General features: G+C 46.0%; 3 protein-coding genes across 3 annotated transcripts; 1 reads left to right on the top strand and 2 right to left on the bottom strand.

Moving 5' to 3' along the window:
* Positions 1–17,619: 17,619 nt before the first annotated feature.
* LOC109780161 (MACPF domain-containing protein NSL1) lies at positions 17,620–19,995 on the top strand. Its single transcript, XM_020338742.4, has 2 exons — positions 17,620–18,865; positions 18,950–19,995. The coding sequence occupies exons 1-2, from the start codon at positions 17,896–17,898 to the stop codon at positions 19,831–19,833; spliced, it is 1,854 nt and encodes a 617-aa protein (XP_020194331.1). The 5' UTR covers positions 17,620–17,895; the 3' UTR covers positions 19,834–19,995.
* On the bottom strand, positions 19,987–26,413 carry LOC109780162 (uncharacterized). Its single transcript, XM_020338743.3, has 17 exons — positions 26,151–26,413; positions 25,571–25,634; positions 25,246–25,354; positions 24,976–25,038; positions 24,233–24,333; positions 24,086–24,152; positions 23,915–23,983; positions 23,456–23,617; positions 22,717–22,790; positions 22,526–22,623; positions 21,759–21,866; positions 21,520–21,617; positions 21,293–21,433; positions 21,155–21,202; positions 20,905–21,019; positions 20,412–20,509; positions 19,987–20,327 (listed from the first exon to the last, which is right to left on the bottom strand). The coding sequence occupies exons 1-17, from the start codon at positions 26,227–26,229 to the stop codon at positions 20,235–20,237; spliced, it is 1,587 nt and encodes a 528-aa protein (XP_020194332.1). The 5' UTR covers positions 26,230–26,413; the 3' UTR covers positions 19,987–20,234.
* A 19,355-nt stretch (positions 26,414–45,768) lies between these two features.
* LOC109780156 (uncharacterized) lies at positions 45,769–48,365 on the bottom strand. The gene has a single exon (XM_020338737.3). The coding sequence runs from the start codon at positions 47,883–47,885 to the stop codon at positions 46,752–46,754; it is 1,134 nt and encodes a 377-aa protein (XP_020194326.1). The 5' UTR covers positions 47,886–48,365; the 3' UTR covers positions 45,769–46,751.
* Between the last annotated feature and the right edge of the window lie 23,724 nt (positions 48,366–72,089).

Below are 72,089 nucleotides of genomic sequence, written 5' to 3' on the forward strand. Positions count from 1 at the left end.
TTCTTCAGGAAATACATCTGGATACTCACTGACCACTGGGATTAATTCCACCTCTTCTGTCACAGCTGCGAAAACCATATCCTTCGTGGGGATGCGCTTGCGGGCATAAAAACTGGTAGTGCGACCTTCCATATTTTTCACGGTAACTTCTCTGGTCGCACATCTGATGCAGACTTGGTATTGGGTTAACCAATTCATGCCCAGAATGACATCCAATTTGTTGGAATCGATGATTATCAACGATGTTGGAAACTTGACGCCCTTGATGTCAATCTCCAAATTTCGGCAGACGAGATTGCTTCTGAGGAGGGATCCCGGGGATTGTACCAGCATGTGTTTTCCCAAAATCGAGCAAGAGAAATTGTTTTGGGAAGCAAAACTCCGCGAAATAAAAGAGTGGGAAGCCCCGGAGTCAAATAGAATTACGGCTGGTATGTCGTTAACGGGAAACATACCAATGACGAGTTCCGTGTCCTCTTGGGCTTCGTCTGCGGAGATGTGATGAACTTGCCCTTGGATTATATCGGGGGCGGAGTACTGCTCCATGTAGTTGACTTGCGGCTGAAATGGAGCGACGTGCTTAGTGTTCTTGGAACACTGTCGGGCGTAGTGTCCGGTTTGACCACAGCTGAAGCACGAATTGTTGCGCTGGCAATCGTCACGCACCGGGCTGGTCACGACATTCTTGACTTGTGTAGTAGTCTTGTTGACGTTCTGCTGCCAATTGGGTTTGTACTCCACCTGAGTCTGTTGCCATGTACGAGCCTTTTGCACTAGTTGCATATCCTTCTTGGGCTCGGATTTGCGCTTGTGGTCATTAGCAGCTGGCTTGTTGTCGTGCAGGAGCTTGTGTTCCCTCTCGGCGATGAGGTCCTTGTTCACCAGAGTCAGGAAGTCCGGGAAATCAAACATACTGAGAGTGCACCGGAGATGTTGATGTAGGCCTCCAAGGAATCGGTCGGTCTTCCGCTCTTCTGTGGCCACATCGTGGAGAGAATAGCGGGCCAGATGGTTGAATTTATTTAGATACTCGGCGACGGTCATGCTGCCTTGAGTGAGAGCGAGAAATTCGCGTTGCTTGATCTTCATGACTCCGGTGGGAATATGATATTTGCGGAAATGATCCTTGAATTTTGTCCAAGTAATTTCCTCGTCGGCAGGCCATATTGCTTTGGCATTATCCCACCATATAGCGGCAGCTCCTTCGAGATAATGCGTTGTGAAGGGAACCTTGTCTCCTTCGTCTGTGCGAGCAATTTCCTGTTTTCTTTCAATAGTCCTTAGCCAGTCGTCGGCGTCCAAAGGATCAGTAGCATGGCTGAAACTGGGAGGCTTGGTTCGCTGAAAATCTGATAGCTTGGAATGATGGCCATTCTGGTTTCCATTCTGCCCAACCATAACTTGTACACTTTTCAGTATTTCCAGCAAATCGTTGCTCCTTCTTTCTTCAAACATTCGCAGGATTTGCTCGGTGGAAGGCGGTTGTGGCGGTGGAGGTGGAGGTGGCTGGTATGGTTCAGGGGAATGTCCTGCCTGTCTTGCGGAACGACGGACAGGGACATCCTCACCAGCTTAACTGATGTTGCCTCCACGCGGCATCCTATTTTTCGTTTTCCCAATACATAGCAACCATGATGAGAAAATTCCAAAATGGGGGAAAAACCAATGACAAATCCCGGAAGAAAGCAGCGAATAAAACCAAGTCGAAAAAGAGTCCAACATATTTATACATAGTCCCAACATGAAAATAAACATCGCAATGGGTCTACTACCCTCGTACATGAAACTACGCATCATGACAAGTGCAATTACAGCCATACAACATGCTCATGACTACCACGATACTCTAATGATCTACTTCTCGGATGGTGCTGCTGCAGGCTCGTCTCCTAAGACAGACCCAGATCCTGAACTGATAGTAGAGACCTCCGGGGGAAGAGAGGTGCGCTGGCGCTGCCGTGAGGGCTCTCCCTCAGGGGCAGGCGGGGGATGGGATCTAAGCATAGGAGCGGCAGGAGTAGCGACAAGAGAAGACCATGCAGCAGGAGCGCTGCGAGGGTTCACCGTCAAAGGGTTAACGGTACCCTGCGAGGTCGTCGTAGGAACGGAGGTGGAAGGAGCAGAAGTGTAGATGACAGCGGGAAGAGGGTTCCTTATACGAGCAGCAGCGAGCGCGGGAGAGATCCCGAGCTAACTCGTAGTTAAGGAGATAGCTAGCGGTGATGTAGCGTGCAAGGTGGCTAGTGGGACGATCGCACGCCGGATTAATCAAAGGAAAGCGGATACGCCCATTCTCGTGCAGAGATGGGTAGAAGAAAAGTCCAGGGTGGGTGTGCATGCGAACCTCATTGTAGCGTAAGTCTACAAGAGCCTCGATAGCAGCAACCTGAACCGCCTGAGATGGCGTAGAAGCAAGACCACCCTTAGACGAACGAGTGTAAGCACCGGATGGGTAACTGTGGTGTAGAGTGACCTCGGCATAATACTCATACAATGCACCGACCAGATGCTCGCGATACACCCGATACTCTGGATCAGCACCCTCTGGATAAAGTCGTCGCCACACATTCTGAAGCAAGTGCGGCGATGTGCACGGAGCTGTCTTAGGATGGTACAAGATCGGTACTAGTGCCATCTACACTCACAAACCATACGGTTAGTAATAACAACAATAAGTCATGCATGCAATGCAACAACCAATTCCTATGTCTACCGGCACTCAAACGAAACTATCTACCGTTTTACTAACGCACTACCGGTCTAGCGTGTCCTACAATCAGCGCGGCTCTGGTACCAAGCGTTGTGGCACCCCGGCTCAGAGCAACCGGTTTACCCTGCATTACCAGCCCAGAGATCGAGTCTTCTGGCAATACACAACAACATGGTACAGAAATAACCGCTTTATTCATACTAGCATGGTACAAAGGTCTGATATTACATCGAGATTCGAGGCCAAGTGGCACACACGGTGCTGCTGGACAGTATGCACATTATTTAATGAAAATGGTTGGGGCCTCGATCACACGAAACTACGCGGCAGCGGAAGAACGACGTAGCGGAACTCCATGGCATAGGGACACCGACGTGGACACGGCCTAGACACGAGATGCGCTCCGATGCGAATCAACTTGCCTGAAAGCTGGCATGACACGCCAGGTTAGTACATTGAATGTACTTGCAAGCTCACAACAAACATAAGCACGATGACAGACAATATCATGATAATTAATCAAGTTAAATCAATGCGAGAAATTACTACAAATGCAAAGCTATGCAAAGAAACCAAACAGCGCACCGAGTCACACGGGCTCGCTTACCAGACGGTTACCTCGTAACCAAACGGTGACCACACCGGGGTCACACCTAAAACCAATCACTCATGAACACCTTGAGTGTTCAAGGTTCACCACGAAACAATGCATCACAACAATTACTAGTTTGCAAGATTAATTATAAAAGTTGATCCATGGTGTGACTTACTCTCGAGCCTTGCCCATAACCGAGGGCGCGGCTATCGATAGATTAAATACACTCTGCAGAGGTAGCCGATTTAAACTTTAGCACCGGCTCATGTTCTGTGGTTGGCTTCTTCAAAGACGTCATGTCCGCCGGGTCAACATTGTCCTTATAGAATTTCAACTCCTCTGTTGCACACACAGATTCAGCGTAAGCAGCATCGCCTTCCTCACATTCCAAGGCTATCTTCCGACTCCCATGCACTGTGATGGTGCCCTTATGACCCAGCATCTTGAGCTGCAGATATACATAACACGGCCGCGCCATGAACTTGGCATAAGCCGGCCGTCCAAACAGGGCGTGATATGGACTCTTGATTTTGACCACTTCAAAAGTTAATTTCTCAGCCCTAGAATCATGCTCATCTCCAAAGGCTAATTCTAGTTCAATCTTACCCACTGGGTATGCCGATTTACCAGGCACCACTACATGGAAAACGGTGTTGGACGTCTTAAGATTCTTATCAGTCAACCCCATATGACGAAAGGTCTCATAATAGAGGATGTTGATGCTGCTGCCTCCGTCCATTAGCACTTTAGTGAATTTGTATCCACCAACCTGAGGTGCCACCACCAAGGCCAAGTGACCCGGATTGTCAACCCGGGGAGGGTGATCTTCCCTACTCCATAGAATAGGCTGCTCAGACCATCTTAAATAACGAGGAACTGCCGGCTCAACAGCGTTCACAACCCTCTTATGAAGCTTCTGGTCTCGTTTGCACAAGCTGGTGGTAAACACATGATACTGTCCACTATTCAACTGCTTTGGATTGCTCTGATATCCAGACTGCTGCTGCTGCTGACCTCCCTGGCCGAATTGCTGATGATAGCCACCTTGGTTTCCTTGAGAGCCTTGAAAGTTGGAATTTAAGCCGCCGCCCGGGCCATGAAAACCGCCGCCACCTGAGCCGCCGCCCGGCCCATGGTTGATGTCGAACATGCTAGAGTTCTTGAAAGCCTTCATGATCGTACAGTCCTTCCATAGGTGAGTGGCCGGCTTTTCGCGAGTACCGTGCCTTGGACAGGGTTCATTTAGCAACTACTCAAGAGTGGGACCTGACTCGCCGGACCGAGGTGGTGGTCTCCCATTACGTCGTTGATTGCCACCCTGTGCATTTGTGTTAGCCACAAACTCCGGGCTACCGTCAGCCTTATGTTTGTTGCCTCCCTGATTCGCCGGGTTATGCTGATGACCCTTGGTATTGTCGTTCTTCTTTCCCTTCCCTGTCTTATCATCATCAGACTCGGGATCCTTGGTACTATCAGAGTCGGCGTATTAGACCAAAGCCGCCATTAGCTGGCCCATGTCGTTACGATCGCGCTTGAGCCGCCCCAGCTTCTGTTTCAGAGGCATAAAACGTCAATTCTTCTCCAACATTAAGACTGCAGAGCCGGCATCCATCTTATCAGACGAATGTATTATGGCCTTGACCCGGCGCACCCAATGGGTCATGGACTCACCTTCCTCTTGCTTGCAATTAGTCAAATCCACAATTTACATGGGCTGCTTGCACATGTCTTTGAAGTTCTGAATAAACCGGGCATTTAACTCTGCCCATGAACCAATGGAATTAGGCGGCAGTCCCTTCAACCAAGTGCGGGCCATTCCATCCAACATCATGGTGAAGTACTTGGCCATTGCAGCATCACAGACCTCCAGTAGTTCCATGGCCATCTCATAGCTCCATGCCCCGCGCTATAAATCAGCCGTGTAATTAGGCACCTTTCGAGGGCCCTTCAAATCCTTGGGCAAACGCTCATTACGCAGAGCCGGCACCAAGCAAGGGACACCTCCAGTCCTTGTGGCCACGCCTGCCTCAATAGAGGTCGTCGGATAAACCGGACAAGACTGGTAAGCTGCCCGCTGAGCCGCCTGCTCAGCTGCCTGCTGAGCCGCCCGCTCCGCCTCTTGGCGTATCCTGTCCTGATCAACCAAGTTAAGAGCTCCATCACGCGTCGGGTCATGTCCGCGCAGTTGGTCACAGCGTCGAGCGTTGCTTGAAACGGCTGCTGAATCCATATGCCTGCTATAACTTGGGCTCCGGCTTGGGCGAGGGGTTGAGTGGATCATGTCTCGACTGTAAGAGTATGCCTCCTGCTGCGCCAGAGCCGTCTGAAGAAGTTATCTGACCCTTCGTGCCTCAATCGCTGCTGGAGAGTCGCCCTCCACCGGGAGAGCCGCTAATCGTGCCTCCGCAGCGATCATGTTCTCCAAAGGGTTAGAATAATGACCCAGTGGTGTTGGTACATAATGAGCTGGAGCAGTATTCATGCGAGGAGGTTCCATCACCCGTGGTTGAACCGGCGTCCCAGCCCCGGGCGTTGCAACCCGGTTTATCTCCGGCGGGTTACTGGGGCCTGCATCGGGTGTGCAGAAGAGGTTTCTAGGATCATAAGTCAGAGGCAGACGGGATTGAGCCTTCTGGTGCCTTCTCCTCATGACCTCTTTTGAGGCGTTCAAATCCATCGTAAGCTGGAAAGTCTCTGATTGAATCTACTACGCCCGAGCATCCAAAGCCGCCCGCTCTGTGGCTAGCCTGACGTCCTCTGCTGCTAGGTTTTCTTTGGCTTGTGCTACCTCCTCACGTAACCGTGCCACTTCTGCATCATGTTGAGCCTGATCCACCGGATTACCATGGTAGTTAACAGGGCTGTCAACTTATCTATGAGATCCATCAGCACCTGAGCCGGCGGGCGCGCAGGGCCTCCTGCCCCGGCAGCCGCTGACCCGGAGGTTATCACTGCCGCAGCCGTAGAGTTTTGAACGGGTTGCGTGCCATCCATGAAGATCCCTACTCTACTCGGCGGTTCAAAGGGGTCCGGAATACTGCTGCCATCGGACCTAGCTTTCGATCTGATCTTACTTGTCCCTGAATCGCCGCCGGGTCATCCCTTTATATACAGAGGTCGACGCCCAGCGGCTCATAGAGTCCCAGCTATGGCACCCCGGCTCAGAGCAACCGGTTTACCGTGCATTGCCAGCCCAGAGATCAAGTCTTCTGGCAATACACAACAACATGGTACAGAAATAACCGCTTTATTGATACTAGCGTGGTACAAAGGTCTGATATTACATCGAGATTCGAGGCCAAGCGGCACACACGGTGCTGCTGGACAGTATGTACATTATTTAATGAACATGGCTGAGGCCTCGATCACATGAAACTACGCGGTAGCGGAAGAACGACGTAGCAGAACTCCATGGCACAGGGACACCGACGTGGACACGGCCTAGACACGAGATGCGCTCCGATGCGAATCAACTTGCCTGAAAGCTGGCATGACACGGCAGGTCAGTACATTGAATGTACTTGCAAGCTCACAACAAACATAAGCACGATGACAGACAATATCATGATAATTAATCAAGTTAAATCAATCGAGAAATTACTACAAATGCAAAGCTATGCAAAGCAACCAAATAGTGCACCGAGTCACACGGACTCGCTTACCAGATGGTTACCTCGTAACCAAACGGTGACCACACCGGGGTCACACCTGAAACCAATCACTCATGAACACCTCGAGTGTTCAAGGTTCACCACGAAACAATGCATCACAACAATTACTAGTTTGCAAGATTAATTATAAAAGTTGATCCATGGTGTGACTTACTCCCGAGTCTTGCCCATAACCAAGGGCGCGGCTATCGATAGATTAAATACACTCTGCAGAGGTAGCGCACTTTACCCACACTACGGAATACCTGGCCTCGTACTCCCATTCGGGTGGACCAAAGTATTCCGACGAAACCCTCCCTTTGCCATGCACTCTCCCGGCCACTCCAACCATCTCCCTCTCAGGGCTAGGTCTTGGGTGGCCCCGCGTCTACCAAAGACACCAACGGCCACCGTCGTGGCAAAACAGTCCCAAACGGGGCAAGGTACCATAAAAACAAAACGAGCACACAAGGTTATGTCTGCCTACCGGGCCAGGGTATGCACGCCCATAACCTTCCCTCGCGGGAGGCACCGGTGAGAGCCACGACAAAGGACCGAATCAAGACCTTCCCATTAGGTAAATGTGGTCGCACTGAATTAAAAATCCGATTCAGTGGCACCATGATGTGATCAACATCATATTCAGGTTGAACCTAATCAAGTATTAACTTTCAGAAAAACTTTTTATTACTAACATGGCATCATACCGGAAATCATGCAACTACTCGTCACACAGAGCAAGCAACTCTTAAGCATGGATCAAAACAAGCAACATAACTATCTTGCAATACTAAGATCAGAAACTTCTCTGGTTATAACTCATTTTTATCTACAAACAACATTTTTATTAGCTCATCATTTAGTTGAAAACTATTACTAGCAAAAATAGCTACCATAACTTTCCATAACAAAATATCTAATGCAAAATCTTACTCTACTTAGCCAAACAATTCTATGAACTCAACCAGAAGCTAAAACAAGCATATCAAGCATCATAAAACAACTAGCAATTAACCATATTAATTTATCAAATTTTAAATGCAAATAAAGACTCATATTCAAGTAGAAAATCATAGATATTGAAATAACACCATCAAAATGATGCTGTGGCTGGCCTTAGTGCATAGGAGGGTCACACTCCTCCTGGTTAGCTTCAAGGCAAGATCCTCCATCTGAAAATATTTTAAAACCACAAAAATAAATGTCAAAACACATTCTGAAAATCACCAGAAATTCTAGACAACAAGGAAAAATCCACCTTTTGGTGTGCTGCTAGAGCTTTCTGTAACAAAGACAATGCAAAAAGAATCAATTCATTTTGACTTATGGTTTAGAAATGGTGGCTGGTCAAAGTTTAGTCAAATTTCTGAATTAAATTTGAATAAATAGAAAATCCTGGGGGTGACGTCGAAGGCGTAAAGTGGGAGTGCGCCTCCACTCGTACTGCTTCGGGCGCGAGTGGTGAGGCTGACACTGGGCCCCACCAGTCAGGAGAGAGGGAAGGGGATCGAGATCAGAGGGGAGGCGGTGCTTCGCCGGAGCTCATGCCGATGGCGAGGGGGTTTGGGGCTAGGCTAGAGGGATAGATCGGAAAAGGGGCTCGCGGCGCAACTGCCCGTACCCGTCGTTTGGCGAAAGGTGGACGGGGCTGGTCGCAGTCGAGCTCGCAAGCTTCGGTGGAGGACGGGGTTCGCCGGAGAGGTGGAAGACGGTGGCTAGAGGCAGCTCCGAGGGCTTGGCGGGGTCCAGGCAGCTTCAGCAGACCACCAAGGCCCTGCCCAAGTAGCTGCTTGAGCTCGAGAGGCCCTGGAGAGCGGCAGCTGGCCTGCGGGGATCGCCGGAGTCCTCGGGTCGGGGCGACGGCCAGAGGTCTGCCCGACCGGGCTTCTGCTCGTCTACGTGTTCGTGGAGGTGGTGTGGAGTGGTGCGTGGCTAGCAAGGGAGGCGGGTGGCTTTATATAGCCGGAGCAGAGGGGGGAAACGTGTCACCGCCGGAGCGCTCTGAACACACGGCGAACGTCGACGAGAGGCTCCAACGCGAGGGGACAGGGTGCAGCGTCAACGCCGGCGCTTGCCCACGCTCGCGGACGAGCACAAGAGGCGGTTTGAGATGGGGACAAGCACACGCGCGCACTGTGCCGTTTTGGCCGCGACTTGACTGGGCTTGCTGCGGCGGCACCGGCGTCGGCGAGCGCCAGGGAGGGGTCATGGGTGATGGGTCGAGGGTTGTGGCACGTTGCGGCAGTCGGAGGCGAGCGCTTGCATGCACACGCGCAAAACAGAACGCAAAGCGCCAGCCAGAGCGCGTCGAGACGCTGCCAGGCGTCGTGTCCTCGCGCGGTCACCAAGCTGGCATGGCCAAAACGATGGCTAGGAGCGGCCAAACCTTGTCTACGAGCTCGACCGTGCAGTGCTACGTCTAGGAGAGGTGATGGATCATACCCAGGCCGACCAACGCGACTCTACCAAGCTGGCAAGTTTCTGGTCAGAAACTTGGTCGCCAAGTTTGGCCACCTTCTAGAAGGCCATTAGGGCTAATCTCCTGGGGTTTAGGGTTTCTTAGGAAGGTCTTTAAGCTCAAGAAATCTCAAGGCCAAAAGCTTAAGGAAAAATGCACTTGCTGTACAAAGTGCATTTCTGGTCCAGAAGTGAAAAGATTTTCTACGGCAAAAATATTACAAAAAGTGATGCAATATTTTTGCATGGGAAGATGTGCCATGGTCCTAAGAATATTTAGGAATTATCTCAGATTTTTCTGAGCAAGAAAAAATTGAGGTTGCTTTGGAGCACAAAGTTCTGAAATGAGCTTAAGAGAGAAAAATGAATATTTTCCTTTTAGGAAAAATATTCATTTTATTATTTTGGGAATTTGTGGGAGGAATAAGGTAGATAGGTCACTTGGGTGAAAGCCAAGGATATGCCCAAGTGACAAGTCCATTTGAATTGATCCAAAAATCCAAATCAAATCAGGGCAAAAACCACGGTGAAAACCAAGTCCGGAAAGAGAAAGAGAAGGCAAGTCCGGTGAAAAGAGAGAAGGCAAAAATCTAGGCTGTCACACCGGCTGGCTCATAAATAGTGTCCGGCTTGGTCTCTAACTATCCCTTCCTTACAACACAAGTTATGTACATATGGCGGTTTATTTCTACGGGCCTTGAGTCGCCTTTGGGCCTTGGGCCCTTAACTGAACCGCCATCTTCCAGAGCTATCTTGGGCTTCATGAATTGCCATAGGTATAACCCGGCCCCTCCTGGGCGGGTCATACCTAACAGTTATATCCCCAACAAGATCCAATCTAGACACCATCACGAAGGGGTTCGCCACTTCCATTGGTGTCTCTCCGATGATGCGTGAGTAGTTTTTTGTAGAATTTCGGGTCTGTAGTTAGTAGCTAGATAGCTTCCTCTCTCTCTCATTTGATTCTCAATACAACGGTCTCTTGGAGATCCAAATGATGTAACTCTTTTTGCGGTGTGTTTGTTGGGATCGGATGAACTTTGAGTTTATGATCAGATCTATCTTTTTATCCAGGAAAGTTATTTGAGTTTCTTTGATCTCTTATATGCATGATTGCTTATAGCCTCGTATTTCTTCTCCGATATTTGAGTTTTGTTTGGCCAACTTGATCTATTTGTCTTGCAATGGGAAGAGGTGCTTTATAGTGGGTTCGATCTTACGATGCTTGATCCCAGTGACAGAAGGGGAACCGACACGTATGTATCGTTGCTACTAAGGATAAAACGATGTGGTCTATTTCTACATAAATAGATCTTGTCTACATCATGTCATCATTCTTATTGCATTACTCCGTTTCTCCATGAACTTAATACACTAGATGCATGCTGGATAGCGGTCGGTGTGTGGAGTAATAGTAGTAGATGCAGGCAGGAGTCGGTCTACTAATCTTGGACGTGATGCCTATATAATGATCATTGACTGGATATCGTCATGATTATTTGAAGTTCTATCAATTGCCCAACAGTAATTTGTTTACCCATCGTTTGCTATTTTTCTCGAGAGAAGCCACTAGTGAAACCTACGGCCCCCGGGTCTCTTTCTCAAATTATTTGCCTTTGTGATCTATTTTATTTGCTTTTTATTTTCAGATCTATTAAACCAAAAATACAAAAATACCTTGCTGCACTTTATTTTATCTGGCGTTTTATCTATCAATATTTACTACTCTCTCACGCCCGTTTGCCAATTTCTGGCGCCGTTGCCCGAAAGGGATTGACAACCCCTTTAATACGTCGGGTTGCGAGTATTTGTTATTTCCATGTGGGTGTTGTTTACGTAGTGTTGCTTGGTTCTCCTACTAGTTCGATAACCTTGGTCTCATCACTGAGGGAAATACCTACCGCCGTTGTGCTGCATCATCCCTTCCTCTCTGGGGAAATACCGACGTAGCTTCAAGCCGCATCAGCCGTCATCGTCGTCTCCTGCAGCATCGGGCCCCTGCTAGTTGCCTGTCATCAAGTCCTTGACCTCTCTCTGGTTGCTCCGTTGTTGCTCCGAGCAAACTACCTCGAGGATTCATCAGGTACACAAGCTAGTCTTTAATGGTTGCTTGGAATTGGTCAGGCCTCTCACCTGCTACTGCTCCTCCGATTCAACACCACCAAAGGAATTTTTCTATTCTGAAATTTGTGGATAGATGGCTTCCAATAGCGTGTTTGCTGAGTTGCTCAGGAACTACAAGTTAGATGGCACAAACTTCACTATTTGGAGAAGGAAGATGATGTTTCTACTTACAGCTGAGAATGTTGAGTATGTAATTTCGGCCGCCGAGCCTAGCGAACCTGCTGATGATGCTTCGGATGAGGAAAAGGATAGTTATGTAGAAGAACTCAAGCAGTGGAATAAGGACAATAAAAAGGCAAGGATTTTTATTCTTGGCTCCATGTCCGATTCATTGGCAGGTGAATATGAAACAGAGGTTGCTGCACACAGGATTATGAGAAGGCTGGAAGAGGATTTTGGTGAAGTTTATTTAATCAAAGTGCTTAGCTTCCTGAACAGATTCTTAACATCTAAGATGGCAGATAATACTTCTGTCAATGAACACCTAAACAAGTTGTGCATGCTGGATGAGGAATTGAAAAATGCTGGCTATCCTCTTTCTGAGGAGGTGCAAGTAATGGTGGCTCTGAACTCACTTCCGCACACTTGGGAACAATTCAAAATATCATTTTGTCACTCCGAAATATTACTGAACACACGCAATTTGAGGCATCATTTGCTCATGGAAGAAGATAGGCAACTTCACAAGGGAAAGAGAGACACTCACACCATTAGGAGTTTCACCTTGGTGAAGATAGGAGGCGCTGGCAGAAGAAGCATCAAGGAGGTGATTTGAGGGACAAAATCAACAGGAAGAGAAACTGGGATGATCATAATGGAAGAGGTCCAAACTCTAGTTTTGATAAGAGGGGATTTAGATGTCATGGTTGTGGAGAGTATGTACATTTTAGAACTGAGTGCGAGAATAAGAAGCCTTATAAATAAGATGACAAGTGTAACAAGCAGCACCAGGACAAGCATCAGGGCAACAAGAAGGATAATTCTTCTCCCGATGGTACATGCAATCTATTTGTTCATTCTGAATCATTGTTTACTACTTCAGCTTCGGATCATTGGGTAGTAGACTCTAGTTCCACTTTGCATATTGCAAGGAATAGTGTTGGTTTCACCTCTTTAAAACCCACATCGAAAGGAACTAGATTTACTTTTCTAGGAACAACTACGAAAGCTGATATTTTGGGCATAGATGATTATACACTCAAACTCCCTGGTGGAGGAAAATTAAATTTGAAAGACAAAGTCTATTCCCCTAGAATGAGAAAGAATTTAATCTCTATTTCTAGACTGGAATCTATTGGTTTTAAGGTCTTATTTCGAGATGGCAAAGTTAAAATACCGATGAATGGAAATTTAGTTCAACCAGGAAATAGATTTGACGGTCTCTACTGTATTGAGGATTTTATGGACATCGATAGAATGGATTGTACGGTGATTGAATAGAATTCGGTAGTGAGGAATTTAGATGGAAACAATAATTGTTCAGAGTCATACCTCTGGCATCTTTGTTTGGGTCATATCTCAAAGAAGAGAATTAAAAGGCTAATTAGAAACTTCAAGTGGGAAGACTATGGCATTTGAGAGGCAAGTGTTGTAGGGAAAATGACATGGGTACCTTCTCCTAAAGCGTCAAGGTCTACTGAACACTTGCTATTGTTCATTCAGATATTTGTGGCGAGATGTCTAGGCCTACATTTGGGCAGAAGGTCTATTTCATTACTTCTATGGATGATTTATCTAGATACGGCTAAGTTTACTTAATTAAGCATAAGTCGGAAGGTTTTGACATGTTCAAGGTATTTAAAGCCGAGGTAGAAAATCAGTTGAACAAAAAGATCAAGGTGCTTAGAACTGATATTGGTGGTGAATACGCATCAGGAATATTAGATGATTTTTGCAAGGAAAGGAAAATGGAATTGTTCATCATTATACCTTACCTTATACTCCTCGGCAAAATGGTGTAGCTGAAAGGAGGAATAGAACTTTAATGGACATGGTTAGGTCTATGATGGCATATTCTAATCTTCCTTTATCTTTTTGGGGTGAGGCTCTTCATACTGGTGTTTATTTGCTTATTCATTCGCCTTCCAAATATGTTAGTTCTACTCCTTATGAATTATGGAAAGGGAGGAAACCTACATTGTTGAAACTTAGCAGTGTGGGGATGCAATGCACATATTAGAGTACCTAGTCAACTAAGAACAAAATTGGAACCTAAGAGTTTTCCGGGAATATTTATTGGATATGCTTCTGGTTCAAATGGCTATAGATTTTATGACCCAGAGAAGAAGAAGTTAATTGAAAGTAGAGATGCCATTTTTCTAGATCAAGATACACCTCATCGTGCCAAACGTGCGAGAGTAGAATTATCGACAACCCCGTTAGATACTAATGTTGAAAGTGATTCTAACAATCAGGAAAACCAAATTGATGGCAACGTAAATGTTGAGACTCCTATAACTAGTTTACCTAGGAGAAGTGGGAAGAATGTAGCAGGCCCATCATACCTTGATGATTATTATGTATTTATGGGGGAAGTATACTCTAAAACTTCAAGTTTAGAGGAAGCACCAAAATCTTTTAAACATGCCATGTCTTGTTCAGAATCAAAGTTATGGATGGAAGCCATGCGTGAGGAACTAAACTCCATGGAAAAGAATAAAGTTTGGGAATTGGTTGATCTACCTAATGACCAAAAGGCAATTGGATCAAAATGGATTTTTAAAAGAAAATTGAGTGCTTCTGGTAATGTTGAAAAATACAAAGCTATGTTGGTTTCTAAAGGGTACACACAAAGGGAAGGCGTTTACTTTCTGGAAACTTTTTCCCCTGTAGCAAATTTACTTCTATTCATATTATTGATGCATTGGCTGCTTATTTTGATACAGAACTTCATCAAAATGGATGTTAAAACTGCCTTCTTGAATGGTCATCTGAAGGAAGAGATTTATATGTCTTAACATGATGGTTTTGTTGAAAAGAAAAATTGGGGAAAGTGTGTAAGCTAAATAGATCTATTTATGGTCTTAGGCAAGCTTCACGGCAATGGAATATATTGTTTGATGATGCTATCACATCATATGGGTTTTCTACGACGGAGGGATATCATTGCATTTATTTTAAAATAGTGGGAGGAAATTTTGCACTCTTGTCACTGTATGTTGATGATATACTTATTGCTTCTAGTAGTAAGGAAATGTTGATAGAAGTTAAAACTTGGTTAGCTTCTACATTTGAAATGAAAGATATGAAAAATGCTGGAGTGGAAATACTTAGAGATCGGAATAAAGGAACTTTGGGTTTGTGTCAAAGTAATTATCTAAAATTTGTTCTTAAACGTTTCTCTATGGAAAACTGCAAGCCTGCTTTAGGGCCCATGGCTGTAGGAATTAAACTCAGTGAGGGGATGTGTCCTAACACTCCTGAGGAAAAGAAGAGAATGTAGAAGACTCCATGTACTTCTGCATTGGGATCTTTGATGTATGCCATGTTATTCACACGCCCTGATTTGTGCTATACTGTTGGAGTGTTGAGTAGACATCAAATGAATCCAGGAATTGGGCATTGGAATCAAATTAAACATGATCTTCATTATGTTCAAGCAACACTGGATTATTCACTCTGTTTTAACCAAAAGGATCTACAACTATAGGGCTATACTGATGCTAATTGACAGGGTGATCTGGACGACCGAAAGTCTACGCCTGGGTATCTATTTATATTAGCTGGTCACGCTATATCTTGGAGTAGTAAGAAGAAAGATTCAATGGTGTTATCTTCCATGGAGGCTGAGTATATTGCTGCGTCAGAAGCTGCGAAGGAGGCGGTGTGGCTGAAGGAATTTCTTTCGACTTTGAAGTTTGTTGAAAGTGCTAGAAAACCAGTGGTGGTGTGTTGTGATAATCAGGCTGCAATAAAGGTTTCCAGATATCCCAAGTTCCACAACAAGATCAAACATATTGAGGGAAGGTATCACTATATATGTGATGTAATTAATAGACGTATGTCTGTTTCTTTAGAGTTTCTACCTAGTACTGATATGGTTGTTGATCCCTTGACTAAGTCACTTAGTCAGGAGGTATTTGGTAAGCATGTTCAGGCTATGGGTTTACGAATTTTTTGAATGATCGTTTTGGACAAGTGGGAGATGTTGGGATTATGTGTCCTGCAACTATATTCAAACACTTATTATCATTAATATTTGGAATACCTCATATGGAATTATACATGTGTTTTGTGCATGGAATTACTCTTGTTGGAAAGCATTTAAGTGTTGCATGCTTAAGGAAGCCGGTCAATTATCGGTGGAATATAGTATGCTTTATATATTGGAAAGACTACCCGGGTACGCTGATAATTGGAAGAAGCTAGATCGTGTAACTAGATATGACCCTATTGTTGATCTACATAATTAGAGGAATTTATACTTTATTATGATGTGTTGCTCACAAGCGGGTGCTTCGAGGACTTGACGGATAGGATCCGCTAACAACAAATTATATCGTGGTTAGTAGTCTGATCTGGACTCTATCTTGAAACTAGTATAAAGACTAGGAATCTTATAACTGTATAACAAGCGGACTCTTTGGAAACGCAGTATAAGAAGGTCCCTACCCCCTAGTCTCGGATATGCGATTGTGAGCGGCACCACGTAGCGCAGGTAAGGAGGGTTACACCCCGTCAAAGATGCGGAAGTACCAATGTTTCCACAAGAGCCAGATGACGAGGGTGACCAACGAAGCAACGCCCTTGCGTAGGCACTCTGGGGAGGCCTATTGGGTGGTGTGCCACCAGCTGAAGATCATCATATCGACTGTAGGTGCCATGACAGGCAGTAGGCACCAGCTCAAGATTTCATGCCAGATAGTGCGGGAGAAAACGCACCCCACGAGTAAATGATGGATCATTTCTTCTTCTTTTTTGAATGAAAGGGATTTTTCCCTTGATTTCATTAACGAAACCATAAGTCTTTATTATTACAACCATAACGCAAATCCACCACCTCTAGGAAGACGAAAACAGGACCAGCTAGTTTCACAGTTTTATAGAAAACATCTCATTCTACACTTCCCCTCTCATCACTCTCTCCCCTCCTATCAGTCAGGATTTAATCTTCAAAGTTTTTTTTCTTCATGTCTCATCTCTTATGTCCACATTTTTCATCTCACAATCCTTGGTATCCAGGATGACCAGCCTCTTCCCGCTTGGAAAATCTCACTGGCGACTCGTTCCAGCAGTCTTGCGCCCCGTTGTAGCTCCACCTGTGCGTCCTCCCTCGCGTGCAAAATACTCCAATCATCAATCCAATGTGCCATGATGGATCGTTTTGGATTCCAAGTCTAAGTCTACAGGGATTTAGCAAAAAATGATGGTCCCTTTTAACCAGCGAACATCAGACTGAAAGCATGACAATTGTGCACGATTTGCATGACAATTTATGTTGGCCAAGGAAAGCAAATTTAGTTGGCAAGCATAACTAAAATTGCGAGACGATGGAAATTACCATAAAATCATTCGATTTGCTAACCCCAGCGAGCATTATAATTTAGGTTATGCGAATTATTCATATTTTACTGTTTTGGTTGCTCGATCCAATATCCAAGGGAAAACCTCAGCCGCCTAAAACACAGCTGACGGAGACCGGGCAAGGCCGAAGAAAGAATATTAGGAGAACAGGAAAGGGAGGAAGCAAACGAAAGTGGTTCTAATCCCGAGCTCATATGAGCTTGGGTGAACAGTAAAATCAAGAAATCCAAAATTCTTTTTGTGTGAAACATTGATAAATGATTTAATAGCTTATAAAATTTCAACACCAGATGACATCCGTGAAATATCTGACAAAAAACAAAATCAATGACATTTATGAAACGTTGAATCTTTTTACTGTTCACCTGAGCTTACGAGCTCGGGATCCGAACGTGTCCGGAAGCAAACACGTTTATGACAGAAGACTTGGATTCTTGTATCCGGTGACCGGTGAAGTGTGACAGTGTTTGATTGATTTTCTACTCGCGTCTGTTGACCGCTCCCCCGCGCCGTCTCCCTCCCGGAAAGATCTTCATTCCTTCCGCGCCGAAAACGACGGCGAGCCCCCGAGACCGCGTCAGCCCGCTCCCCCCCACCCGCACGTCACTCCGCCCAAGCGTCCCGGCCGGCGCCTTGACTCCACGCCCGCCGTCGCCATCGCCCCCGCAGCTGTTGCTCGCTCGCTCCCACTCCCACACAACGACACGGCGACCGTCCTGCCCAGACACCGACGAGACGGCCTCTCTCTCCCTCTCTGACCACTTCTCCACAAAGCACAGCTTATAATGCGAGCTCGGTGGAGCCGAGGAGCTTAACTGGCTGCTGGTGGAGCGGGGATGATGATGGACCTGGGCGCCGCGCGCGCGACGCCGCCGTCGGCGCAGGAGGCGGCCGAGGCCGCCGTGCGCGCGGTCGGCTGCGGCTACGACCTCGCCGACGACCTCCGCCTCTTCCGCGCCAAGGACCGCCTGCTCGACCTCGGCGGCGGCGGCGAGCGGGACCTGTGCCTGCCGGGCGGGGCCGTGGTGACCAGCGTGCCCGCGGGGGTCGTCGCCGACAAGGGCGAGCGCGCGCGGTTCCGCTCCGACGTGCTCTCCTTCACGCAGATGGCGGAGCACGTGAACCAGTCGCTGTCGCTGACGGGCAAGATCCCCTCGGGGCCCTTCAACGCCATGTTCGACTACCGCGGCTGCTGGCACCGGGACGCCGCCGCCACGCGCAGCCTCTGCTTCGACGCCCGCCTCGTCGAGCTCTACGCCGTCGAGGCCCCCCGCGGCGCGCGGCTCGCCCTCCGCGACCACGTCGCCCGCGACGTCCCGACCTCCTGGGACCCCCCGGCGCTCGCCGCCTTCATCGACACGCACGGCACCCACGTCGTCGTCGGCGTCAGGATGGGGGGCAAGGACGTCGTCTGCGTCAAGCAGCTCAGGGGCTCCGCCCTCGAGCCGCGGGACGTGCAGGCCCGCCTCAAGAAGCTCGCCGACGCCACCTTCTCCCAGTCCCAGGACCGACGGCAGAGCTCCGCCGGCGCCAAGGGCCGCGGGTCGTCGTCGCGGAGACCTCCCGGCCCCGGCTCCGCTGCCTGGCGCGCCTTCAGGTCGCCGGTCATCCACAACAAGGACGATGTCGTCGGCATCCACGTCAGGCGAGGCGGCGTCGACGACGGGCAGGGACACGACGACTGGCTTACCACCATCGCCGCCTCGCCGGACGTCATCTCCATGGCCTTCGTGCCCATCACCTCGCTGCTCACCGGCGTCCCCGGTCGCGGCTTCCTCAACCACGCCGTCAATCTCTACCTCAGATGTACGATAATATCTTCTCAACCCGTGTCTGTGTGTCTGACTCTGACCATCTAACCATTAATTTGTTTGGCTGTGGGATCATCAGACAAGCCGCCGATAGAGGAGCTGGAGCAGTTCCTGGAGTTCCAGGTGCCGCGGCAGTGGGCGCCGGAGTTCGGCGAGCTCCCGTTGGCTCTCGGCCCGCAGAGGAAGAAGAAGAAGGACAGCCTGCCGTCGCTCCAGTTCACGCTCATGGGGCCCAAGCTCCGGGTCAACACGGCCAAGGTGGACTCTGGGGGCCGGCCGGTGACGGGCATCCGGCTGTTCCTGGAGGGCAAGAAGAACAGCCGGCTGGGCGTGCACCTGCAGCACCTGTCGGCGACGCCGCGCGCGGTCCCAATCGTCGTCGGCGAGGCGGTCACCACCGCCGTCGGGGACGCCGTGAACGAGCGCGCCTACTTCGAGCCTGTGAGGTCGTCGCTGCTGACGCACGCGTGCACGGCGCCGGTGCAGCACGCCGGCGCGCGCATCGACGACTGCGCGGCCGTGGTGACCGCGGCCTGGCTGGAGGTGCGCGAGGCGTGCCTGAAGAAGGTGCTCTTCCTACGTCTCGGCTTCTCCGGCGTGGCGCGGACCAAGATACGGCGGTCGGAGTGGGACGGCCCGCTCGCCACGACCCGCAAGTCGGGCTCGCTGTCGGCGATGCTCAGCGCGGCGCTGTCCGGCACCGCCGCCGTGCCGCCGCAGGGGGAGCCGATGGAGGGGAAGGTGGAGGTGAACTCGGCCGTGTTCCCCAAGGGCCCGCCGGTGCCGCTGCCCGTGCAGAAGATGGCCAAGTACATCGACACGACGGAGGTGACGAGGGGCCCCGACGACCTGCCGGGGTACTGGGTGGTCACTGGCGCCAAGCTCTGCGTGGAAGGCGGCAAGGTGGCGCTCAAGGCCAAGTACTCGCTGCTCATCTCGGCGCCAGAGGACGACGAGGTTTGAATCAGTTGTGCATATCATGTACAAAGTGCGCACATACATCAAGAGGTCGTACAGACTGTAGATTAGAGAGTGCTTGTCAATTCTTGTAAATCAGGACCAGTTAGGGCTGTGAGATGTTGAAATTTGCCAAAAGTAGAAAATAGAAACTACACATTTTAAGCATATTCCCTTGCTGAAGATGTCATCCGCTTAACATTACTGGTAACTGTAATTGTAAGATGGAATGGCATGAACCAGCATCCACCGATTTACATCACAAAACCCAACAGAACGGAACCTCTGATATCATCATCATCCTCGTCACACAAGTTCAGGTAAGAAGATACACAGTTGCACCTAATGTACATGCATCAAGCACAGAGGGTGCTCGGTTTCTCGGCCGAAGAGCTCGAAAGGCCACCTTAAAACCTCTCCATGGTACCGACCACCGGCTGTGCCTCCACACGCTGCCTCTTCTCAGAAAGATAGGGACCCCTTCTGACCGCCTCATTCAGCTGCAGCAAGAGGCATTTGTTTCCTCGGTCAACAGTCACGCTTCAAACGACAAGAACCAGCGGATGCAAGAACCGGGGACATACCTTTCCAATGAGTTCAGAAAGGCTCGGTTCATGAAGAAGGTGCGATGATGACAAGGCCTTGTTGATTGCCACACAGCAAGCGTACCGTGCCTCCATGCCTATGATAGTAACGAACCAATGTCATCATCAGAACAGTTGGTTCAGTAAACAGAATATCGCATGGTTCATGACTGGATTAGCAGCAAAGAACAGCTCCGGCGTATTGCCAAGAGCCAATGATGCTACGAGGTCAGAAGGCAGTTGGACACTTGGACGTGCACTAAACTTCAGAGCAAACATTTGGGTCGAGGGAAGTTAAGCGGGCACATTATGTGTAAGCATTATGTCACCGGCAACGAACTCCAAATTAATGATGACAGATAGTATTCAAATGCTAAAAGGAACATTGCAGCAGTGAAAACATCTTCTTTGAAGTGACAGATGTATGCTTTTATAAGGAATGACATGTCTATAGTTACTGCATTTAGTAGTAGAAGTACTACTAAGTCCTTACCAAGTTTTGTTGTCTCCATTTTCGGATCCGTAACAATTCCGATTATCTCTGGCTTTGAGCAAACTTCCCTTAGGCACCATTCTCGGACAACCAGTCCTGACAGTACTCTATAACCCTGCAAACATTCAATGCGATGCAATCACTATAATGAGTATAGTCGATGTGATTACTCAAACGAAGAAATAACTCAGCAACAGATGAAAAGAATATATCAGCAACAAGTAGACTTTAACAAGCAAGAATTGCTTACAGCAATCCGAACGTCTGGATCTTGTTGTAGAATTGATAGAAGAAGAGCCTGCCAAAAAAATTAAAAGAAAATCGCTATAAAGGCTAATTATAACATTAAGTGAGAAAGATAAAACTAGAGAAATTGTGTTGCTCTAACCGAAGGAGTTAATTTTGGACTGTTTGATGCTGCACTGTAGACTAAGCGCTTCAGGAACTCTTCTGCTTGAGGATCATCCAGTTTCATCTGGTCTTCTTGTCGATCAACACCACATATGCTTCCCAAGGCATGTAAAGCGGCCTGAAAGTTTCACAGCGTCACTCTAAGAGGAATAGTTTCTGGAGACTTTGCCAATGACTAACAGGGTTAGTAGTAGACGAACTTACCAGATGTTTACCTCTGCCCTGCCTATCAAAGGACATTTCTACCACATGTCTGGCAATATTTGGTGGATCAGAGAGCAACAAGCATGCTCCTTGAGTTGCTATTTCACCAACAGAGCCAGACAAACAAAGAGTAGGTCAGATAGTGAAATGAAGTATTATGGTTAAAGAGACCACTCCCAAACAGATGCAGGTTTCAGTACAACAGAAAGTTATAAGAAAGAAATAGAAACATAACTTACTTGTACCAATTAGTCCTAAGGTCTCCAACGCGCTCTCAATTTCATCAGTATTTTGACTTTCCTCCGTCCTCAATATTTTGTCTATGGCCAAGAGCAGATTCGTCACACCTAACATGGAGAAATCTCGATTAACATATCAATCTAGTACCTTTTTTTTTACAGAATCCCACCAAAGATACCCTCAGTCTCTCACGCTAACAATACCTAGATGCATATAAATGTTCTGATTTAAGGTCCCAGCAACAACCCAACAAATGGGTTATAAGAATTTAGCATAAAAGTTGAGCTCCCAATCATTTTTTTAATGAAGAAGCTGTTCTTGAATTATTAATGAAGGAATACACTTCCATTTAGCAGAGAATGATATGCAGAAAGAAAATGTAGAGGAAAACGTACAAGAAATCAGAATTTAGCATAAAAAGCTGTGTTCAAAATCATGTTTTTTTGGTTAAGGGGCTGTTCTAAATTATTAACGTCAGGATACACTTCTATTTAACAGAGAATGACTAGAAATCAGAATTTAGCATAGAAGCTATGTTCAGAATCAAGTTTTTTTAGTGAAGGGGCTGTTCTTGAATTATTAATGTAGCAACACATTTCTCTTTAGCAGAGTACGATACAAAGAAACGAAGTGTAGAGGAGAACACACTGTAGAACATATAATGATCAATAATGCACACAATTAAAAAGATCAACAATATAAGTGAAAATATTTAGCAGGGCTGATAGACTGAAGGTGTAGTAGCTGCAAGACAAATCATGCTTACAAGATTTTTCTATAGTCATAAAAGCATCAGCTGAAGAAAGAAGCCTCCCACTGATCAATGATGCCCTTGACCGTACAATAGAATCAGCTGAGGGATCGCTACACAAGGACCAAAAATAAACAACATAAATTGGCTGAAAAACACAAAAGGAAAAACACAAATATGGACTTATGGAGGCAAGAGCTGAGTACTTGATCACATCAGTTATGTGTTGAAGCAAACTGGTCTTTAACAAGAACATATTGCTGTGAGGGTGCTCCGCAAGCTGCAAAACAAGTAAAGACATAATTAGCTAAAATGTAATTCTACGATCTTGCATTCTTAGATCTCTATCATCAACAATTACATAACAAAAACCTTGTGATCATTACGTATTTACTGTCATTTGATAAGTAATAAATTTCGTTTACATAGCATGTGATGAACAACAAATACTAGTGTGAGTTTAGGCAAATGAAGTGACAAAGAAAAAAGCGCAAAATATTTGGTTTCAATGTATAATATAATAAAAAGATCTCCTAGCAAACATAGATGGCTGAGGCTGATTGTGGACTCAAAGTGGCACAAAGTTAGACTTCCTCCATTTAAAGAAATTGCACGATCTTCAAAAGACCCTCCTAACAAACATAGATTGAAGAGGCTTTCGATGGTGAACTTGAAGTGACAAAGAATTAGACTCTCTTTACCTGTAGTAGCTGGTTTGTCAAGCTTGGCTTGTTTAGGGTTTCTTTCTTATTTTCCTTCTTTTAATTATGTTATGTTTTTGTTTTAATCAACATAATTATGCAGCAGAAATGGAGAATCCACCCCATTCTTACAGAAACCAGGCTAACAGATAAATGCATCCTTCTCTCAGGAAAAGAGGGATGCATGAATAAGGTGATAACAAGGGAAACCTGAAGGCAATCCAAGTAAGACATATAGTATTACCTCATAGAGGACCTCTAGTGCACTCAGGGTTTTAAGCATATCTTTTCTATCTTTTATCTCGTCCTCAAATAAGCTGAGAAGGTTTGAGTCACGAATTGCAGTAGCAGTACAACTTGATGCACCAAAGAGCTTAGCTATCAAAGATAGAATGCGAATCCGTGCCTGCAAAGAAGAGGAACATGAACAACACCTTGAGCAGGTTTAATAGAAGTACAGAACCATACTCACAGCATCTAGTACAACATACATAACAATTCCTCTGTATCACACTAGATAGCTACTACTTTGCATCTCAACACGTGTAAGTAATCTGCCAGTATTAGCAAAACAGCTCTTTGATAAACTACTTTAGACATTACTAAATGTAGGCTTGTAGTTGTAGGCTGCCATTGGCCTAGAAGGTCACGTATCGATTGTTTCACAAATTGACCTAATAACGGTGGCTTTTGGATACCATACCATTGAGGATGACTGGGCTGCCACTTTGTTGAGTTGCAATCCTTGACCATCTGGTGGAAATATGATATCCTGAAAGCAAAAGCAAAAACAAAAATAAAAATATTAGCATCTGCTATTCATATTGAGAGGGAGATTCGCTCAACATTTATGAAAAAAGAATATAATACTCACGGTCCCTGTAGGAATTTCTGCTAGACGCTTTATGGCATCCAAAACAATTGCTGAGATCTCTTCGTCTCTACAGAAAGCAAACATAATTAATAGTAAGTAAAATACAAGCATAATGCATGTCATGGGAGTTTGTGATAATAAGGATACCCCTCAACCAAGCAGTTGATCAGAAGAGGGTACAGATTGTGCTGTACAAATGTGTCCACGGCAACAGCAATATCTCCAGCCTTGTCAAGAAGATGTACCACCTGGTATAGAACTTGAAAGTGAGGGTCCGGACTCTGGAGACATTGGCTGAGAAAGGATTTGCAGAAGACATTCTTTGCAAGACGATGTTAAAAAGTATGTGAATGGTTATTTTGGACAAATAAGAAGGATCATGCATGAAATGGATTTGCAGGAGTTGGTAAAGCACATCAGTGTTCTGTTTGTACACAAATTTCACTCTGTTTGCTACCATATTAGAGAGTAGAGGGCAAAGGAGTTAAAAACCAGCTTAAACTTATACTTTTTTTCTCAAACACGCATTGAAATCTGTTTCATTTGTATTCAAGGAGAACACCACGAGGCACAGTACACGGCCAAGACCAAAACCAACTACCTGCTGCTATACAAAAGGCAGAAACAGAGTAGTAAGCTAAATCAGGAGGCCATGTGTGCTTAAAGTTAAACCTTCAAAGGTACACAGCTAACATTTCAACATTGATTGGAATTGTGGTTTACACACTTACCATCTCAAGATAACAAATGCATGACATGAAATACTATTTCTGATTTCAATAACCAATTGGTGCCAAATTTTCTAAATTCCCTAAATGATTACAGTAAACAAAGCAAGGAAACCATATCCACAGAAAGCATCTGCTAGAGAAATATAATCAGATACATACCGCTTTGCAGGCCAATTGTTTGATACTATTTGAGTTTGTGAGCAACCCAGCTTGAATAAATTCCTGAAAGAATCAATTAACAATTCAACATTTTGGATAATCAAACGAGCGCATAATACACAAAAGAGCGAATGATAGATCAACATGTTGATAATTTTGTAAGATACTTAATACATCATAACTGCGCTGGTCAAGGCAAGAGGTTTACGTGGCCATGTTTAAATAAATAAACAAACCGCTGAAGAGGCAGAGACAGTAAGTTACACATACACCATAGCTTGGTAGAAGCGATGCTCCATATCTAGATGAAAATACTTTGTCCAAGCACGCTGCAACAGTTTCAACCGTCTCAGGTAAGTCTGCCTGGCTCTGCAATACACTAGAGGACCAAGAACGAATTAAAAACGGCAATCACAATAGTCCACATCAATGCCAGTCAGAGCATACATTCTTCATGGCATTTGCTGAAAAGAAGAGATGCATTGGAACGACTGGAACAGGACAAGGCTGTTATGTGGGAGGGATGCAGCCCACAACATTTGTAGAGAAAATTACATGAACCTGAAACATTTAGAGGAGGGGGAACAAAACTCACCCTAGCAGCTTAGGCAGAGGGAATTGTTCCAGGAACTGCCTCACTGTGTCCTCACCATGCGTTCCTACAATGTAAAAGGCAGGGTACGGTGATAGGTCAGCACCAACAACAAACCAACTACCTGGTGTCTTTGTCGAAATGCGACCCACAAGCCGAAGCAGAGTTCACTACAATTTGGTGGGAGAAGAAGGGACTAATCCCCTACGGTTCCAACATCGGAGATGGAGAAATAAGCACAGTCGCAGCTACGCTGCCATTCCAGCGAACAACAGTGTAATGTAAATGTAATGTAAACCCAAGGCGCTGAAGCAGTGAGGCTGTATTGGGACGCACGATCCTCACTGGGAACACGGCCGCAACCAAATCGTTCGACCGTGGGGACCAACCAGGATCCCCCTCCAGGCTCGAACCCTACCACCGAGATCGTATTCCCTCGCTTCCCCCATCGCCAGAGGTAGGTAGGCGAGCAGAGGAGAGGCCCCGCGCGTCGGCGAGGAGCGGCGCGGCGGAAATGACCCGAGCAGCCGGACCGGATGCGGCGGGGAAAGGTGTGGTAGAAGGGGGAGGCGTCGCGCCGAACCTGGGTAGGAGGCGAAGTCGGCCGCCGCACGGAGCAGGGCGTCCAGCTCGCCTGTATCCATCTCCGCCGCGGGATCCATCTGGTGGTGGTGCTGCTGCTGCTGCTTCTCGCCGCCGCGGTCTCGCTCCGGGTTTTGGTTTCGGTTGTGGGGGCAAGAGGGGCAGAGGGAGGGGATTTGGCTTGGGAACGAAGTTGAACGCCACCAGCGGTGGACTGGAGAAGTGATGTGTACTGGTGCCTGCCCCGTGCGCGTGCCGCGTGCCCCGCCTTGTTCCGGGGCTGATGGGTACGGGGACAGCAGGTGGGCCCCGGCGCTGCCGACCTCGCTCGCTGAGACTGCGCTATCCGCAAACCGTGCGTGGGGCGCACTTATTCCTCGCCTTCAGCGAGTCTAACTTCCAGACTCTGAAGGGGGCGAGCACGCGCCCGGGAAGCCATAGCCTGTTTTTTGTTTTTGTTTTTATATTTTATTTATGTTTTCTGTTTTCGTTTTTTGCTTTATTTTTTATTTTTGTTTATACTCTAAAGTATACTGATATATATATATATATATATATATATATATTGCAAAAAACACTCTGTAAAAAATATTTGAAAATATTTTACAAGTATTTGAAAAATGTTGAATGAGTACTTGAAAAATGTTGAACAAATATTTGAAAATGTTGAATGAGAATTTGAAAAATGTTGAACAAATATTTGAAAATATTGAATAAGTATTTCAAAAATATTGAACAAGTATTTGAAAAAATGTTGATCATGTATATAAAAATGTTGAACAAGTATTTGAAAAATGTTGAACAAGTATTTGAAAAATTGTTGATAATGTATGTATTAACTATTGAATAAGTATTTTAAGAAATATTGATCATGTATATAAAAAATGTTGAACAAGTATTTGAAAAAATGTTGAATAATTTTTTGAAAAATCTTGAACAAGTATTTGAAAAAATGTTGATCATGTATATAAGAATGTAGATTGGAAAAAACAAAAAGAAACAAAAAAATGACAACACGGAGAAGAAAAAAGAAAAGAATGAAAAAATCGACGAAGAAAACGAAATAAGAAAGAAATAAATAAAAAAAATGAAAAAAGAAAGAAAATAAAAAATAAAATGGAAATAGAGGAAAACCAGTGAAAAGCAAAAGAAAAACAAAAACAAAAAAAACAGAGAAGAAACAGTGGAAAAACCGACTCGTTATGACTTAAGTAAGGCCGCCCTACTAGTACATCACAAACCCGAGCTTAGCCCAGCGGCTAGGTTTGAATCCCGGGTAACGCTTTTTTTCTCCTCTTTTTTACTGTCGAGACGTCTCCTAGGTCTCGTTGAAGGCGAGAAATAGCTCCCGCGCCGCGCGTTTGGACACATAAGATGTTTATCCGTATTCTTAGTCTCTGCCCGTTTGGAAAATTATAGTTGTTGGTCTGCAATGTCAATTCTTTCAAGGTGGACAAGTTCTGCGTCGTGAAGCAGCTCCCGATGAACCGAAGATTATTCAACACAACACTCAAACAGGTGGCATCATATTCAATTCCTTGTGCCTGTAAGAGTTCAAAAAGATAAGTTGTCTTCAAAGTGCAAAGGAGATTGGAGATACGTTGATGGAAATGCATGAAGGATCAAGCTTGGCATTCTTCAAGGTCAACTCAACAAGTTCAGGACAAGAGATGGTGAAGAGTCACTGATATGTACTCAAGACTTGTGCTCATCACAAACGAGATCGCTAGGTTGAATAGTGAAGAGTTGACCGATAGATTTATAATTAAGAAGGTCCTAAGAGCTTAATTTCGAATGCAAGTATGACACCGTGTGTACCCTCATCCAAAAGATTCCAGTTACAAATATCTCAAGCCCACCAAAGTCATAAGAAGAATTCTTTGTACGAGACGATCTCAAGGACAAAGAAGAGTTTCATTGTCAATTGCCAGATAGTAGTTATTTTCACAAGGCGGCTAGTGGTGCACAAAAGTCTTCGAGTGTTGATCTGAGAGTAAACTTAGTATCATGGTTTGCAACTTCAACAAGTTCTACTCCAAGAACAAATTCAAAAGCAAATACCGCAACTATTGAAGATCTAGGAATGAAGAGTCAAGAGCAAGCAACTAAGAGACAAATTAATATAATTGTTTCAGATATGACTCTATGCTGCAAGTTGTTCGAAACTCCCGAAAGAATAGAGAAGAATCTTCCGGAAAGAAAGAAGAGAGAAGGATGGTCGGAAAGAGTGAATGCATTAGAGAGATAAGTAAATGGAGAAAAAAGGAAAGTACACATATTTCTAAGAAACTCCTTAGGTCTCATTTCACATCACAATTCTCATATTGCCTATTGCGAGATATAGCCTTCTGTTGGGGAACGTAGTAATTTCAAAAAAAATCTTAAGCACACGCAAGATCATGGTGATGCATAGCAACGAGAGGGGAGAGTGTTGTCCACGTACCCTCGTAGACCGAAAGAGGAAGCATTAGCACAACGCGGTTGATGTAGTCGTACGTCTTCACGATCCGACCGATCAAGTACCGAACGCACGACACCTCCGAGTTCAGCACACGTTCAGCCCGATGACGTCCCTCGAACTCCGATCCAGCCGAGTGTTGAGGGAGAGTTTCGTCAGCGCGACGGCGTGGTGACGATGATGATGTTCTACCGACGCAGGGCTTCGCCTAAGCACCGCTACAGTATTATCAAGGTGGACTATGGTGTAGGGGGGCACCGCACACGGCTAAAAGATCAAACGATCAATTGTTGTGTCTTTGGGGTGCCCCCCTGCCCCCGTATATAAAGGAGCAAGGGGGGAGGTGCGGCCGGCCAGGAGGAGGCGCGCCAGGAGGAGTCCTACTCCCACCGGGAGTAGGACTCCCTCCCTTCCTTGTTGGATTAGGAGAAGGGGGGAAAGAGGAGGGAGAGAGGAAGGAAAGGGGGGCGCCGCCCCCCTCTCCTTTTCCTATTCGGACTAGGGGGGAGGGGCGCGCGGCCCTGCCCTGGCCGCCTCTCCTCTTCTCCACTAAGGCCCACTATGGCCCATTAAGCCCCCGGGGGGTTCCGGTAACCCCTCGGTACTTCGGTAAAATCCTGATTTCACCCGGAACACTTCCGATATCCAAATATAGGCTTCCAATATATCAATCTTCATGTCTCGACCATTTCGAGACTCCTCGTCATGTCCGTGATCACATCCGGGACTCCGAACAACCTTAGGTACATCAAAACTCATAAACTCATAATATAACCGTCATCAAAACTTTAAGCGTGCGGACCCTACGGGTTCTGGAACTATGTAGACATGACCGAGACATGTCTCCGGTCAATAACCAATAGCGGAACCTGGATGCTCATATTGGCTCCCACATATTCTACGAAGATCTTTATCGGTCAGACCGCATAACAACATACGTTGTTCCCTTTGTCATCGGTATGTTACTTGCCCGAGATTCGATCGTCGATATCCAATACCTAGTTCAATCTCGTTACTGGCAAGTCTCTTTACTCGGAACCTTTCCGAAGTCCGAATATAGTCGTCCAATATATCGATTTTTACATCTCGACCATTTCGAGACTCCTCGTCATATCCCCGATCTCATCCGGGACTCCGAACTCCTTCGGTACATCAAAACTCAATAAAACTGTCATCGTAACGTTAAGCGTGCGGACCCTACGGGTTCGAGAACTATGTAGACATGACCGAGACACGTCTCCGGTCAATAACCAATAGCGGGACCTGGATGCCCATATTGGCTCCCACATATTCTACGAAGATCTTTATCGGTCAGACCGCATAACAACATACGTTGTTCCCTTTGTCACCGGTATGTTACTTGCCCGAGATTTGATCGTCGGTATCTCGATACCTAGTTCGATCTCGTTACCGGCAAGTCTCTTTACTCGTTCCGTAACACATCATCCCGCAACTAACTCATTAGTCACAATGCTTGCAAGGCTTATAGTGATGTGCATTACCGAGTGGGCCCAGAGATACCTCTCCGACAATTGGAGTGACAAATCCTAATCTCGAAATACGCCAACCCAACAAGTACCTTTGGAGACACCTGTAGAGCACCTTTATAATCACCCATTTACGTTGTGACGTTTGGTAGCACACAAAGTGTTCCTCCGGTAAACGGGAGTTGCATAATCTCATAGTCATAGGAACATGTATAAGTCATGAAGAAAGCAATAGCAACATACTAAACGATCGAGTGCTAAGCTAACGGAATGGGTCAAGTCAATCACGTCATTCTCCTAATGAGGTGATCTCGTTAATCAAATGACAACTTATGTCTATGGCTAGGAAACATAACCATCTTTGATTAATGAGCTAGTCAAGTAGAGGCATACTAGTGACACTCTGTTTGTCTATATATTCACACATGTATTATGTTTCCGGTTAATACAATTCTAGCATGAATAATAAACATTTATCATGATACAAGGAAATAAATAATACTTTATTATTGCCTCTAGGGCATATTTCCTTCAGTCTCCCACTTGCACTAGAGTCAATAATCTAGATTACACAGTAATGATTCTAACACCCATGGAGCCTTGGTGCTGATCATGTTTTGCTCGTGGAAGAGGCTTAGTCAACGGGTCTGCAACATTCAGATCCGTATGTATCTTGCAAATTTCTATGTCTCCCACCTAGACTAGATCCCGGATGGAATTGAAGCGTCTCTTGATGTGCTTGGTTCTCTTGTGAAATCTGGATTCCTTCGCCAAGGCAATTGCACCAGTATTGTCACAAAAGATTTTCATAGGACCCGATGCACTAGGTATGACACCTAGATCGGATATGAACTCCTTCATCCAGACTCCTTCATTTGCTGCTTCCGAAGCAGCTATGTACTCCGCTTCACACGTAGATCCCGCCACGACGCTTTGTTTAGAACTGCACCAACTAACAGCTCCATCGTTCAATGTAAACACGTATCCGGTTTGCGATTTAGAATCGTCCGAATCAGTGTCAAAGCTTGCATCGACGTAACCATTTACGACTAGCTCTTTGTCACCTCCATAAACGAGAAACATATCCTTAGTCCTTTTCAGGTATTTCAGGATGTTCTTGACCGCTGTCCAGTGATCCACTCCTGGATTACTTTGGTACCTCCCGTCTAGACTTATAGCAAGGCACACATCAGGTCTGGTACACAGCATTGCATACATGATAGTGTTGGGGAACGTAGTAATTTCAAAAAAAATCGTACGCACACGCAAGATCATGGTGATGCATAGCAACGAGAGGGGAGAGTGTTGTCCACGTACCCTCGTAGACCGAAAGCGGAAGCGTTAACACAACGCGGTTGTTCACGATCCGACCGATCAAGTACCGAACGCACGGCACCTCCGAGTTCAGCACACGTTCAGCTCGATGACGTCCCTCGAACTCCGATCCAGCCGAGTGTTGAGGGAGAGTTTCGTCAGCACGACGGCGTGGTGATGATGATGATGTTCCACCGACGCAGGGCTTCGCCTAAGCTCCGCAACGGTATTCTCGAGGTGTAATATGGTGGAGGGGGGCACCGCACACGGCTAAGAGATCTCAAGGATCAATTGTTGTGTCTTTGGGGTGCCCCCCTGCCCCCGTATATAAAGGAGCAAGGGGGAGGCTGCCGGCCAAGGGGAGAGGCGCGCCATAGGGGGGAGTCCTACTCCCACCGGGAGTAGGACTCCTCCTTTCCTTGTGGGAGTAGGAGAAGGGAAGGGGGAAGGAGAAAGAAGGAAGGGTGCGCCCCCCTTTCCTAGTCCAATTCGGACCAGACCATGGGGAGGGGTGCGGCCACCTTTTGAGGCCTTTCTCTCCTTTCCCATATGGCCCATTAAGGCCCAATACGAATTCCCGTAACTCTCCGGTACTCCGAAAAATACCCGAATCACTCGGAACCTTTCCGAAGTCCGAATATAGTTGTCCAATATATCGATTTTTACATCTCGACCATTTCGAGACTCCTCGTCATATCCCCGATCTCATCCGGGACTCCGAACTCCTTCGGTACATCAAAACTCAATAAAACTGTCATCGTAACGTTAAGCGTGCGGACCCTACGGGTTCGAGAACTATGTAGACATGACCGAGACACGTCTCCGGTCAATAACCAATAGCGGGACCTGGATGCCCATATTGGCTCCCACATATTCTACGAAGATCTTTATCGGTCAGACCGCATAACAACATACGTTGTTTCCTTTGTCACCGGTATGTTACTTGCCCGAGATTTGATCGTCGGTATCTCGATACCTAGTTCGATCTCGTTACCGGCAAGTCTCTTTACTCATTCCGTAACACATCATCCCGCAACTAACTCATTAGTCACAATGCTTGCAAGGCTTATAGTGATGTGCATTACCGAGTGGGCCCAGAGATACCTCTCCGACAATTGGAGTGACAAATCCTAATCTCGAAATACGCCAACCCAACAAGTACCTTTGGAGACACCTGTAGAGCACCTTTATAATCACCCATTTACGTTGTGACGTTTGGTAGCACACAAAGTGTTCCTCCGGTAAACGGGAGTTGCATAATCTCATAGTCATAGGAACATGTATAAGTCATGAAGAAAGCAATAGCAACATACTAAACGATCGAGTGCTAAGCTAACGGAATGGGTCAAGTCAATCACGTCATTCTCCTAATGAGGTGATCTCGTTAATCAAATGACAACTTATGTCTATGGCTAGGAAACATAACCATCTTTGATTAATGAGCTAGTCAAGTAGAGGCATACTAGTGACACTCTGTTTGTCTATATATTCACACATGTATTATGTTTCCGGTTAATACAATTCTAGCATGAATAATAAACATTTATCATGATACAAGGAAATAAATAATACTTTATTATTGCCTCTAGGGCATATTTCCTTCAGTCTCCCACTTGCACTAGAGTCAATAATCTAGATTACACAGTAATGATTCTAACACCCATGGAGCCTTGGTGCTGATCATGTTTTGCTCGTGGAAGAGGCTTAGTCAACGGGTCTGCAACATTCAGATCCGTATGTATCTTGCAAATTTCTATGTCTCCCACCTAGACTAGATCCCGGATGGAATTGAAGCGTCTCTTGATGTGCTTGGTTCTCTTGTGAAATCTGGATTCCTTCGCCAAGGCAATTGCACCAGTATTGTCACAAAAGATTTTCATAGGACCCGATGCACTAGGTATGACACCTAGATCGGATATGAACTCCTTCATCCAGACTCCTTCATTTGCTGCTTCCGAAGCAGCTATGTACTCCGCTTCACACGTAGATCCCGCCACGACGCTTTGTTTAGAACTGCACCAACTAACAGCTCCATCGTTCAATGTAAACACGTATCCGGTTTGCGATTTAGAATCGTCCGAATCAGTGTCAAAGCTTGCATCGACGTAACCATTTACGACTAGCTCTTTGTCACCTCCATAAACGAGAAACATATCCTTAGTCCTTTTCAGGTATTTCAGGATGTTCTTGACCGCTGTCCAGTGATCCACTCCTGGATTACTTTGGTACCTCCCGTCTAGACTTATAGCAAGGCACACATCAGGTCTGGTACACAGCATTGCATACATGATAGTGTTGGGGAACGTAGTAATTTCAAAAAAAATCGTACGCACACGCAAGATCATGGTGATGCATAGCAACGAGAGGGGAGAGTGTTGTCCACGTACCCTCGTAGACCGAAAGCGGAAGCGTTAACACAACGCGGTTGTTCACGATCCGACCGATCAAGTACCGAACGCACGGCACCTCCGAGTTCAGCACACGTTCAGCTCGATGACGTCCCTCGAACTCCGATCCAGCCGAGTGTTGAGGGAGAGTTTCGTCAGCACGACGGCGTGGTGATGATGATGATGTTCCACCGACGCAGGGCTTCGCCTAAGCTCCGCAACGGTATTCTCGAGGTGTAATATGGTGGAGGGGGGCACCGCACACGGCTAAGAGATCTCAAGGATCAATTGTTGTGTCTTTGGGGTGCCCCCCTGCCCCCGTATATAAAGGAGCAAGGGGGAGGCTGCCGGCCAAGGGGAGAGGCGCGCCATAGGGGGGAGTCCTACTCCCACCGGGAGTAGGACTCCTCCTTTCCTTGTGGGAGTAGGAGAAGGGAAGGGGGAAGGAGAAAGAAGGAAGGGTGCGCCCCCCTTTCCTAGTCCAATTCGGACCAGACCATGGGGAGGGGTGCGGCCACCTTTTGAGGCCTTTCTCTCCTTTCCCATATGGCCCATTAAGGCCCAATACGAATTCCCGTAACTCTCCGGTACTCCGAAAAATACCCGAATCACTCGGAACCTTTCCGAAGTCCGAATATAGTTGTCCAATATATCGATTTTTACATCTCGACCATTTCGAGACTCCTCGTCATATCCCCGATCTCATCCGGGACTCCGAACTCCTTCGGTACATCAAAACTCAATAAAACTGTCATCGTAACGTTAAGCGTGCGGACCCTACGGGTTCGAGAACTATGTAGACATGACCGAGACACGTCTCCGGTCAATAACCAATAGCGGGACCTGGATGCCCATATTGGCTCCCACATATTCTACGAAGATCTTTATCGGTCAGACCGCATAACAACATACGTTGTTTCCTTTGTCACCGGTATGTTACTTGCCCGAGATTTGATCGTCGGTATCTCGATACCTAGTTCGATCTCGTTACCGGCAAGTCTCTTTACTCATTCCGTAACACATCATCCCGCAACTAACTCATTAGTCACAATGCTTGCAAGGCTTATAGTGATGTGCATTACCGAGTGGGCCCAGAGATACCTCTCCGACAATTGGAGTGACAAATCCTAATCTCGAAATACGCCAACCCAACAAGTACCTTTGGAGACACCTGTAGAGCACCTTTATAATCACCCATTTACGTTGTGACGTTTGGTAGCACACAAAGTGTTCCTCCGGTAAACGGGAGTTGCATAATCTCATAGTCATAGGAACATGTATAAGTCATGAAGAAAGCAATAGCAACATACTAAACGATCGAGTGCTAAGCTAACGGAATGGGTCAAGTCAATCACGTCATTCTCCTAATGAGGTGATCTCGTTAATCAAATGACAACTTATGTCTATGGCTAGGAAACATAACCATCTTTGATTAATGAGCTAGTCAAGTAGAGGCATACTAGTGACACTCTGTTTGTCTATATATTCACACATGTATTATGTTTCCGGTTAATACAATTCTAGCATGAATAATAAACATTTATCATGATACAAGGAAATAAATAATACTTTATTATTGCCTCTAGGGCATATTTCCTTCAGTCTCCCACTTGCACTAGAGTCAATAATCTAGATTACACAGTAATGATTCTAACACCCATGGAGCCTTGGTGCTGATCATGTTTTGCTCGTGGAAGAGGCTTAGTCAACGGGTCTGCAACATTCAGATCCGTATGTATCTTGCAAATTTCTATGTCTCCCACCTAGACTAGATCCCGGATGGAATTGAAGCGTCTCTTGATGTGCTTGGTTCTCTTGTGAAATCTGGATTCCTTCGCCAAGGCAATTGCACCAGTATTGTCACAAAAGATTTTCATAGGACCCGATGCACTAGGTATGACACCTAGATCGGATATGAACTCCTTCATCCAGACTCCTTCATTTGCTGCTTCCGAAGCAGCTATGTACTCCGCTTCACACGTAGATCCCGCCACGACGCTTTGTTTAGAACTGCACCAACTAACAGCTCCATCGTTCAATGTAAACACGTATCCGGTTTGCGATTTAGAATCGTCCGAATCAGTGTCAAAGCTTGCATCAGTCTTCTTCTTGAAGATCCATTTATTCTCAATGGCTTGTCGATCATTGGGCAAGTCAACCAAAGTCCACACTTTGTTCTCATACATGGATCCCATCTCAGATTTCATGGCTTCAAGCCATTTTGCGGAATCTGGGCTCACCATTGCTTCTTCATAGTTCGTAGGTTCGTCATGGTCTAGTAACATAACCTCCAGAACAGGATTACCGTACCACTCTGGTGCGGATCTTACTATGGCTGACCTACGAGGTTCAGTAACAACTTGATCTGAAGTTCCATGATCATCATCATTAACTTCCTCACTAATTGGTGTAGGCGTCACAGGAACCGGTTTCTGTGATGAACTACTTTCCAATAAAGGAGCAGGTATCGTTACCTCATCAAGTTCTACTTTCCTCCCACTCACTTCTTTCGAGATAAACTCATTCTCTAGAAAGGATCCATTCTTAGCAACGAATGTCTTGCCTTCGGATTTGTGATAGAAGGTGTACCCAACAGTCTCCTTTGGGTATCCTATGAAGACACATTTCTCCGATTTGGGTTCGAGCTTATCAGGTTGAAGCTTTTTCACATAAGCATCGCAGCCCCAAACTTTAAGAAACGACAACTTTGGTTTCTTGCCAAACCACAGTTCATAAGGCGTCGTCTCAACGGATTTCGATGGTGCCCTATTTAACGTGAATGCAGCCGTCTCTAAAGCATAACCCCAAAACGATAGCGGTAAATCAGTAAGAGACATCATAGATCGCACCATATCTAGTAAAGTACAATTACGACGTTCGGACACACCATTACGCTGTGGTGTTCCGGGTGGCGAGTTGCGAAACTATTCCGCATTGTTTCAAATGTAGACCAAACTCGTAACTCAAATATTCTCCTCCATGATCAGATCGTAGAAACTTTATTTTCTTGTTACGATGATTTTCAACTTCACTCTGAAATTCTTTGAACTTTTTAAATGTTTCAGACTTATGTTTCATTAAGTAGATATACCCATATCTGCTTAAATCATCTGTGAAGGTGAGAAAATAACGATACCCGCCGCGAGCCTCAACATTCATCGGACCACATACATCTGTGTGTATGATTTCCAACAAATATGTTGCTCTCTCCATAGTTCCGGAGAACGGCGTTTTAGTCATCTTGCCCATGAGGCACGGTTCGCAAGTACCAAGTGATTCATAATCAAGTGGTTCCAAAAGTCCATCAGTATGGAGTTTCTTCATGCGTTTTACACCGATATGACCTGAACGACAGTGCCACAAATAAGTTGCACTATCATTATCAACTCTGCATCTTTTGGCTTCAACATTATGAATATGTGTATCACTACTATCGAGATTCATCAAAAATAGACCACTCTTCAAGGGTGCATGACCATAAAAGATATTACTCATATAAATAGAACAACCATTATTCTCTGATTTAAATGAATAACCGTCTCGCATCAAACAAGATCCAGATATAATGTTCATGCTCAACGCTGGCACCAAATAACAATTATTTAGGTCTAATACTAATCCCGAAGGTAGATGTAGAGGTAGCGTGCCGACGGCGATCACATCGACTTTGGAACCGTTTCCCACGCGCATCGTCACCTCGTCCTTGGCCAGTGTTCGCTTAATCCGTAGTCCCTGTTTCGAGTTGCAAATATTAGCAACAGAACCAGTATCAAATACCCAGGTGCTACTGCGAGCTCTAGTAAGGTACACATCAATAACATGTATATCACATATACCTTTGTTCACCTTGCCATCCTTCTTATCCGCCAAATACTTGGGGCAGTTCCGCTTCCAGTGACCAGTCTGCTTGCAGTAGAAGCACTCAGTCTCAGGCTTAGGTCCAGACTTGGGTTTCTTCTCTTGAGCAGCAACTTGCTTGCTGTTCTTTTTGAAGTTCCCCTTCTTCTTCCCTTTGCCCTTTTTCTTGAAACTGGTGGTCTTATTGACCATCAACACTTGATGCTCCTTCTTGATTTCTACCTCCGCAGCCTTTAGCATTGCGAAGAGTTCGGGAATCGTCTTATCCATCCCTTGCATGTTATAGTTCATCACGAAGCTCTTGTAGCTTGGTGGCAGTGATTGAAGAATTCTGTCAATGACGCTATCATCCGGAAGATTAACTCCCAGTTGAATCAAGTGATTGTTATACCCAGACATTTTGAGTATATGCTCACTGACAGAACTATTCTCCTCCATCTTGCAGCTGTAGAACTTATTGGAGACTTCATATCTCTCAATCCGGGCATTTGCTTGAAATATTAACTTCAACTCCTGGAACATCTCATATCACTACAGGAATCAGCTACTTTGCCGTCTGCCACGGCAGACGACAAAGGCAAGGATGGCGGACGGCAAAGGCCTTTGCCGTCTGCCGCGGACGGCAAAAGGCTCTGGCAAAGTAGGCTATGATAAAGAGCTTCTTTGCCGTCTGCTTTCTGAAGCGGACGGCAAAGGGGCCTTTGCCATCAGCGGCGGACGGCAAAGAAAGCCGACGGCAATAAATTCGCTGTTAGTCCGTTAGGCGTCTAACGGCAGCCTTTGCCGTCCGCCGCTGACGGCAAAGACTGCAGGCTCTTTGCCATCTGCTGGCAGATGTCAAAGAGACCAAATAGACATTAATTCTGTTTCTTCTTATATCCATTCATTTTCACAGAAAATCAAACACACACACACACACACACACATATATATATATATATATATATATGACCAATATAGGATATCCAACACATGTTACCAATAGTAGCAAGTTTCATCCATACATATACATAGTTTCATCAATATTACACAGTTTCATCCATAGGTAGCAAGTTTCAGAAAGTAAAAACAAAAACTAAAGACAAGCACTCCATATCTGAAATTATAAGAAATGACCTAAAACTAAATATCTACTTTCCTAGGCAGCACACACTTGACCACCATAGCAGCTTGCTGGACCGTTGTATCTGTGGAGCACAAAACAACAGTCAGCCTGATTAGAAATTTTAAGGAGAGCAGTGCTAGTTTAAGAGTTATGAACAAATAGAAATGGTGCATAAATTCCTATTATTCAACAAACATAAGTTATTTCCAAGTGAAACACGGGGCAATGTTATCCACTTCAAAACAGAACAGAACACACAGGTACACACATCGTCAAGTTTTTTCCACAAATGAGTTACTGATTGAGTTCAAGAAATGACCAAGGGCCTAATTGGTTCACAGGACCTAAAAACTCATAAATAGGAAAATCACTGGGTTGCAATGTCATGCCCTCTCTTGATACAATATGATCGACAGGATGTTTGAGTGCATCATAGAAAACCATAGGAGTTTTTCAAGGCCGCATATTACAATCATATGGAATAATTTGAAGCAGAGAGGCCCCAAAAGGGGAAATCATGCTGTGTGGGAAAAGAGAATACCATTCACCGCAATGAAAAATATAGCATGCCAGAATCACTATGAGCACAATCAAATTGAGTTATCTAAGCAATTTGACAATCAAATGGAGTTAACACGGCCCCAGCGTTAGGGATTTAGTGACATCAGCAGTATGCCAGCCGGCTTCCTCAATAGAAGGGACAGACCCAGTGCTAGAAGCAGAACAAGAACGTTGATACACAAGATAAGCACAAGCCCTTGAGAGCAGTCTGCTTGGCAGAACAATTAATTAACCTCTAGAAGCAGAAGAAGCACGTTGATAGACAAGTTATTATGAAGAACCAACCTTGAGAGCGGTCTGCTTGCGCAAGATATCATTGGACTTGTGGACAAGAAAACAGTATAATCCTAGGTTGTGTCAGGTAACAACAATGTGGAGCAAGGTATCATGGTCATAAACAGCTAGGCTGACATGGTTATGAACAACTAGACTAGAACAATAAGAGGGCAATGAGGATTGACGAATCATCATCATTAAATAAAGAAGAAAAAAAGAACATCCTTGGTTGCAGGTGGTAATAAAAGAGCTAGACTGGAGCAGGACAGTGGTGTGTGACAAGTTAGAGAAGAAAATAGCATAATCTTGGGCTAAAAGGCAACAATTTAGACATCTAGGGCAAGGCAGCAGGGTTTCGCTAGAGGAAGTTGGCACATTTCCTGCATCCGGTCAGTCCACTGTGAACCCCCGAAGGGGCCAAGAACAGGAGCGATAACTAGTGCTTGCTGTGATGCGAGTTGACCGCGAATCTAGACTAGCAGAGTAGAGCAGAATGGCGATGGAAACAAGGAAACAAAGATGGGGGGTGAACAGAGCAGGGGACCTTCTGTGGCGCGTCATCGTGGTCGGGGTGGACGCCGCCGTCATGGTCGAGCTCGAGGTCGGACTCGACGATGTCCTTGTTGAGCTCGTCGGGCTCGGGGGTAGGGTCACGCATGTCCTGGTCGTCCTCCCCCTCCTCCTTGTCCTCATCATCGTCGTCGTCGATGTCATCCATGGACCTCGCCTGCGCTTCCAAATCCAACATAAAAAAGGAGATCAGACAAGAAAAGAAAAGAAACAGAGGATCGGGGCCGGGGAAGGAAGGGGAAGGGACGCGGAAGATCGGACCTTGGGGGCGGCGGGCTTGGCGGAGGAGGCGGCGGCGGCGGATCTGAGCGAGGGAGACAAGGGTGAGGGGAAATGGTGAGGTGGCAGCGTGCACCGGCGGGCGGAAGCGAGGTGGCGCAGCGGCGCGGGGTCGGGAGGCTCTCGGCTGTGGGGCGGGCGTCATCGAATCCCGCCGGAGCTCACCGCAATCGGCCGGCGTAGCTTCTCGCGGGAGGGAGAGGGAGAGATGAGCGGGAGAGAGAGGGGTGGGGCGGAGAGAGAGGGGATAGGGATAGAGGAGGTGGGGCAACGGCGGGTTGGGGCTCGGCCGTTAGTTAGGTCACATCTTTGTCGTCCGCCCACCCTTTGTCGTCCGCTTTGTTTCCTCTTTGTCGTCTGCTAGCAGACGGCAAAGAGGGGGGCCGTTAAGTTTTTTCCAATTAGCTCGTGGGGCCAGCTCTCTCTTTACCGTCAGCCAGCGGACGACAAAGAACAGGCTGATGGCAAAGAAGGTCTTTGCCATCAGCCAGTTCTTTGCCGTCCGTTTTCCTGAAGCGGACGGCAAAGACCTTCTTTGCCGTCAGCCAGCAGACGGCAAAGAACTGGCAGACGGCAAATAAGCTAATTCCAGTAGTGTATGCTCCATGACGTTCAAAACGCCGTTGAAGTCCTGGTTCTAAGCCGTAAAGCATGGCACACTGAACTATCGAGTAGTCATCAGCTTTGCTCTGCCAGACGTTCATAACATCTGGTGTTGCTCCTGTAGCAGGTTTGGCACCTAGCGGTGCTTCCAGGACGTAATTCTTCTGTGCAGCAATGAGGATAATCCTCAAGTTACGGACCCAGTCCGTGTAATTGCTACCATCATCTTTCAACTTTGCTTTCTCAAGGAACGCATTAAAATTCAACGGAACAACAACACGGGCCATCTATCTACAATCAACATAGACAAGCAAAATACTATCAGGTACTAAGTTCATGATAAATTTAAGTTCAATTAATCATATTACTTAAGAACTCCCACTTAGATATACATCCCTCTAATCCTCTAAGTGATCACGTGATCCAAATCAACTAAACCATAACCGATTATCACGTGAAATGGAGTAGCTTTCAATGGTAAACATCACTATGTTGATCATATCTACTATATGATTCACGCTCGACCTTTCGGTCTCAGTGTTCCGAGGCCATATCTGCATATGCTAGGCTCGTCAAGTTTAACCTAAGTATTTTGCGTGTGCAAAACTGGCTTGCACCCGTTGTAGATGGACGTAGAGCTTATCACACCCGATCATCACATGGTGTCTGGGCACGACGAACTTTGGCAACGGTGCATACTCAGGGAGAACACTTTTATCTTGAAATTTAGTGAGAGATCATCTTATAATGCTACCGTCAATCAAAGCAAGATAAGATGCATAAAAGATAAACATCACATGCAATCAATATAAGTGATATGATATGGCCATCATCATCTTGTGCTTGTGATCTCCATCTCCGAAGCACCGTCATGATCACCATCGTCACTGGCGCGACACCTTGATCTCCATCGTAGCATCGTTGTCGTCTCGCCAATCTTATGCTTCTACGACTATCGCTACCGCTTAGTGATAAAGTAAAGCATTACAGGGCGATTGCATTGCATACAACAAAGCGACAACCATATGGCTCCTGCCAGTTGCCGATAACTCGGTTACAAAACATGATCATCTCATACAATAAAATTTAGCATCACGTCTTGACCATATCACATCACAACATGCCCTGCAAAAACAAGTTAGACGTCCTCTACTTTGTTGTTGCAAGTTTTACGTCGCTGCTACTGGGCTTAGCAAGAACCGTTCTTACCTACGCATCAAAACCACAACGATAGTTTGTCAAGTTGGTGATGTTTTAACCTTCGCAAGGACCGGGCGTAGCCACACTCGGTTCAACTAAAGTTGGAGAAACTGACACCCGCCAGCCACCTGTGTGCAAAGCACGTCGGTAGAACCAGTCTCGCGTAAGCGTACGCGTAATGTCGGTCCGGGCCGCTTCATCCAACAATACCGCCGAACCAAAGTATGACATGCTGGTAAGCAGTATGACTTATATCGCCCACAACTCACTTATGTTCTACTCGTGCATATGACATCTACGCATAAAACCAGGCTCGGATGCCACTGTTGGGGAACGTAGTAATTTCAAAAAATTTCCTACGCACACGCAAGATCATGGTGATGCATAGCAACGAGAGGGGAGAGTGTTGTCCACGTACCCTCGTAGACCGAAAGCGGAAGCGTTAGCACAACGCGGTTGATGTAGTCGTACGTCTTCACGATCCGACCGATCAAGTACCGAACGCACGACACCTCCGAGTTCAGCACGCGTTCAGCCCGATGACGTCCCTCGAACTCCGATCCAGCCGAGTGTTAAGGGAGAGTTTCGTCAGCACGACGGCGTGGTGACGATGATGATGTTCTACCGACGCAGGGCTTCGCCTAAGCACCGCTACAGTATTATCGACGTGGACTATGGTGGAGGGGGGCACCGCACACGGCTAAAAGATCAAACGATCAATTGTTGTGTCTTTGGGGTGCCCCCTGCCCCCGTATATAAAGGAGCAAGGGGGGAGGTGCGGCCGGCCAGGAGGAGGCGCTCTAGGAGGAGTCCTACTCCCACCGGGAGTAGGACTCCCTCCCTTCCTTGTTGGATTAGGAGAAGGGGGGGAAAGAGGAGGGAGAGAGGAAGGAAAGGGGGGGCGCCGCCCCCCTCTCCTTGTCCTATTCGGACTAGGGGGGAGGGGGGCGCGGCCCTGCCCTGGCCGCCTCTCCTCTTCTCCACTAAGGCCCACTATGGCCCATTAAGCCCCCGGGGGGTTCCGGTAACCCCTCGGTACTCCGGTAAAATCCCGATTTCACCCGGAACACTTCCGATATCCAAATATAGGCTTCCAATATATCAATCTTCATGTCTCGACCATTTCGAGACTCCTCGTCATGTCCGTGATCACATTCGGGACTCCGAACAACCTTCGGTACATCAAAACTCATAAACTCATAATATAACCGTCATCGAAACTTTAAGCGTGTGGACCGTACGGGTTCGAGAACTATGTAGACATGACCGAGACATGTCTCCGGTCAATAACCAATAGCGGAACCTGGATGCTCATATTGGCTCCCACATATTCTACGAAGATCTTTATCGGTCAGACCGCATAACAACATACGTTGTTCCCTTTGTCATCGGTTTGTTACTTGCCCGAGATTCGATCGTCGGTATCCAATACCTAGTTCAATCTCGTTACTGGCAAGTCTCTTTACTCGTTCTGTAATACATCATCCCGCAACTAACTCATTAGTTGCAATGCTTGCAAGGCTTAAGTGATGTGCATTACCGAGTGGGCCCAGAGATACCTCTCCGACAATCGGAGTGACAAATCCTAATCTCGAAATACGCCAACCCAACAAATACCTTCGGAGACACCTGTAGAGCACCTTTATAATCACCCAGTTACGTTGTGACGTTTGGTAGCACACAAAGTGTTCCTCCGGTAAACGGGAGTTGCATAATCTCATAGTCATAGGAACATGTATAAGTCATGAAGAAAGCAATAGCAACATACTAAACGATCGAGTGCTAAGCTAACGGAATGGGTCAAGTCAATCACATCATTCTCCTAATGATGTGATCCCGTTAATCAAATGACATCTCATGTCAATGGCTAGGAAACATAACCATCTTTGATCAACGAGCTAGTCAAGTAGAGGCATACTAGTGACACTCTGTTTGTCTATGTATTCACACAAGTATTATGTTTCCGGTTAATACAATTCTAGCATGAATAATAAACATTTATCATGATATAAGGAAATAAATAATAACTTTATTATTGCCTCTAGGGCATATTTCCTTCACGTTCCCTCATCTCTAATGCCCCTGGTGTAGGTTGTGGCTAGTAGCAAAGTGCAGGAGCGGTTTCCCTCTGCACTAGGTTTTGCTTTGGTTTCATGGCTATTCATGTAGGTAATGGGTTTTTATCCCTTTTGTGTATTTGGGGTTTTTATGTCTCATTTCTTTCTTTTATTTCTTTAATCTGTTCAGTTTTAATGTACTCCCTCCGATCCAAAAATAGTGTCATGGCTTTAGTTCAATTTTATAGTTTTATTAGATCAGAGTGAGTATTTTGTTTCATTTTTCTTACCTTTAATTTTTTTGCTTCTTCTTAATTTGTTTTTCAATTCATGTTTCTTATCCCTTTCCAAAAAATCATGATATTTTGTAAAAAAATCTTGAGTGAACATTGTTTTTATATGCCATGAATATTTCTTATAACTTGCATAAAGAAGTTTTTGTAATTTATGAAGATTTTTAAAATGTGTTGACATTTTTTTAAATGGTATGTACATTTATATATCATGCACATTTTTTAAATGGGACGAACATTTTATATACCATGAACATGTTTTAAAAATTAGGCGAACACATTTTTATATCTCATGAAGATTTTTCTAAATGTGATGGAGCAAGTTTTTGAACATTTGAATATATTTCGAACAAAAATCACTATAAGAGAGCAGGGGCGGAGTTTAACATACTTTGGTCTCAACTGTAACCTCTCCAAATGCATAGCCGACTAACAAGGCGAACACTGAGGGAACTTCCTCACCGTTGGATTCGGGCCAGAAGCGATCTGAGTTGTCGTTACAGGCGTGTAAGGCCGGACCATCCAATTAGGGCTGGAAGTCATCTGAGTCGTCGGTCCAAGACGTGTGTGTTCTCTCTCCACTATTGCCACTCGACCCTGCTTGATCTTCTTGGGCCAGTGGAGCAGCCATCAGGTGTATTCTTCAAAGGGGAAACATTTATCACTGGCCGACCGGTCACACCGACGCGCTCCGATCCAGCGACCTACCCTTCGATCTCGCGTGCGTCACACAACATGTTTACTACGCAGCCTGTTCGGGGCCACGTGACTCCCTTGTCTGTTCACGCGGGTGGTTCTCCTCTCGTTCTCCTGAACTCCTTCCCCATTTTTCTTCTCCGAGCACACCGAGCAACAATTCATACCGCCGCCGCCCATTCATGCCCCCGCACTACCGCCGCAAGTTGTCTCAGCAGCCACTGCTGCGAGCCGCCGTGAGTTGTCCTAGCTGCAACATCAGCCCCTGCGCCCATCAGAAAAAGAGCTGCAACTAGCCGTCGCGGATACTGGAAACTGCTACCACAAGTGTTGGCAATGGCGACGCTCAGCGTTGGGTCTCGTCAGGGAAAAACTACAATCAGCAAGACGGCGAGCACCGGTGTTGTGTCAGACGGCCGCCATTTTTTGGGTGTGATTGTTTTGCTACAACCGGTCCGAATTTTTGCTATCATCATTTTTGTTTTTTTGCTATCACCGTTTGTTTTGATTTTTGCACCCCGTCTTCGATTTTTTCGCTGGATGCATATGAGACCACTCCAACTTTTTTGTTACCACTGTCTTCGATTTGTGCTACCACCGTTTTTGATTCTTGCTACCATCCCAGCCTTTGATTTTTTTTTCTGGATCCACCTTTTTTGCTCGGAATCATTCAGAATTTGCAACCACTGCCTTTGTTTTTTGCTACCATTACATTTGATTTTTTTTTTCACCACCCCGTCTTTTGATTTTTTTTGCTGGATCCATTTTTTCCCGGAAGCAACGAATTTGTTGCTACCACCTTGTCTGCAAACGGCTAGAGCGACGACTTTCAGCGAAAGAGCTGCAAACCGAAGGCTGATCTTTTGCTGGAACCGGCACTACAATTTACCGCGTCGGGCGAACCAGTGAGCACCGGTGTTGCAACCGGCAAGCGGCGCCGATGAGCGGCTCCGGCGAGCTGCCAGCGGGAGGCGGTGGAAGGTCATGGAGTCGTGCGCGCGAGCGAAGAGGGGATTTTTTTTCCTCTGAATCTGACGGTTACATGTGCCTGTATCCAACGCTATAGCGCTCACAGACCGGCCCTAGCTCCGAGTGCCGCTCCAACAACGGAGACCCATACCCTCCTCTCCGTTACCCGTGCGTCCCCCCTAGCTCCGAGTGCCGCTCCATGCCCGTCCCCAATCCGCCGGCCACGCTGCGCTGCTCCACGCCCCCGACCTCCGACCCGACCGGGCACTCCCGGCTCGACCACGTCGTTCATCGCCCGACAAATGGCCTGCTGCGTGCGTCTCTGCACCGGATCTCGTAAACAAACCATGCATGCATGCACTGATCTGAACAAGTGGAGTACACGTGCACGCACGCACGTACTCAAACACTGGGAGCGAGCGAGGGAACACGGGCACAGACGCCACAGTTTTTTGGCCAGGCTAGGAACCTGAAAACAATGATAGATTTTCAAAATGGCCTCGGGGGTCTCGATCGGCCACCCCCACGGGGCCCGACCGCCCGCGACACCGCCTCGGCGAGCCGCCCCACCCGCGCAGCCACGTCCGGCGGCAGCGCCACCGCCGCCCGCCGCGCCTTCCTGCTCGGTCCCAGCAGCGGCCCCAGCATCTCCACCACCTCCTCCGCGCCCCACCGTCCCCTCCTCAGCTCCCCGCAGCACCGGTCCACCGTCAGCGTCAATGCCACATCCACGTTCGCCTCGCCGTTGGGACCCGTCATCTCCTCGACGTCGCCGGCTTCCCACCCGCCGCGTGTCAGCGCGGAGCTTGCCTGCTCCAGGCTGCGCCGCAGCCACTCTGGTCCCGGCCCCGCGGTGGTGTTCGTGGTCGTGGCGCCCGTGGGGACGACCTCCAGGAAACGGTCCCCGGCCGCGGCGGCGTCGCTCCAGAACTCGATCCAGCGCGGAGCCCTGCCGGTGACTGAGTCCAGGCTCCGGCGCGCCGTGTTCGAGGGCGTCGCGGGGGACGGCGTCACCGGCGCGGACAGCTGGCGCCGGAGCGGCGGCGGCTCGGCCTCGGCGGCGAAGGCGCGCAGGAGGAAGTCGGCCACGTTGGCGCCCGCGAACGTCACGCCGGAGTCGGACACGTGGAACACCGGGTTTCCCACGAGGCAGGGCGTCGCTGGCACGTAATGCCGGCCGCAGAGCGGGACGAGGGGAGGCGGAGGCCGCCCCGCGCGCCGGCCGGGGGCGAGGGGCAGCGTCGCGGCGACGGCGGAGGGGACCTCTTGCGCGGCGAAGCGGAGGAGGCGGAGCCCCGCGGAGGACCGGTAGCACGGGAAGTCGTCCCCCGAGGGCACGCCCAGCGCCAGGAGCTCGCGGAGGTCGGGCGGGAGCTGGACGCCGCCGAGAGCGGCCTCCACGAGGGCAAGCTCGGTTGCGGAGAGGCCCGGGAGGACGGGAACCCCGGCCGCAGCGAGGTGAGCGAGAACCGCCGCGGCGGAGGGCGCCGCTGCGGAGGGAGATGGAGGAGCCGGGGTACTGGGTGCCGAGGCGCGGGTGGAGAGGCGGCGAAGGCCGGCGGCGTGGTAAGGATGGGGCGGGAGGCCGTGCGGGAGCGTCGGCCGGTGGTAAACGTCGACCATTGTTAGGTCGCCGGCGAAGTCGGCGGGGAGCAGGAAGTGCCGAAGTGGTGTTTGGAACTTGGATGCGGAAGGCTGTGGCGGCTTTGGTGTGTGTTTGGTAGGAGTAGAAGAAAGATCGTCGAAGAAACAATATAAGTAGTGAGAAAAAACTAGTACTATATACAATGTCAATATATGGACTTTAGTTTGCACTTGGTATGAATAAGGAAGTAAATAATGTTGTCGCTAAATGAAAAATAATAATTAGAAAAGAATAATTAGGCAATTATGCCATTCCAATTCCAGAATTTTGCATGCCCGGTTACTTTTTAGGGAACCATGCTTAGTTACTACTAGAGGGTGATACATGCTTTGCCGCCCGTGTCATGAGATAAGTTTGCGGGCTCTTATGGTTAGAGGTGAGCACTTTTGCATCGAAAATCAAAGAATCGAACCAAACTGAGTCGATCGATATTCATGTTTTATTCGGTTTATAGTGTTCAGTTTGATATTTCCATCGCTAATTGTTTGTGTTTGGGCGTATGGCTTGCTTTCATTTTCATCCTACATAAACCAAATTAACCATCCATATACACCGAAATGGATCTCCATTTTCTCCAACTTCCCTACTTTGGTTGCACTGGTATGCATGACCTTAGAGCATCTACATTAAGACATAGCAAATCCAAGTCCTCAAACTCCCGCAGACGTGCGCGGGCGCGTCCGAGGACACTGACCGGGCACGCCTTGTATGTTGGCTTCCACCACACACGCGTCCCTCATACTTGAAACCTCAAAACCATGCAACATACGTAAAACATGATCAACACGCAGTTCACCCGATCAATATTTCATCGCCGGACAGAAGGATCATAGTTCATCGGAGTTCAATGGTGGACATTGCAAATCCATAGTTCCATACTACAAACTACTTAAAACAAAGATAAAATATAATTAGAACGGGGAAGGGCAGAGGAAATCACCATTTCCTCGTCGGCACCTTCCTCTTCCGGTCGTCGGCGCGGCTGTGCCGCTCCTCCATGTAGGCATCGGCGTGCAGAGGTGTGTCATCATCGGAGCTGGAGGTGGCTAGCTCGGAGTCGGAGCTGCACCTTTTGCTCGGCAGCCTGCGGAGCAGGAGGCCCCGCTCCTTCGCATGGCGGGCCTCCTTCGCCTTCGCCGCAGCCTCTTTGTTTGCCTCGCGCTCCAACATCTCGAGGAACCAGCGGTGGTCGGGTACCACTTTCGGAGCAGAGGGTGGTGGTGGTGGGTGGCGTACCTGAAGGAGAAGAGCAGAGCAACCGGAGCTGCGCGCCGAGCGGGAAGGGCCGGTGACGTCGCCGGTGCTGTGTTGAGGGCGACGAGCGCTAACGAAGTAGGTCCGCCGTTGCCGGATCCACCTTGGTCGAGCTTCGAATGCCTCAACACGCCATGGAGGGCGACCTCCTCCACATCATCGAGCTCCGCTTCGCGCAGTAGGCTCGCCCAGTCATCGTCGGAGCAGGATTCCCCATCGGAGGCAGCACTACTTCGGGCCGGCCATCAAATGGGTTCGGAGGGGATCGGAAGTGGAGTGGGCGGAGAGGGGATTGAAGTGGAGTTCGGATTGACTACGGTCTAGGGTTTTTCGTATGGGGATATCTATGGGGCACACGTGGGCTAGGCTGGGCCAAGCCGACATGGCGGATGCGCCCGAGCTACCCCATATCCACCCCATATTTTGGCTGGAAATGAGGGGCGCCGGGCAGCCCGGGCATTTGAGAACGGTTTAAGGCACCCGTCTGGGTCTTTGTTGACTACCGACCAGTGACCGGGCCGTTCGCCCGGGCGTTTGGAGATGGTTTGGGGTGCCCGGCTGTAGATGCTCTTAGGCCTATGTATGATGCACCACCCCACACACAAAACCCAATTCATTCGTGCCACTGCCTCTCAAAATCAGTCTTCTTGCACTGGTTTTCGTCCCAAAATGACTCCAATCTCTCAACCTAGTTGCGTCCCAACCTTGAGGTTAGATCTACTACTACAAGACCTAGCTACAACAGCTCTCCGACAAGTGCTCATGTTGGCTTTGATCTCCAGCTCCTGGTCTTTCCGTTCTAGCTCTCCCCCAGCGGTAACACGTCGCTGGTCTTCCATTGCAAACCCACCGCTCGAGGAACACACCACTCGACATAGAACCAACAAGCTATGGCGCTAACCCCTCACAAGCAAAAACCCAGTTTGCCCCTCTAATGGTAGTGAAATAACCCACAACCGAGGGAGGTACTCTTTTTATGCAACACATCGAATGACGACCAAACACACACAACCCAAGACGCTTGCTTCGGTTGCCTGGCTAGTCGCCCTATTGGGCCTCAACCCATCCACGAGACCAAAGTAGAGAGAATATTTAAAAAATATTCCAAAAAAATGTTCACGAATTTTAAAAACATTGTAATAAATATAAAATGTTCTTGAATTTAATTTTTTTATGAATTTAAAAAGATGTCCATGAATTTTAAAAATGTTCACAAATTTAGAAATGTTTGTGAATTTCAAAATATGTTTGCAATTTTAAAAATGTTAAAGCATTTAGAAAATGTTCCCAAATTTAAAAAAAGTTCCCTGTTCAGAAATGTTCATAGATTAAAAATTTGTGTATTGATGATCGTAGGAGCGCTAGGTTCAAATGCGAATAGGTGTATCCCACAACGAATGCACTCCCCGGCATGTGGGACTACGAATGCAAAAACTATTTCGATGTACATGGAGGCTTCATTTATAGGGAGCTTAGTAACTTAAGAGATGCCTCCAAAAATCTAACAATTATCCAAAGCACATTCATTTAGATTTTGCAGCAGGGTTGTCAGATAAGTCGTGTTCTTCAAGGCGCTAGCAACACGAGACTAAGACCCATATTTTGGGGGTTTCCTTCAACTGGTATGGAAGGTTGTTAGATGATTTTTTTACACATTCAAAACTGTTATGAAATCAAAATAATAGGAAAATTTATTTGAATATTTGAATGGTATCAAATTTGTGTCAAAATAATGTTATGTGATATTTATCAAAAATTTGGATAGTAAAAATACGCCTTGCATTTGGTAAAGGAAGTAGTGACACACAACATGTCAAATGAATATTACACATTCAGTGTTACTCATTCTTTTAGAATCTTACATAAAAAAGTAAAGTAAATCAATATATCAAGAAAACGAAATAAGAAGCTCCATAAGATTTTTTCGAAGTTAAGGCTTATGCATCTTCCCTACAAAAATGCATCTGCATGTCTCCGGTGAGGAAATTGTCACCAAACAACACACAAGCGATCGGGCTGCTCTTTCTTTTATTTTGAGGGGCCTCTAGCATTTACTTTCTTACATTGATCAAGATACTACTACATGATCTTGGATTTAACAAGAGCCTCTGGCATTTATTTTTCTGCATTTATCAATATATTATGTGATCTTCGATTTAACAAGAGCCTCTATCATTTCTATTCTTAGGTCTATCAAGATGATACACGATCTTAGGTTCGAAAAGATGCCATATGGTCTTAGCATTGTGATGCCAACATTAATCTGAGAGAGGAACACACGATTACAAGATCATGTATAATTGGGTTAATAAAATGCCCTACAGAGAAATGCAAGATCTACACATTTATATAATGTATATGGTATATAGCTTAAGATCACTGGGAGTGCCCTTAACAATGTGATAGAAGCATCAATCTGGGAGGGCAATGCATAAATGAAATATATTATGGCATTTTTTCTAAAGGGTTCTTTTATTAATTTTAAAAGTAGCATTAAGATCTTAAATCTTATAGAATCAATCGCTCGAATTGCAAGATTGGGTCGCACCTTAATATAAACCCACTGCAGGGAAAGAGATCTGCAACCATTGTACTGAAACAGTAGCACGAGGACAGCCGAAGGAAACTGAAGCTACCTCCTCTTTTCTCCTGCCCATGGCGCTCGCCGGTAGCAATGCACACCCCACGGTTCTTGTCCTCTTCCTGGTTCTCACGATGATGATGCCCTCCTCGCCACCGTCACGCTGCCATGCACGTACGTATGGATTTCTCCTTGATTTTATTCTGCATTTTCGGTTTGATCAACTTATGAGGTAGTACGTGGTAACCTTGAGTTGTTTTGATTCATGCAGTTAGGATATGGTCGTGCATCAATGCTGCGGTGCAGCCCTGCCGTGTAGTGACGTGCATGGCTGAGTGCGAAGCCAGGGGAGCTGCAGGACCTATTTCTCTTTCCCGCTGCAACCACACTGTCCACCCCGAGCAGTGCTGCTGCAGGAACGTCTAGCTCAACTCAGTGTGACAGCCATGACGGCTAAGCACCCCTTTGAGCCGCTTTTCATTCTGGCATAGCCTGGTTCTGTTGCTTATTCCAATGAGCTTGTTGCTTATCGTCTACAATAAACCAATATTTTTGGGGTTTCCTTCAACTATGTACTTTCTGACATGATTTTTCTATATAATCAAAACTGTTATGAAATCAAAATAATAAGAAAATAATGTTGAAGATTCAAATGGCATCAAATTTGTGTCAAAATAATGTTATGTGTTATTTATCAAAGCTTGAATTTGGGTAGTCAAAATACGCCTTGCATTTGGTAAGGGAGATTGTGCCACACAACAACATGTCAAATGAATATTACACATGCAACATTACTCATTCTTTTAGAATCTTACATTAAAAAAGTAATGTAAATCAATATATCAAAAACAAAATGCAATAAAACTATTCGTTCCATAAAAGTTTTCCGAAGTCAAGGTTTACGCATCTGCCCTACGCATATGTATTTGCATGTATCATGTGAGGAAATCGTCACCAAACAAAGTGCAAAGCACCTGAGCTGCTCTTTCTTTTATTTTGAGCGGCCTCTAGCATTTAGTTTCTTGCGTTTATCAAGATACTACTACACGATCTTGAATTTAATAAGAACCTTTGCCATTTACTTTCTTTCATTTATCAAGATATTACATGATCTTCAATTTAACAAGAGCCTCTAGAATTTCTTTTCTTAGATCTATGAAGATGATACACGATCTTAGATTTGACAAGATACCATATGCAAGGTTTTTGGAATCGTGATTCTGAATCGTTTCGGAGCTCTGGTAGGATCGCAAATCATAGAATCTTAGTACTAGGATTATAAAAACGTAGATTCTATGAACCCAAATCATAGAACCATAGGGGTTTTTCGATCATAAGGTCGTAGAATTGTACAACAAAATCGTGATTCTGAAAACCTTGACCATATAGTAATAGCATTGTGATGCCGACATGAATCTCATAGAGGAACACATGATTGCAAGATCGTGTAGAATTTGGTTAATAAAATGCCCTACAAAGAAATGCAATATCTACACCTTTATATAACGTATACGATATATAGCTTAAGATCACCGGGAGTTCCCTTAACATTGTGATCGAAGCATTAATATGAGAGGGACAAATACATAAATGAAAGATATTATATCATTATTTTTAATGGGTGTTTTCATTAATTTAAAATGTAGCATCAGGATCTTATATCTTATAGAATCAATGTTCGAGATGCTTTGTACTTTCGCTGAACTTTGATAATAGATTTGGGCCATTTTTGAAAAAAAAGGATCTTATATCTTATAGAATCAATCGCTCACGTTGCAAGATTGGGTTGCACCTTAATATAAACTCACTGCATGGGAAAGAGATCAGTAGCACGAGGACAACCGAAGGAAACTGAAGCTACCTCCTCTTTTCTTCTACCCATTGCGTTCGTCGGTACAAATGCACACTCCGCGGTTGTTCTCTTCCTGGTTCTCACGATGATGATGCCCTCCTCGCCACCGTCACACTGCCATGCACATACGGATCTCTCCATGATTTTACTCTGCATTTTTGGTTTGATCAACTTATGAGGTACGTGGTAACCTTGAGTTGTTTTGATTCATGCAGTTGCGCTATGGTCGTGCGCCAATTCTGCGGCGCAGCCCTGCAGTACAGTCAGGGGCGGACCCAGGATGAAAATGTCCCAGTGTCCATGCCTAAATTACACATATGTGGACACCAAGCTATGTTATGCTTATGCATAAAACTAACATATGTTATGCATAAAACTAACGTACTCAACCATTGTAGATATCCAGTAGTAAAAATGCTTATCAAAATACTGGTCTACTTGTAACCGTAGTTGACTATATGAAGTTTTTTGCCCAAGTTGAACAATAACGCATAAAAACTTTGAAGACAAATTTAATCAGCTAAGGCTACACTATTTATGTTTGAACAGGCTAACATCGAAACATAAAATAAAACATATTGATTGAATTTATAATTATGAAGATGCACTTACTTACTTACATTATGTTGTAGGAATACCGAGTTGTGCATTCAAAGGTCGAGGAATAATCCATATAAATGAGAACCACTTGAACTTGATTCTTACTTACCAACACGAGCAAATGGTAGTAATTCAATTCTTAACTGTGGCATCCTTGAAACCTAGAAAAAAGGTTGTATAGGTACGCACTTGGACTTGATTGTGCTCCCTCCGTAAAGAAATTTAAAGGCGTTTAGATCACTAAGGCTCTTATATTTCTTTACAAAAGGAATAGCGACTTGCGGTACTTCTATCATCAATTCACTAGTAGAAAACAGGGCATTGGTTCGGCCCTCGTAATACCATTAATCCCGGTTCGCTCACGAACCGGGACCAAAGGAGGCAACTGTCCCGGTTCGTGAGCCCAGGGGGCCGGCCGGGCCACGTGGGCCATTGGTCCCGGTTCATCTGGACCTTTTGGTCCCGGTTCCACGCACGAACCGAGACCAATGCGCCTCGCCCCTGGCCCATGACCATTAGTCTCGGTTTGTGCCACAAACCAGGACTAAAGGGTTGGTCCTCGTTGCGGTCAGAGTTCAGTCCCACCTCGCCAACCGAAGGGCGCTCACACCGGTTTATAAGCCCGTCCCTCTCTGCCTTGTTGAGCTCCTCTCAAAGTGAAAATAGATGCCCTTATACAGGGATTTTGACCTAAATTCAGAGTGAATTTCTTTGAAATTCATAAAAATTTATTATGAATTTAGGTTGAATTCTCTCTATAGGCGCATCTATGCTCATTTTTTTATGTTGGGGTTGGCGATCTTTACAGACTTTTTGTGTGTTGAATATGCACCATTCAAAATCAGTCTCTGCTTTGAATGGTTCATTTTGAACACACAAAAAAGTCTGGAGTTCAAATAAGTTCAAGAAAATGAAATCCCTTTGTAACAGATGAGTTTTCGTCCGAAACCCTCATACTTCGAAAGAGATTGTCCATTTTGTTCACGAAGTGCATCCAGCTTTTGCCGTAACCCTCTCAACTTTTTAGCACATGCTATGTGGGTGAAATGATGATACCATGCCAACTTTCAACCTTTTCAGAGCTCATTTGTAGGGCTTTTTAATTTCAGGGTCATTTAGCTCAAAACAATCCGTCACTGCATGAAAAATAACAAATGAAGTCAGAAAGGGTTGAAAATTGATGATGTGGCTTTGAATGGTGCATTTTGAACACACAAAAAGTCTGGAGTTCAAATAAGTTCAAGAAAATGAAATCCCTTTGTAACAGATGAGTTTTCCTCCGAAACCCTGATACTTCGAAAGAGATTGTCCATTTTGTTCACGAAGTGCATCCAGCTTTTGCCGTGACCCTCTCAACTTTTTAGCACATGCTATGTGGGTGAAATGATGATACCATGCCAACTTTCAACCTTTTAAGAGTTCATTTGTAGGGTTTTTCAATTTCAGGGTCATTTAGCTCAAAACAATCAGTCACTACATGAAAAATAACAAATGAAGTCAGAAAGGGTTGAAAATTGATGATGTGGCTTTGAATGGTTCATTTCGAACACACAAAAAGTCTGGAGTTCAAATAAGTTCAAGAAAATGAAATCCCTTTGTAACAGATGAGTTTTCGTCCGAAACCCTGATACTTCGAAAGAGATTGTCCATTTTGTTCACGAAGTGCATCCAGCTTTTGCCGTAACCCTCTCAACTTTTTAGCACATGCTATGTGGGTGAAATGATGACACCATGCCAACTTTCAACCTTTTCAGAGCTCATTTGTAGGGCTTTTCAATTCAGGGTCATTTAGCTCAAAACAATCCGTCACTGCATGAAAAATAACAAATGAAGTCAGAAAGGGTTGAAAATTGATGATGTGGCTTTGAATGGTGCATTTTGAACACACAAAAAGTCTGGAGTTCAAATAAGTTCAAGAAAATGAAATCCCTTTGTAACAGATGAGTTTTCCTCCGAAACCCTGATACTTCGAAATAGATTGTCCATTTTGTTCACGAAGTGCATCCAGCTTTTGCCGTGACCCTCTCAACTTTTTAGCACATGCTATGTGGGTGAAATGATGATACCATGCCAACTTTCAACCTTTTCAGAGCTCATTTGTACGGCTTTTCAATTCATGGTCATTTAGCTCAAAACAATCAGTCACTACATGAAAAATAACAAATGAAGTCAGAAAGGGTTGAAAATTGATGATGTGGCTTTGAATGGTGCATTTTGAACACACAAAAAGTCTGGAGTTCAAATAAGTTCAAGAAAATGAAATCCCTTTGTAACAGATGAGTTTTCCTCCGAAACCCTGATACTTCAAAAGAGATTGTCCATTTTTTTCACGAAGTGCATCCAGCTTTTGCCGGGACCCTCTCAACTTTTTAGCACATGCTATGTGGGTGAAATGATGATACCATGCCAACTTTCAACCTTTTCAGAGTTCATTTGTAGGGTTTTTCAATTTCAGGTTCATTTGAAATGCTTTTCAATTTTAGGGTCTTATAGCTCAAAATAATTAGTAAATGCATGAAAAATAACAAATGAAGTCAGAAAGGATTGAAAAATGATGATGTGGCTTTGAATGGTGCATTTTGAACACACAAAAAGTCAGGAGTTCAAATAAGTTTTAAAAATGAAATCCCTTTGTAACAGACGAGTTTCCGTATGAAATCCTGATACTTTGAAAGAGATTGTCCGTTTTGTACACGAATTGTATCCAGTTTTTGCCGTAACCCTCTCAACTTTTTGCACATGCTATGTAGATGAAATGATGATACCATGCCAACTTTCAACCTTTTCAGAGTTCATTTGAAATGCTTTTCAATTTTAGGGTCTTATAGCTCAAAATAATTAGTAAATGCATGAAAAATAACAAATGAAGTCAGAAAGGATTGAAAATTGATTATGTGGCTTTGAATGATGCATTTTGAACACACAAAAAGTTAGGAGTTCAAATAAGTTAAAAAAAATGAAATCCCATTGTAACAGACGAGTTTCCGTATGAAATCCTGATACTTTGAAAGAGATTGTCCGTTTTGTACACGAAGTGCATCCAGTTTTTGCCGTAACCCTCTCAACTTTCTTGCACATGCTATGTGGATGAAATGATGATACCATGCCAACTTTCAACCTTTTCAGAGTTCATTTGAAATGCTTTTCAATTTTAGGGTCGTATAGCTCAAAATAATTAGTAAATGCATGAAAAATAACAAATGAAGTCAGAAAGGATTGAAAATTGATGATGTGGCTTTGAATGGTGCATTTTGAACACACAAAAAGTCAGGAGTTCAAATAAGTTTTAAAAAATGAAATCCCTTTGTAACAGACGAGTTTCCGTATGAAATCCTGATACTTTGAAAGAGATTGTCCGTTTTGTACACGAAGTGCATCCAGTTTTTGCCGTAACCCTCTCAACTTTCTTGCACATGCTATGTGGATGAAATGATGATACCATGCCAACTTTCAACCTTTTCAGAGTTCATTTGAAATGCTTTTCAATTTTAGGGTCTTATAGCTCAAAATAATCAGTAAATGCATGAAAAATGGTGCATGAAAAATAACAAATAAAATAAATAAGTAATTAGAAACAAAATAATACAAACTTTATTAAAATATATAAGTAGAAACAAAATAAAATAAACTTTAGTAAAATTTATGAAACTAAAATTAACAAAGTATTTTCTGTTCAAAACATTATAAGAAAACTCTAGTATTATTGAAACTAAAATTATATAAAATTGATGCAACTAAAATTATCGAAGTATTTTCTGTTCAAAATCATTAAAAGCAAAAAGAATTTTCATAAAGAACTTTTTTTGTTAGAAACTTTAATAGCAAAAAGAATTATCATAAAGTAAAATAAATAAGTAATTAGAAACAAAATAAAATAAAATAAATAAGTTTTTTGTTGTAAGTAGAAACAAAACAAAATAAATAAAGCAAAAAAGAAAACAGGCAAAAAAATAAAAAATATGCCACCTACTGGGCCACCACGGCGTGAATACGACTAGAAACCCATCGATGGGCTACGATTCAGGCCCGCAGAAGGCCCAGTAAGCCCATCAGGCATAGCAGTGACAATTAGGCCCGTAAGCCTGCAATGGAGAGGAGCTCGAGAGGGGTGCGACAGTGGGGCTTATAAACCACTGCGCGCCCCTCTCAACTAGCGGGGTGGGACTAAACTTTCGACGCGGGAGCAGCAGCACAAGGCCTTTGGTCCCGGTTGGTGGCACCAACCGAGACTAAAGGTGTGCATTGGTACCGGTTCGTGGCACTAACCGGTACCAATGCCCCCCCTTTAGTCCCGGTTGGTGCCACCAACCGGGACCGAAGGCCGCCGCTTCCCGCTGCTGAAAAGCGGCGGCCTTTGGTCCCGGTTGGTGGCACCAACCGGGACTAAAAGTCGCATTCGTCCCGGTTGCTATCACGAACCGGGACCAATGCTTCGTCTATATAACTAGCACTTGTGAATTTTTTCATTCAGTTCGTCTTCCCCGCCCCGACGACGCCGCCAGGCTGCCCCTCTGCGCCTCGCCGTCGCCGTCGTCGCCCTGCCTCCGACGCCGTCCCGCGCCGCCCAGACGCCGTCGCCGCCCCGCGCCCCCTGCCTCCTCGTCGCCCGTCGCCGCGCCACTCACCTCCGCCCCCTGCCTCATCGTCGCCCGTTGCCGCGCCCCTCACCGTCGCCGTCGCCGCCCCCTGCCTCCTTGTTGCCCGTGGCCGCGCCCCTCACCGTCGCCCCCGTGCCCTGCCTCCTCGTCGATCGCCGCCCCCTTAGTGAGCTCATATGAATTTTCCTAATTTAGATGTGTAGTTAATTGAGTTGTTGTAATTTATTCATAAATGAACATGCAAAAGTTAGAATTTTTTTCTGTTCATAGATTTTTTTGTGATATTATTGTTGAATATGCAAATATTTGTGTGTTCATATATATGCAAAGAATATGTCAATTTTTTCATAGAATTTTTATAATTTGTTTGTTTTAATTTTGTTCATAGAATTTTTATGATTTTTTTCTGTTGTAATTTTGTTCATAGAATAAGAAGAGAAAGTGTTTAATAGAATTAGTTAGAAAAATAATAGAACTAGTTAAACTAGTTTATTTTTAGTAAGTACTACTTTATTCTATTTATAGTAAGTGCTTAGTAGTTGAACTAGTTGATTTAATAAAACTAGTTTATTTTACTATAGAAGTAGTTTATTTTTAGCAAGAAAATTAATAGAACTAGTTTATTTTTTTATATAAAGCAATTATTCCCGCATCGACGTCGACGATGCCAATCCCGCATCCTCGTCGTCGACTCGGCGGAGGAGGCCGGCTTGATCAGAGGGTCCATGTCCGGGACTGGGCTCCGCCGGGCTGGTTTTGGGAGGTGCTACCTTCCGGGGGGCGTAGGTTGGTGAGGAGCCAGCCCGTCATTGACCCGATCCTTGTTTGGTGGCGGTCGCGTGGGCCAGTGATGGTGCCGAGGCTTCCGGACACCGCGGAGGTGGTACGTCACCGTGTCAGCGAGGAGGACGAGCACGTCCGTCGCTACATGGTTGCGTTGGAGTGCAGGTTCGACAATACCTGGCAGGTTCTTCAGGGATCTCACTGGAGCTATGATCCTGTGATGGTTCCTTCTCTTTGGGTATCCACCGCCCGCGCCGATACCCGTCGGGCGCTACGGTTCTAGCATTACTAGCGATGCTATATGTATGATAGTATTCGAGGTGTATTAGTGATAATATTCGACGATGTACGGACGCATGGAGATGATGTAGTTTTGCTTATAATTGAATGCATCCTAATTTGAATACTACTTTATTTTGTGATTTGATTTTGCTTATTGAATGCTCAAATTGGAAAACTACTCCTACTTTGAATGCTAAAATTGGAGAGCACTATGCAAGGCGTATGCATATGATTAGTTGATAGCTTATAGGGTTTTTGTTTTCCCAGAAATCTAGGAGCCCCCTCCATCATCCCCGCCGTCGTCCCCGTCACCGACCCCCTCCCACCTCGAGGTGAGACCAGCCACGAACCGGTTTTAGAAAGATAATTAAACGATATTTTGGGTTGACTTTAAGTCTATTGAGTCTCCACCATATATGAGAGGACGAAGAATCCCGACTGTTATCGTGGGGGTAGCTTCTCCTTCGTTCCCGTGTGCTAGACAATTTGGTGTAATGCACTCGGGAACGAAAGGAAGGAGCTACCATCACCGACGGTCGCAAATGTCTGAGAGGAATCAGTGAGGGAGAGTTCCACCATATATATATGAGAGGACGAAGAATCCCGACTGTTGTCGTGGGGGTCGCTTCTCCTTCATTCCCGTGTGCTAGACATTTTGGTGTAATGCACTCGGGGATGAAAGGAGGAGCGACCATCACCAACGGTCGAATGTATACACCACGTGAGCTGAGAGTTTTCAAGAAAAGACTCGACAAAGCGATAGTCAACCCATGATGAATAATAATGATCTAACTTAGGTTTTTAGTACATATATTTAATTGTAGACGTTTAATATTTGAATTATGAACATAGGAAATGTCGTACTCGGACGACGAAAGTCTCCTGGGGGAGTGCGACTGGTGCCACGACGACCGAGGTTTGTGCGACAGGCCTCACCTGGACGAAGATCGGCGCTTCAGTATTAAGCTGGAGGAGACCTTCGATGTTGAAACGGTACGCAATGACGACAAGTGTTATTTTTTCGTAATTAAGCACGACTTCAACTATTTCAACGTGTACTTTTCATCTTTTACAATTCGACTAGCTTATCCCATGCCATGCAAGATGCTACGTCTTGGATAGGATGGGTTTTGAAGACCATGAAAGTATGGAAACAAAGAAAATTCACCTAAGGGCCCATCATGATATATATTTTGAAGTACATCTGTATAATTCTGAGAGCGTAACCCATTTTGGTTGCAAAAATTGGGAAGCATTTTGCAAGATGTATGGTTTTGATGAGGGTATGCTTGTCACCATGGATCTTGGTGATCCTGACATCGAGCAAGACAATATGGACATTTGGGTCCTTGTTGATACGCCTCCAATTCTACCGCTATGTGAGTTTCTCAAACATAGTTATTAGCTAATTTATATTGTTCATTTCAAAATAGTTGACAGCTTATTTTTGACAGCTTATTTTGATTGTTCAAACAATGTGCGGAACATGGTAGACAGAACCTACTACACCGATGGCTCTGAGTTAACTTATAAGGAGAAAACTCATCTGGTCGGATTTTGTACTGATCTTGAGAATTACAATATCTATTGTAAAACTCCTCCACATTATGGTCAATACGTGCCACTAGTGCACGTGTTGAACTACGGTAACTACTATGGAGATACCCTGGTAAGATTTCTTACTATTACGACATCCGTGCATCTTTTGCATACTTCTAAAACTAGTACATCATTGCTAACTATGAAGTTATTACTATGTTTTTCAACAGATAATCCCAGAGGATTGTTGGAAATATGCCCTAGAGGCAATAATAAAATGGTTATTATTATATTTCCTTGTTCATGATAATTGTCTATTGTTCATGCTATAATTGTGTTATCCGGAAATCGTAATACATGTGTGAATACATAGACCACAACATGTCCCTAGTGAGCCTCTAGTTGACTAGCTCGTTGATCAACAGATAGTCATGGTTTCCTGACTATGGACATTGGATGTCATTGATAACGGGATCACATCATTAGGAGAATGATGTGATGTACAAGACCCAATCCTAAGCATAGCACAAAAGATCGTGTAGTTCGTTTGTTAGAGCTTTTCCAATGTCAAGTATCAATTCCTTAGACCATGAGATCGTGCAACTCCCGGATACCGTAGGAGTGCTTTGGGTGTACCAAACGTCACAACGTAACTGGGTGACTATAAAGGTGCACTACAGGTATCTCCGAAAGTGTCTGTTGGGTTGGCACGGATCGAGACTGGGATTTGTCACTCCGTATGACGGAGAGGTATTTCTGGGCCCACTCGGTAATGCATCATCATAATGAGCTCAAAGTGACCAAGTGGTTGGTCACGGGATCATGCATTACGGTACGAGTAAAGTGACTTGCCGGTAACGAGATTGAACAAGGTATTGGGATACCGACGATCGAATCTCGGGCAAGTAACGTACCGATTGACAAAGGGAATTGTATACGGGATTGATTGAATCCTCGACATCGTGGTTCATCCGATGAGATCATCGTGGAACATGTGGGAGCCAACATGGGTATCCAGATCCCGCTGTTGGTTATTGACCGGAGAGTCGTCTCGGTCATGTCTGCATGTCTCCCGAACCCGTAGGGTCTACACACTTAAGGTTCGGTGACGCTAGGGTTGTAGAGATATTAGTATGCGGAAACCCGAAAGTTGTTCGGAGTCCCGGATGAGATCCCAGACGTCATGAGGAGTTCCGGAATGGTCCGGAGGTGAAGAATTATATATAGGAAGTCCAGTTTCGGCCACCGGGAAAGTTTCGGGGGTTATCGGTATTGTACCGGGACCACCGGAAGGGTCCCGGGGGTCCACCGGGTGGGGCCACCTGTCCCGGAGGGCCCCATGGGCTGAATTGGGGACGGGAACCAGCCACTGGTGGGCTGGTGCGCCCCCTTTGGGCCTCCCCTGTGCCTAGGGTTGGAAACCCTGGGGGTGGGGGGGCGCCCCACTTGGCTTGGGGGGCAAGCCACCCCCTTGGCCGCCGCCCCCCCTCAGATGGGATCTCCAGGGGGCCGGCGCCCCCCAGGATACCTATATATAGTGGGGGGGGGGGGGGAGGGAGGGCAGCAGTACCCTAGCCCCTGGCGCCTCCCTCTCCCTCCCGTGACACCTCTCTCTCCCGCTTGCGCTTGGCGAAGCCCTGCCGGGATCCCCGCTACTTCCACCACCACGCCGTCGTGCTGCTGGATCTCCATCAACCTCTCCTTCCCCCTTTCTGGATCAAGAAGGAGGAGACGTCGCTGCTCCGTACGTGTGTTGAACGCGGAGGTGCCGTCCGTTCGGCGCTCGGTCATCGGTGATTTGGATCACGACGAGTACGACTCCATCAACCCCATTCACTTGAACGCTTCCGCTCGCGATCTACAAGGGTATGTAGATGCACTTCTTCCTTCTCATTGCTACTAAACTCCATAGATGGATTTTGGTGATGCGTAGAAAATTTTAAAATTCTGCTATGATCCCCAACAGTGGCATCATGAGCCAGGCCTATGCGTAGTTTCTATGCACGAGTAGAACACAAAGCAGTTGTGGGCGTAGATGTTGTCAATTTTTCTTGCCACTACTAGTCTTATCTTGTTTCGGCGGTATTGTGGGATGAAGCGGCCCGGACCGACCTTACACGTACGCTTACGTGAGACAGGTTCCACCGACTGACATGCACTAGTTGCATAAGGTGGCTAGCGGGTGTCTGTCTCTCCCACTTTAGTCGGAACGGATTCGATGAAAAGGGTCCTTATGAAGGGTAAATAGAAATTGGCATATCACGTCGTGGTTTTACGTAGGTAGGAAACGTTCTTGCTAGAAACCTATAGAAGCCACGTAAAAACTTGCAACAACAATTAGAGGACGTCTAACTTGTTTTTGCAGCATGTGCCTTGTGATGTGATATGGCCAGAAGATGTGATGAATGATATATGTGATGTATGAGATTGATCATGTTCTTGTAATAGGAATCACGACTTGAATGTCGATGAGTATGACAACCGGCAGGAGCCATAGGAGTTGTCTTTATTTTTTGTATGACCTGCGTGTCATTGAATAACGCCATGTAAATTACTTTACTTTATTGCTAAACACGTTAGCCATAGAAGTAGAAGTAATCGTTGGCGTGACAACTTCATGAAGACACGATGATGGAGATCATGGTGTCATGCCGGTGACGAAGATGATCATGGTGCCCCGAAGATGGAGATCAAAGGAGCAAAATGATATTGGCCATATCATGTCACTATTTGATTGCATGTGATGGTTATCATGTTTTACATCTTATTTGCTTAAGAACGACGGTAGTAAGTAAGATGATCCCTTATAATAATTTCAAGAAAGTGTTCCCCCTAACTGTGCACCATTGCGAAGGTTCGTTGTTTCGAAGCACCACGTGATGATCGGGTGTGATAGATTCTAACGTTCGCATACAACGGGTGTTGACGAGCCTAGCATGTACAGACATGGCCTCGGAACACACGCAATACACTTAGGTTGACTTGACGAGCCTAGCATGTACAGACATGGCCTCGGAACACGGAAGACCGAAAGGTCGAGCATGAGTCGTATAGAAGATACGATCAACATGAAGATGTTCACCGATCTTGACTAGTCCGTCTCACGTGATGATCGGACACGGCCTAGTTGACTCGGATCATGTTTCACTTAGATGACTAGAGGGATGTCTATCTGAGTGGGAGTTCATTGAATAATTTGATTAGATGAACTTAATTATCAAGAACTTAGTCTAAAATCTCTACAATATGTCTTGTAGATCAAATGGCCCACGTTGCCCTCAACTTCAACGCGTTCCTAGAGAAAACCAAGCTGAAAGATGATGGCAGCAACTATACGGACTGGGTCCAGAACCTGAGGATCATCCTCATAGCTGCCAAGAAAGATTATGTCCTAGAAGCACCGCTAGGTGAAGCACCCATCCCAGAGAACCAAGACGTTATGAACGCTTGGCAATCACGTGCTGATGATTACTCCCTCGTTCAGTGCGGCATGCTTTACAGCTTAGAACCGGGGCTCCAAAAGCGTTTTGAGAAACATGGAGCATATGAGATGTTCGAAGAGCTGAAAATGGTTTTCCAAGCTCATGCCCGGGTCGAGAGATACGAAGTCTCCGACAAGTTCTTCAGTTGTAAAATGGAGGAAAATAGTTCTGTCAGTGAGCACATACTCAAAATGTCTGGGTTACACAACCGCTTGTCTCAGCTGGGAGTTAATCTCCCAGATGACGCGGTCATTGACAGAATCCTTCAGTCGCTTCCACCAAGCTACAAGAGCTTTGTGATGAACTTCAATATGCAGGGGATGGAAAAGACCATTCCTGAGGTATATTCAATGCTGAAATCAGCGGAGGTGGAGATCAAAAAGGAACATCAAGTGTTGATGGTGAATAAAACCACTAAGTTCAAGAAAGGCAAGGGTAAAAAGAACTTCAAGAAGGACGGCAAGGGAGTTGCCGCGCCCGGTAAGCCAGTTGCCGGGAAGAAGTCAAAGAATGGACCCAAGCCTGAGACTGAGTGCTTTTATTGCAAGGGAAGTGGTCACTGGAAGCGGAACTGCCCCAAATACTTAGCGGACAAGAAGGCCGGCAACACCAAAGGTATATGTGATATACATGTAATTGATGTGTACCTTACCAGTACTCGTAGTAGCTCCTGGGTATTTGATACCGGTGCGGTTGCTCATATTTGTAACTCAAAACAGGAGCTGCGGAATAAGCGGAGACTGGCGAAGGACGAGGTGACGATGCGCGTCGGGAATGGTTCCAAGGTCGATGTGATCGCCGTCGGCACGTTGCCTCTACATTTACCTACGGGATTAGTTTTAAACCTCAATAATTGTTATTTAGTGCCAGCTTTGAGCATGAATATTGTATCAGGATCTCGTTTAATTCGAGATGGCTACTCATTTAAATCCGAGAATAATGGTTGTTCTATTTATATGAGAGATATGTTTTATGGTCATGCCCCGCTGGTCAATGGTTTATTCTTAATGAATCTCGAACGTGATGTTACACATATTCATAGTGTGAATACCAAAAGATGTAAAGTTGATAACGATAGTCCCACATACTTGTGGCACTGCCGCCTTGGTCACATTGGTGTCAAACGCATGAAGAAGCTCCATGCAGATGGACTTTTGGAGTCTCTTGATTACGAATCATTTGACACGTGCGAACCATGCCTCATGGGTAAGATGACCAAGACTCCGTTCTCCGGAACAATGGAGCGAGCAACCAACTTATTGGAAATCATACATACTGATGTGTGCGGTCCAATGAGTGTTGAGGCTCGCGGTGGCTATCGTTATGTTCTCACTCTCACTGATGACTTAAGTAGATATGGGTATGTCTACCTAATGAAACACAAGTCTGAAACCTTTGAAAAGTTCAAGGAATTTCAGAGTGAGGTTGAGAATCAACGTGACAGGAAAATAAAGTTCTTACGATCAGATCGTGGGGGAGAATATTTAAGTCACGAATTTGGTACGCACTTAAGGAAATGTGGAATCGTTTCACAACTCACGCCGCCTCGAACACCTCAGCGAAATGGTGTGTCCGAACGTTGTAATTGCACTCTATTGGATATGGTGCGATCTATGATGTCTCTTACCGATCTACCGCTCCCATTTTGGGGCTATGCTTTAGAGACTGCCGCATTCACTTTAAATAGGGCTCCGTCGAAATCCGTTGAGACAACACCGTATGAATTATGGTTTGGGAAGAAACCTAAGCTGTCGTTTCTAAAAGTTTGGGGATGCGATGCTTATGTCAAGAAACTTCAACCTGAAAAGCTCGAACCCAAGTCGGAAAAATGCGTCTTCATAGGATACCCTAAGGAAACCATTGGGTATACCTTCTACCTCAGATCCGAAGGCAAGATCTTTGTTGCCAAGAACGGGTCCTTTCTGGAGAAAGAGTTTCTCTCGAAAGAAGTAAGTGAGAGGAAAGTGGAACTTGATGAGGTGATAGTCATCCCTTCCGAACCGGAAAGTAGCGCAGCGCGGGAAGATGTTCCTGTGGTGCCTACACCGACTGGGGAGGAAGTTAATGATGATGATCATGAAGCTTCGGATCAAGTTACTGCTGAACTTCGTAGGTCCACAAGGACACGTTCCGCACCAGAGTGGTACGGCAACCCTGTCCTGGAAATCATGTTGTTAGACAACGGTGAACCTTCGAACTATGAAGAAGCGATGGCGGGCCCAGATTCCAACAAATGGCTTGAAGCCATGCAATCCGAGAGAGGATCCATGTATGAAAACGAAGTATGGACTTTGACTGACTTGCCCAATGATCGGCGAGCCATAGAAAATAAATGGATCTTTAAGAAGAAGACAGACGCGGATGGTAACGTGACCATCTATAAGGCTCGACTTGTCGCTAAGGGTTATCGACAAGTTCAAGGGGTTGACTACGATGAGACTTTCTCACCCGTAGCGAACCTGAAGTCCGTCCGAATCATGTTAGCAATTGCCGCATTCTATGATTATGAGATATGGCAAATGGACGTCAAAACGGCATTCCTTAACGGCTTTCTTAAGGAAGAATTGTATATGATGCAGCCGGAAGGTTTTGTCGATCCTAAGAATGCTAACAAGGTATGCAAGCTCCAGCGCTCCATCTATGGGCTGGTGCAAGCATCTCGGAGTTGGAACATTCGATTTGATGAGATGATCAAAGCGTTTGGGTTTACACAGACTTATGGAGAAGCCTGTGTTTACAAGAAAGTGAGTGGGAGCTCTGTAGCATTTCTCTTATTATATGTGGATGACATACTATTGATGGGAAATGATATAGAATTCTTGGAAAGTATAAAGGCCTACTTGAATAAGTGTTTTTCAATGAAGGACCTTGGAGAAGCTGCTTATATATTAGGCATCAAGATCTATAGAGATAGATCAAGACGCCTCATTGGTCTTTCACAGAGTACGTACCTTGACAAGATATTGAAGAAGTTCAATATGGATCAGTCCAAGAAGGTTCCTTGCCTGTATTGCAAGGTGTGCAATTGAGCACGGCTCAATGCCCGACCACGGCAGAAGATAGAGAAAAGATGAGTGTCATCCCCTATGCCTCGGCCATAGGGTCTATTATGTATGCCATGCTGTGTACCAGACCTGATGTAAACCTTGCCGTAAGTTTGGTAGGAAGGTACCAAAGTAATCCCGGCATGGAACACTGGACAGCGGTCAAGAATATCCTGAAGTACCTGAAAAGGACTAAGGATATGTTTCTCGTATATGGAGGTGACGAAGAGCTCGTCGTAAAGGGTTACGTCGACGCTAGCTTCGACACAGATCTGGATGACTCTAAGTCACAAACCGGATACGTGTATATTTTGAATGGAGGGGCAGTAAGCTGGTGCAGTTGCAAGCAAAGCGTCGTGGCAGGATCTACATGTGAAGCGGAGTACATGGCGGCCTCAGAGGCAGCGCAAGAAGCAATCTGGATGAAGGAGTTCATTACCGACCTAGGGGTGATTCCCAATGCGTCGGGCCCGATGACTCTCTTCTGTGACAACACTGGAGCTATTGCTCTTGCAAAGGAGCCCAGGTTTCACAGGAAAACCAGGCATATCAAGCGTCGCTTCAACTCCATTCGTGAAAGTGTTCAAAATGGAGACATAGATATTTGTAAAGTACATACGGACCTGAATGTAGCAGATCCGTTGACTAAACCTCTCCCTAGAGCAAAACATGATCAACACCAGAACTCTATGGGTGTTCGATTCATCACAATGTAACTAGATTATTGACTCTAGTGCAAGTGGGAGACTGTTGGAAATATGCCCTAGAGGCAATAATAAAATGGTTATTATTATATTTCCTTGTTCATGATAATTGTCTATTGTTCATGCTATAATTGTGTTATCCGGAAATCGCAATACATGTGTGAATACATAGACCACAACATGTCCCTAGTGAGCCTCTAGTTGACTAGCTCGTTGATCAACAGATAGTCATGGTTTCCTGACTATGGACATTGGATGTCATTGATAACGGGATCACATCATTAGGAGAATGATGTGATGGACAAGACCCAATCCTAAGCATAGCACAAAAGATCGTGTAGTTCGTTTGCTAGAGCTTTTCCAATGTCAAGTATCAATTCCTTAGACCATGAGATCGTGCAACTCCCGGATACCGTAGGAGTGCTTTGGGTGTACCAAACGTCACAACGTAACTGGGTGACTATAAAGGTGCACTACGGGTATCTCCGAAAGTGTCTGTTGGGTTGGCACGGATCGAGACTAGGATTTGTCACTCCGTATGACGGAGAGGTATCTCTGGGCCCACTCGGTAATGCATCATCATAATGAGCTCAAAGTGACCAAGTGGTTGGTCACGGGATCATGCATTACGGTACGAGTAAAGTGACTTGCCGGTAACGAGATTGAACAAGGTATTGGGATACCGACGATCGAATCTCGGGCAAGTAACGTACCGATTGACAAAGGGAATTGTATACGGGATTGATTGAATCCTCGACATCGTGGTTCATCCGATGAGATCATCGTGGAACATGTGGGAGCCAACATGGGTATCCAGATCCCGCTGTTGGTTATTGACCGGAGAGTCGTCTCGGTCATGTCTGCATGTCTCCCGAACCCGTAGGGTCTACACACTTAAGGTTCGGTGACGCTAGGGTTGTAGAGATATTAGTATGCGGAAACCCGAAAGTTGTTCGGAGTCCCGGATGAGATCCCGGACGTCATGAGGAGTTCCGGAATGGTCCGGAGGTGAAGAATTATATATAGGAAGTCCAGTTTCGGCCACCGGGAAAGTTTCGGGGGTTATCGGTATTGTACCGGGACCACCGGAAGGGTCCCGGGGGTCCACCGGGTGGGGCCACCTGTCCCGGAGGGCCCCATGGGCTGAAGTGGGGAGGGAAACCAGCCACTGGTGGGCTGGTGCGCCCCCTTTGGGCCTCCCCTGCGCCTAGGGTTGGAAACCCTGGGGTTGGGGGGGGGGGGCGCCCCACTTGGCTTGGGGGGCAAGCCACCCTCTTGGCCGCCGCCCCCCCTCAGATGGGATCTCCAGGGGGCCGGCGCCCCCCCAGGACCCCTATATATAGTGGGGGGGAGGGAGGGCAGCAGTACCCTAGCCCCTGGCGCCTCCCTCTCCTTCCCGCTTGCGCTTGGCGAAGCCCTGCCGGGATCCCCGCTACTTCCACCACCACGCCGTCGTGCTGCTGGATCTCCATCAACCTCTCCTCCCCCCTTGCTGGATCAAGAAGGAGGAGACGTCGCTGCTCCGTACGTGTGTTGAACGCGGAGGTGCCGTCCGTTCGGCGCTCGGTCATCGGTGATTTGGATCACGACGAGTACGACTCCATCAACCCCGTTCACTTGAACGCTTCTGCTTGCGATCTACAAGGGTATGTAGATGCACTCCTTCCTTCTCGTTGCTAGTAAACTCCATAGATGGATTTTGGTGATGCGTAGAAAATTTTAAAATTCTGCTACGATCCCCAACAAGGATTGTGTGCCTCATTTGATGTATCAGAATGGTAGCCTTGATGTTTTGAACATACAACCAGGTCATCCTACGAATCTCAACTGTCCATACCGGATTTCTAAAAGAAGTGGAGACATGAAAATCAAAGAATGGAAAAAATGTATGGACAGTCGCAAGGAGGTTCTTGGAAGCAAAAGGAAGCGAAGCGCAAAAATTGGAGACATGATGATCTCCATTCTCCATAATGGAGAGTCGGGGTCTATATTGTTTTATGCTATTTTACCTTAAAGAGGGTATTTAGGTCCTACCTAATACTGATGATCATGTGCTAAGAACAATTAAGTAGGTTTCGTTCGATGACTATGAGGATGATGATCGTATGACTTGTTATTAATAACGAGTAGAAGTTGTATGATGATGATTGGTAGGACTTGTTATTATGATGATGCATGATGCGGGCATCAAGAGTTATTATATATCAGTGGGTGAAATGAACATGGATTGGAATGAAGTGAAGGCAACAAGCATGTGGTGCATGTCGAAAGTAGTACTAATCCAAACTTGATCAAGTTAGGATTAATATTACTTTCGACATGCACCACATGTTGCCTTCACTTTAATCTAAGCCATGTTTAGGCATAGCAGTAGCGTTGGTACATCAAGCATGGAAATAAGAGAGCACAGTTCTCTCTGTTAGCTAGCTTACACACCCTAAATTACCCCCTAAACCCTCCCCCTTTCAAAAAAAAACAAAAACCCCAGCCACTGAAATGCTGACGCGTGGATGCCTTTTGGTCCCGGTTGGTGTCACCAACCGGGACCAAAGGCCCTCCTGCCTGGGCTGGCCGCAGCGGCCACATGGAGGCCCATCTGTCCCGGTTCATGTAAGAACCGGGACTAAAGGGCTAGGGCATTAGTAACGACCCTTTAGTCCCGGTTCAACAACCGGGACAAAAGGCCCTTACCAACCGGGACAGATGACCCTTTTTCTACTACTGATTGTCCAGCGATTAGGTGAATAGGCCATGGCAGCACCGACGCTTCGATGGCGATTGGGCGGGTGGATGAGGCGATGCCATGATGAATCTTTGCAGGGGGAGGCAAGAAGCCATGAGTAGGCGCAGGTACCCTATCAAAAAAAAGAGTAGGCGCAGCTTTTTTAGGGTTGCCGGCCTAAATAAAAGCGATCAAATTAGTTGATGACAATCTTATCCTTCCTTATCTTTTCGATACAGTATATCACAACGTTGTTGCTGCTAACAGCACTTCCTGAATCATAGGCACGCATGCCATGGAGAGTGCGCCAGATCCTAAAGACTAGGACTTTCTATACAAGACGTTTACAGAATGCGAATATGACTATACAAATATTATAGTACAGTTTAACAAAATTGATCGATAGCCTGGGTGCCTCAATCGCCAATAGATGGGCCAGGCCTGTGCACCCTCTCGCTTCAGCTGGTTTAGCCTGTCTAAAAAAAGCTGGTTCAGCCGGTGTCCACGTATGAATTTTACGGTGTCCCACACAATATATCAGCGATCGCTTAAGATAATCGGAGTACTTACCCGGTGTCCTGTGACACCGGGTGTGTCTACGTGGGTCCGCCCCTGAGTACGGTGGCATGCATGGCTGAGTGCGGAGCCAGGGGAGCTGCAGGACCCATTTCTCTTTCCCGCTGCAACCACACCGTCCACCCCGAGCAGTGCTGCTGCAGGAACATCTAGCCGAACTCGGTG

The sequence above is a fragment of the Aegilops tauschii genome, chromosome 1 (genome assembly GCF_002575655.3).
Source record: "Aegilops tauschii subsp. strangulata cultivar AL8/78 chromosome 1, Aet v6.0, whole genome shotgun sequence".
Classification (NCBI taxonomy): Eukaryota; Viridiplantae; Streptophyta; class Magnoliopsida; order Poales; family Poaceae; genus Aegilops; species Aegilops tauschii.

Bases quoted from the DNA above. Each gene is read 5' to 3' on its own strand.
- LOC109780161 (XM_020338742.4), top strand. From the start codon at position 17,896: ATGATGATGGACCTGGGCGCCGCGCGCGCGACGCCGCCGTCGGCGCAG. The intron at 18,866-18,949 runs GTACGATAATAT...TGGGATCATCAG, and splicing joins CGTCAATCTCTACCTCAGAT to ACAAGCCGCCGATAGAGGAG.
- LOC109780162 (XM_020338743.3), bottom strand. From the start codon at position 26,229: ATGGATCCCGCGGCGGAGATGGATACAGGCGAGCTGGACGCCCTGCTC. The intron at 25,635-26,150 runs GTTCGGCGCGAC...TTTACATTGTAG, and splicing joins CGACTTCGCCTCCTACCCAG to GAACGCATGGTGAGGACACA. The intron at 21,618-21,758 runs GTAAGTTATGTT...TTGGTGAAATAG, and splicing joins CTTAGGACTAATTGGTACAA to CAACTCAAGGAGCATGCTTG.
- LOC109780156 (XM_020338737.3), bottom strand. From the start codon at position 47,885: ATGGTCGACGTTTACCACCGGCCGACGCTCCCGCACGGCCTCCCGCCC.